At 56.8% G+C, this 64,612-nt stretch overlaps 1 protein-coding gene and 1 long non-coding RNA gene across 3 annotated transcripts; one reads left to right on the top strand and one right to left on the bottom strand.

Moving 5' to 3' along the window:
• Positions 1 to 36,748: 36,748 nt before the first annotated feature.
• On the bottom strand, positions 36,749 to 55,664 carry ASB1 (ankyrin repeat and SOCS box containing 1). Of its 2 annotated transcripts, none has more exons than XM_066279027.1 (5): positions 55,324 to 55,662; positions 53,128 to 53,269; positions 49,104 to 49,406; positions 41,229 to 41,614; positions 36,749 to 40,109 (listed from the first exon to the last, which is right to left on the bottom strand). In XM_066279027.1, the coding sequence occupies exons 1-5, from the start codon at positions 55,370 to 55,372 to the stop codon at positions 39,982 to 39,984; spliced, it is 1,008 nt and encodes a 335-aa protein (XP_066135124.1). In that variant the 5' UTR covers positions 55,373 to 55,662; the 3' UTR covers positions 36,749 to 39,981. The 2 variants fall into 2 exon arrangements, 1 of the variants encoding a protein (XP_066135124.1); XR_010731858.1 differs by having other exon boundaries at positions 39,971 to 40,109; positions 41,229 to 41,679; positions 55,324 to 55,664.
• A 32-nt stretch (positions 55,665 to 55,696) lies between these two features.
• Positions 55,697 to 57,277, top strand: LOC136337598 (uncharacterized). Its single transcript, XR_010731859.1, has 2 exons — positions 55,697 to 56,663; positions 57,051 to 57,277. It is a non-coding gene; the product is annotated as an uncharacterized lncRNA (long non-coding RNA).
• The last annotated feature ends 7,335 nt before the right edge of the window (positions 57,278 to 64,612 follow it).

The raw sequence follows: 64,612 nt of genomic DNA on the forward strand, positions 1-64,612 counted from the left end.
GAAGAGACGGGATCTTGGACGAGACGGAACCTGGGAAGAGACGGGACCTGGGACGAGACGGGACCTGGGACCTGGGACGAGACGGGATCTGGGACGAGACAGGACCTGGGACCTGGGACGAGACGGGACCTGGGACGAGACGGGATCTGGGACGAGACGGGACCTGGGATGAGACGGGATCTGGGACGAGACGGGATCTGGGAAGAGACGGGATCTGGGAAGAGACGTGATCTGGGAAGAGACGGGACCTGGGAAGAGATGGGACCTGGGACAAGACGGGACCTGGGACCTGGGACGAGACGGGATCTGGGACGAGACGGGACCTGGGACCTGGGACGAGACGGGATCTGGGAAGAGACGGGATCTGGGACGAGACGGGATCTGGGACGAGACGGGATCTGGGACGAGACGGGACCTGGGACGAGACGGGACCTGGGACCTGGGACGAGACGGGACCTGGGACGAGACGGGACCTGGGACGAGACGGGATCTGGGACGAGACGGGATCTGGGACGAGACGGGATCTGGGACGAGACGGGATCTGGGACGAGACGGGATCTGGGACGAGACGGGATCTGGGACGAGACGGGACCTGGGACGAGACGGGACCTGGGACCTGGTGGGACCCGGGAAGAGATGGGACCTGGGAGGAGACGAAACTGGGGACGAGATGGGACCCGGGAAGAGACGGGATCAGGGACAAGACGGGACCTGGGACCTGGGTCGAGACGGAACCGGGAACGAGACGGGACCTGGGACGAGATGGGACTTGTGACAAGACGGGACCTGGGAAGAGACGGGACCTGGGATGAGACGGGACCTGGGATGAGAAGGGATCTGGGATGAGACGGGATCTGGGACCTGGGACGAGGCGGGACCTGGGACGAGACGGGACCTGGGATGAGACGGGACCTGGGACGAGACGGGACCTGGGACGAGACAGGATCTGGGAAGAGACGGGACCTGGGACGAGACGGGACCTGGGATGAGACGGGACCTGGGATGAGACGGGATCTGGGAAGAGACGGGATCTGGGATGAGACGGGATCTGGGACGAGACGGGATCTGGGAAGAGACGGGATCTGGGACGAGACGTGATCTGGGACGAGACTGGACCTGGGACGAGACGGGATCTGGGACGAGACGTGATCTGGGACGAGACTGGACCTGGGACGAGACGGGATCTGGGACGAGACGGGACCTGGGACGAGACGGGATCTGGGAAGAGAAGGGATCTGGGAAGAGACGGGATCTGGGACGAGACGGGATCTGGGACGAGACGGGACCTGGGACCTGGGACGAGACGGGACCTGGGACGAGACGGGACCTGGGACGAGACGGGATCTGGGAAGAGACGGGATCTGGGACGAGACGGGATCTGGGAAGAGACGGGATCTGGGATGAGACGGGATCTGGGAAGAGACGGGACCTGGGACGAGACGGGACCTGGGAAGAGACGGGACCTGGGATGAGAAGGGACCTGGGATGAGACGGGATCTGGGAAGAGACGGGATCTGGGACGCGACGGGATCTGGGACGCGACGGGACCTGGGACGAGACGGGACCTGGGACGAGACGGGACCTGGGACGAGACGGGATCTGGGACGAGACGGGATCTGGGACGATACAGGACCTGGGACCTGGGACGAGACGGGACCTGGGATGAGACGGGATCTGGGAAGAGACGGGATCTGGGACGAGACGGGACCTGGGACGAGACGGGACCTGGGACCTGGGACCTGGGACCTGGTGGGACCCGGGAAGAGATGGGACCTGGGAGGAGACGAAACTGGGGACGAGATGGGACCCGGGAAGAGACGGGATCAGGGACAAGACGGGACCTGGGACCTGGGTCGAGACGGAACCGGGAACGAGTCGGGACCTGGGACGAGACGGGACCTGGGAAGAGACGGGATCTGGGATGAGACGGGATCTGGGAAGAGACGGGATCTGGGAAGAGACGGGATCTGGGAAGAGACGGGATCTTGGACGAGACGGAACCTGGGAAGAGACGGGACCTGGGACGAGACGGGACCTGGGACCTGGGACGAGACGGGATCTGGGACAAGACAGGACCTGGGACCTGGGACGAGACAGGACCTGGGACGAGACGGGATCTGGGACGAGACGGGACCTGGGATGAGACGGGATCTGGGAAGAGACGGGATCTGGGACGAGACGGGATCTGGGACGAGACGGGATCTGGGAGAGACGGGATCTGGGACGAGACGGGATCTGGGACGCGACGGGATCTGGGACGCGACGGGACCTGTGACGAGACGGGACCTGGGACGAGACGGGACCTGGGACCTGGGACCTGGGACCTGGTGGGACCCGGGAAGAGATGGGACCTGGGAGGAGACGAAACTGGGGACGAGATGGGACCCGGGAAGAGACGGGATCAGGGACAAGACGGGACCTGGGACCTGGGTCGAGACGGAACCGGGAACGAGTCGGGACCTGGGACGAGACGGGACCTGGGAAGAGACGGGATCTGGGACGAGACGGGATCTGGGAAGAGACGGGACCTGGGAAGAGATGGGACCTGGGACAAGACGGGACCTGGGACCTGGGACGAGACGGGATCTGGGAAGAGACGGGATCTGGGACGAGACGGGATCTGGGACGAGACGGGATCTGGGACGAGACGGGACCTGGGACGAGACGGGACCTGGGACCTGGGATGAGACGGGACCTGGGACGAGACGGGACCTGGGATGAGACGGGATCTGGGACGAGACGGGATCTGGGAAGAGACGGGATCTGGGATGAGACGGGATCTGGGACGAGACGGGATCTGGGAAGAGACGGGATCTGGGACGAGACGGGATCTGGGACGAGACGGGACCTGGGACGAGACGGGACCTGGGACCTGGTGGGACCCGGGAAGAGATGGGACCTGGGAGGAGACGAAACTGGGGACGAGATGGGACCCGGGAAGAGACGGGATCAGGGACAAGACGGGACCTGGGACCTGGGTCGAGACGGAACCGGGAACGAGACGGGACCTGGGACGAGATGGGACTTGTGACAAGACGGGACCTGGGAAGAGACGGGACCTGGGATGAGACGGGACCTGGGATGAGAAGGGATCTGGGATGAGACGGGATCTGGGACCTGGGACGAGACGGGACCTGGGACGAGACGGGACCTGGGATGAGACGGGACCTGGGACGAGACGGGACCTGGGACAAGACAGGATCTGGGAAGAGACGGGACCTGGGACAAGACAGGATCTGGGAAGAGACGGGACCTGGGACGAGACGGGACCTGGGATGAGACGGGACCTGGGATGAGACGGGATCTGGGAAGAGACGGGATCTGGGATGAGACGGGATCTGGGACGAGACGGGATCTGGGAAGAGACGGGATCTGGGACGAGACGTGATCTGGGACGAGACTGGACCTGGGACGAGACGGGATCTGGGACGAGACGGGATCTGGGACGAGACGGGACCTGGGACGAGATGAGACCGGCTCCCCTCAGAACAGGGCACAGAGCCGGGTGGGAGTGGCGGGGGAGAGAGGCTCTGGTTCGGGCTCTCCCAGGTGAAGTGATGAACAGGTGGCAGGGTGGCAGACAGAGCGGGCGGTGTCTGATCAGGAGGGTGGGTGGGCGGAGGCTGGGAGGAGCAAGCCTGCAGCCAGGTGAATGTGGGGAGGCAGAGGCTGGGACCATGGAGATCTGGGGTGCGCCCACCTCTGAGAACCACACTATGAAATGGGACGGGAGGTAGAATTCCCAGGAGGTTCCAGGGGGGCTCTGCCCACTAGGGAAGCACGGTCAGCCGTCCAGACCCCTGCTGATCGGGGAGTAAAAGGTCTCAAGATACATGGGTAGGCCCTCATCATTCACTGGCCCCCCCAAGCCTGCAAGCCTGCTCCTCATCCCACGTCCTGGTCCTGGGGACTCAGGCTGTGGCCGCATTTTCCTGAGCCTGTGGAAATGTGGCCATGTGCAGTGGAGTCCACAGAACCTTCTCTTCCAGGAGCCTTTAGTTTGCACAAGATTCCACCACTGTTGGATCAAAGGGAGACAGAGCACAGGGCTGAGAGTGAGAGATCTGGGTCAAATTTCAGCTCAGACTCATTCACTCTGCTGGGTGGGTGATTGACATGCCGTAACACCTGAGCGCCTCTCCACAGGATCAGGCGATTATCAGCCAGGTGTGAAAAAGATGTTTTATGCATTGTCAGCATAATGGAAACATAAAAGATTATATCATAAACATCACCATAACCATAGCCATCATCATCACCGTCACCATCATCGTCACCATCATTGTCATTGTCATCACCATCGTCATCACCATCATCATCATCACCATCATCATCACCATCACCATCATCACCACATCATTATCACCAACATCACCATCATCGTCACCATCATCGCCCACCATCGTCATTGTCATCACCATCGTCATCACTACCATCATCATCATCATCACCATCACCATCGCCATCACCATCATCACCATCACCATCGTCGTCATCACCATCACCATCACCATCATCATCATCATCGTCGTCATCACCATCATAATCATCACCTGGGTGGGCCCTCAGAGAGCAGATGCAACTCCAGAGCCAGAGGGGATTACTGCAGGATGGTGAGACCCCCCCCCCCCCCGATTTTCCCTTTGCTCCCTCTTCATAAGAAACACTGTAAAAGTCTTGTCAAAACACTGGTGATTAAAGAGTCGCTAATGGCTCGGGGTCGAGACTGAGAAAATGAGTTGGGTAGACAGAGTAGCTCCCAACCTGCCAGATCTCAAAGTTGGACATTTAAGTGATGCGGCCCTCCATGTAAAATAATCAGAGAGACGACCAGCTCGGCTGCGTGCCACAGAGAGGAAAGAGGGAGTGAAATCCGCCCTGGACATGGCCGGGCAGGCCTGTGTGGGGGTGTGCATGTGCATGTCTGTGTGAGTGTGAATAAACGCATGGACGTACGTGTGAGAGGTGCTTTAACGACAGCGTTCGGATCCTCATTGGCCTTGGAGGTGGAGGTGCTCAGAGTGGCAATCAGAGTCGGCCATGGTTCTGGCACAAAGTCCAATCTAATTACAGCCCCTTCCTGCCACCCCTCCCCCGGGACCAGGGGACCCCAGTGGATCTGCAGCAGTCTTAGAGGGAGCTAACCATTTTCCTGTCAAGTACAGATGATGAACATGGCACATCTCCATGTAAGCCTCCCGAGTCTAGGAGGGTATTCAATGCCATGGAAACCATTGCAACCCTGCAGGACTCTGAGGAAATGGTCTATTGATTCCTGTCAGTCCTTCCTGAACCTCTGACAAGTTGGGAATTCTTTCCCGATGAGTCTCTGGCTCCAAAGCCGGATGAGTGTTTGGAAGAAGCGAGAGCTTTGATGTGCGCAGGGAGCCGCGCAGAGAGCCAGCAGAGGCTCGGCGGAGTGTGGACCGAGTCGGGCTGTTAATTAGCTTCGACAAACTCCAGGACTGAGGCACTTTCTGCCCCCTACGGAATGGTGAAAGAAAGAAAAATGGCATAATGACACACATTTATAAAAATACCATATGTTCTTATACAAATCATACCCTAAAACAGCCTCTCTCTCATCTACTGCTGCAAAAAGAAGAGACCAAGGACTCCGATGGGTGCTCTATGGGGTGGGACGTGCAGAGATGACCCCCTGGGGCCTCGGAGGGGAGGAGTCTTAGGGCCACGCGCACACCCTCAAAGAAAACAAAGATTTCTGTTCTCGCTGATTTGGGGCAAATGGAAAAAAGCCACAGGAAACTGCTGTCTCTCCAAGATGAGTAAACAGAAGTAATCCAGCATCTAAACCGATGAAAAAATTCAAAATCAAGCCCAAAATATAGCCAGAGAACAGTTGAAGAGAGAACTCTCCAAAACACTCAATGCAGGAAATTACAGTTTGGGGGAAACTGCCTCATAGTCTCAAGGAAATGAAAGGAAATGTGCAAAAATATATAGAGAGATATGCCTCTAGCTACCTTTTTTCAAGCAAGTTTTTTAATAAAAGTGCTTTCTGAAGTCACTGGGCCAAGGAAGCGTCTACGTACAGATTTACTTGGCCCTCGAGTTAAGCGTCATTGCCATTTCACAGAAAACTGAGGCACAAAGAAGCAAATTGGTGATTATGACAACAATGAGTGTAAAAGGAACAGAGTCACTGTTTCAGTTTCTATTTGCTGGGCAACATGTCACTCTGAAAGGTCAAGGTGTAAAGGTCCTTTGGCTGCGCTCCCAACTCTGTGAGTCCGGGGTCAGGGGTCAGGGCAGGCCCGTGAGGAAAGCTAGTCTCAGCTTTGCAACGTCTGCAGCCCTGGTCACCATGGCACAGACAGCAGGAGATGGCAGGGCGGCTAAAACCGGAGCCATGGGTCTGGGTCTCATTCTTCTAATTGTGGCATCTTCCGGGGCTGGAATCACCAAGATGACTTCTCATGCCACTTATCTGATACCTGGGGTGGGAAGTCTGAGACAGCAGGGGGCTTATTATGAATTGAATGTCTGTGTCCCTCCCACCCCCCAGAAACTCACGTGGAAGTCCTCACCCCAGTGTGGCTGTATTAGAAGATGAGGTTTCTAAGGAACTAATTGAGAGAAAATGAGGTCATAACAAGTGGGGCCCTGATCCACAATGATTAGTGTCCTTATAAGAAGAGATACCAGGGGTTTCTCTCTCTGTGTCTCTCTCTTCTCTCTCTCTGTCTCTCTCTCTCTCTCTCTCTCTCTCTCTGTCTCTCTCTCTCTCTCTCTCTCTCTCTCTCTCTCCCTCCCTCCGCAATGTGAGGACACAGCAAGAAGGTGTCCATCTATGAGCCAGGATGAGACCCTCAGCAGAAACCAAGCCATGCTGACACTGGGTCTGGGACTTCCAGTCTCTAGAACTCTAAGAAAATAAATGGCTGTTGTTTAAGCACCCAGGTTGCTATGGCAGCCGGAGCAGATGGACACAGGGCTGGTCAGCACTTCTCTCGCTTCAAATGGACTCTCCACATGGCTAGCCTGGGTTTCACACAGTATGGTGGTCTCAGGGCAGTTGAACTTCTTACAGAGTGGCTATCCAACCTGACCCCCTCCCAAGCAAGCACTCCAGGATACCAAAGCAAAATCTGTCCAGTTTCTTCTGCCCAGCTTTAGGGGCCATGCAGCACCAATTCCCCTGTATTCTGTTAGCCAAAACAGTCACAATAGCCTTTTAAAGGAAAAAGGTCACTCAGATCAGGGAAGGAGTCAACCCCATACGGTATACTCTAAAGAAAACCAGCTCAAGAAAATCAACAACACAATTCTAAATAAGCCATAAGTCAAAGCAGAAATCACAAGGGAAGTCAGAAAATACTTTGAGATGAATAAAAACAAAACATACCAAAACTCATAGGATGCAGCTAAAGCAGTACTCAGAGGGAAATTTATAGCTGTAAATGCCTATATTAAGAAGAAAGAGCCTGACCTGTGGTGGCACAGTGGATAAAGCGTCGACCTGGAATGCTGAGGTTGCCGGTTCAAAACCCTGGGCCTGCCCGGTCAAGGCATATATGGGAGTTAATGCTTCCTGCTCCTTCCCCCTTTCTTTCTCTCTCTCTCTCTTCTCCAAAATGAATAAATAAAAATTTAAAAAAAAAAAAGAAGAAAATCTCTGGTGGTGGCCTGAGGTGGGGTGCAGGGGCGGGTAAAATGAGTAAAGATGGTTAAAAAGTAAAAACTCCCAGTGATAATATAAAGAAGTCCTGTTGATGTAATGTAACAGCATGGTGATTGTAGTTAACAATTCTGTATTGTACATTTGAAAGTTGCTAAGAGAGTAAATCTTAAAAGTTCTAATCACAAGAAAAAAATTATAACCATGTGCTGGTGGATGTGAAATAACTTATTGTGACAATCATTTTTGCAATACATACATATATTGAATCATTATGTTGCACACCTAAAATCAAGACAGTGTTTATGTCAGTTATATCTCAAGTAAAAAAGAAGAAGAAAGATCTCAAGTCCATAACCTCACCTTACACCTTAAGGCACTGGAGGAAGAAGAGCAACCCAAACCTAAAGCAAGCCACCAGGAAGAAAATGCTGAGATTAGAGCAGAAATCAGTGAAATAGAAAATAGAAAAATCAGTAAAACCAAAAGTTGATTCTTTGAAAAGATCAACAAAATTGACAAATCTTTAGTTAGATTAACAAGAGAGAAAAAGAGAGAGAGAGAGTACTGAAATTACTAGAATCGGAAATGAAAAAGGAGACATTACTACCAACTCCGCAGGAATTAAAAGGACTACAAAGGAATTATTATATGCCTTGATCTATGCATTATATAGAATATGTATACTACGAATAATTATATGCCAAAAAATTATGTACCTTAAATGAAACAGACAAATTCCTAAAGAGACACAAACTACAAAAACTGAGTCCAGGCCCGGAGGGCTTCACGAGTGATTCTACCAAACATTTAAGGGAGAATCGGTACCAACAGAATTATACACCGTGACCAAGTGGGATTTGTCCCAGGAATTTAAGGTTGGATCAACATCTGAAAACCAATATAATACATCAGGTCAGCAGAACACAAAGCAATCGTCACATGATCATCTCCATAGATGTGGGGGGGGTGAAGCATGAGAAAATCTAACACCCGTTCATGCTAAAAACGTTCAACAGATGAGAAACAACAGGGAACTCTCTCAACCTGATAAAAATACATTAAAAAAAAAAAACACCCACTGCTGAATTCACACTTGCCGGTAAAAGACTGAATGCCCCCCCCGCCCCCCAATATCAGGAACAAGACCAGGATGTCTGCTCTCACCGCTTCTTTGCAACATTATAGGCACCGTTGTAGCCGGAGCCAGCCGGGCAGATTGAAGGTGGCCACACATTCTTCGACATTCCGTGATCAAGTCACATGTCTGTAAAAATAGTTTTACTTCTTCCTCTATGGTATGGCTGCCTTTCGTCGATTCCCTTCCCGCTGGCTGTCCATGGCGGGGGCTGGGCTTTGCTCCTGAGGCTGCCCGCATTCCTGCTGTCCCTGGGGCCCCTTCCACCGCTTACACATAGGTAGAGTTCTCTGGCCTCTCCGTGGAAGAGCACAGACCCGCCAGGAGAAAGGGACCTCGGTCCTACGCCCACGGGGACACCCACCTGAATGAGCTTAGAGGCCATTCTTCCCAGAGAGCCCAGCCGGCCCACAGCTTAACTTCAGACCTTCCACGACCAGAGAACCCTTGACCAGGGAACCGAGTCAGACGTAGGAACCACAGTCTGTGAGCTCGTAGCCTGTGCTGTCTACGCTGCTGAGGTGGTGGGGATGTGTCACATGCTCCCCCCCAGTGCGGTCGACAGCTCCCTGCAGGACCCTGCCTGTCACAGGGGTGCCGAGAGAGGAAAGGGCCGTGCGGGCCCCACTGGTGCTCCCCGCTCCTTTGGGAGCTCACCTTTCAGGGGGCCTGCTTGGCCTCGGGTCAGAGCGCGGAAGAGAAGGGTAAGGACACAGAAACAAGAAGTTCATCTGTGCGTCAAGCGAGCGACCAGGCTCCTGGGACGGGAGCTGGACAGCGGTCATTCACTTTGAGAGTCTTTCCTCCCCGGGGGTCAGTGCCTGTTACCCTCAAACCCTCTGTGACAGTTTGGGGGCAGGACAGCCCTGTGTCAGATGTGCATTGAGGAGGAAGCGGAGGACGGGACCGGCATCCATTTTTACCCCGACTTTAAAGGCACAGCGTGTAGGACGTAAACCGTGAGAAGAGAGTTCAAGGTCAGGACTTGTAAAGAGGAGTCAGAGCCTCGGGCATTTTATTCGGGTTTTAGAGAGAAAGTGGGACCCCGGAGGCTGGGGGACTCTGGGACATGCAGGAGGCAGCTATTTGGGTGTTTTTTTCTTTTTCCAGCTCATTCTTGCTTTTAAAAATGTTCTTTTTTCAACAACAGCCTATCCCATAGAGGTAATATCTTTCCTTTCTCTCTGAGGATGCTAACAGGATTCTTTTATTCTCATTTCCATTTTTATATTTAATTTAAATTTAATTTAAATTCCGATGATAATTTTGTAATTCTAGCGTGTATTTTCTGTGCTCTCGCGTTATTTTTTTTGTTGTTGGGGTAGAGCGGACATCTAACACCATATTAGTTTCAGGTGCTCGCCATGATGATTCAGTATCTGTGTATATTGTGAAATGATCACCCCCATAAATCTAGCTAACTGCCGCCCCCACACATAGCCCACATTGTGTTTCTCAATTATAATTTAATTTAAACGCTGCGCACGCTCTCTGAGCTGCGTCTACTTCCCAGGGAGCCGACTGTCCCGTTGGGCATCAGCGCACAACCTGGCGCCGTCTCCCTCGGCATCCGGCTGCCCTTGGTCGGCCGAGACGTGTGCCACGGGCAGCGGTAGAGAAAGGCCGAGAGGTTGGGGGGAAGGGGAGGGGAGAACTCCGGCCGCGAGGTTGCGGGGGGGCGCGTGCAGGGCCGGCCACGGGCTCCGTCCAGGGCGTGGGGCAGGCCCGCTGGGCAGCCACCCCCCTTGCCCCTTCCTCGTCCGATGGGCAGCCCCAGCAGCTCAGGCCGAGCTGTTTCCCTGCCGGCTCCACCCACCCCACCCCCCACTCTGGGGCCCCTCCTCCAAGACTGAACATGGGGTCTCCGTGTCAGGCGTTACGCCGAAGAGACGTCTCCTCTCAGATCTACCCACAGCTGGGCCCCGAGTCTCTGACCCCAACATGCACACGCGTCCCACAGGGTGTGACGATCTGTAGCCGCTCCATCCAGCCCCAGAAGGAACAAGGCTGACGGGATCCTCTGGGGCCTTCTCTGGGGTCCCCTGGCCACGCGTCATGGCTCAGGGCCCAAGAGCATCAAGGATGGGGGAGCAGGAAGCCTCCTGGGTGCAAGGCCACGGCTGAGGTCCATCTCCTGCCCCTGGACATCCCAACGGCACAGCTTCTCTCTGAGACTGGCTTGCCCTCGAGGGCACAGGTGCACAGGTCGGGATAGGGGACAATTGTCTCTCACCCCAGGTTGGCCTTCCTGGGAAGTGACCACGACCTCCGATCCTGGTGTCCAGGGCAGTGGTGAGGGAGGCCCCCTGTGGCTGCAGTGACAGGAACAGGAGGCAGGACGCGGGGCGCTACTGGTCTGCAGCCGCGACTTCTGGAAGCCAGACCACTGCAGAGGCTGTGACCTCCCCACCCATCGCCCAGAACCCCCGGGAGGCCCACCCAAGGCCCCCAGCTCTAAACCAGAGCACCTGCCCAGCCCCCAGTCATGTGCACCCCACTTCCTGGGCTCTCACTTCAGACCCAGGAGGCCCCAAATCCAGCTGCACCCCCGGCAGACCAACAGCATCCCCGTGTCCTGCCTCCTGTTCCTGTCACTGCAGCCACACGGGGCCGCACTCACCACTGTCGTGGACACCAGGATCGGAGGTCGTGGTCACTTCCCAGGATGGCCAACCTGGGGTGAGAGACAATTGTCCCCTCTCCCCACCTGTGCCCTCGAGGGGCAAGCCAGGCTCAGAGAGAAGCTGTGCCTTATCGGGGTGGAGCTGACCCCTCAGGCGGTCCCCCTACCTCCAGGCAGGCAGCAGCTGGGTCCCCCTTGGGACACTGGCACTTCTGAATGGAGTGGGTGGACTTCCAGCACTCTAGGACCGGAGCCCACACCCTCGCTGCCGGGAACAATGCTTCCCACAGAGCAAAGGCCAGAAAAGAAACAGCATGGGTCCCCACCTCATTCTTCCCATTGGGACGGGAAACACAGAGGCGGGGTCCGTCTGCAAGGGGGACCGTGGGGCTCGGAGTGAATGCGTGCCCTGGAACCCGGGGTCACGCCGGCTCCCTGCCTCATGTGTCTGGACCTGAATAGCGCCTCCCCCCTACACCGAGGTCCCCGCGCAGCACCCCGCGCCCCCCAGCCCTGGAGAGAATTCCTCTTAATAAACCGTGAGTGTTAATACCCAGAGCAATAAATAAGACGCAGTGGAATTTTACACAAGGGAGAGAAGCAGGCGCTTCAGAGTCATAAAAATGTAGCTTTTCCACAAAACCATCAGCGTGCGGCACAAATAGAGAACAACAGGGCACTCGCTGTCCCTTCTGCTTAGACGGCGTGCACACAACGTGAACGTCACCTACTCAGTCTGACACCAGGCTTCTCCGCCGCGCACAGGCAAGCGATTGTTGGAGAGCTTAGTTGTTGTTGGGTTTTTTTTTCAACTCTACCCATTATGTGGTTGGTATCCAAACAGTGAGAAGGTACAAAGCTTTTAAAGCATTCAGAAACCCCCATCAAAAAAAAATATTAAAACACACGCAGGAAAGGCAGCCAAGCAGGGCAGCTCAGGGACCCTGTGAGCCGACCCCCCGGGAGGGAGCAGCTGGAGGTAAGTGGCAGCGAGCACAGCCCCCCCCCCGTGTCCCAGCCCCCGTGGCTCCAGCACCCCTTTCTGACTGGTGAAGTGGGCGCCACAGTGAGAACCCCTGGGCGGCACTGGGCAGACACACCCAGCTCTGTCGGTGGGAACTGAAGAGGAAAGGGTCCGCTGCTCTGACCACAGGGGGCTAAACAGAGACCCCCTCGCCCCAGAGAGGCACGGGGCAGAGGCCAAGTGCAGGTCCCGCTCAGAGCTGTGGGACCTGGGCCCCCTCCCCGGGTGGCTGCGTGGAGTGAAGTCATCTGGAGGGAGCGCCCAGCGCCCAGGGCAGAGCCCAGCACCCAGGGCAGAGCCCAGCGCCCAGCACCCAGTGCCCAGGGCAGAGCCCAGTGCCCAGGGCAGAGCCCAGCACCCAGGGCAGAGGGCAGAGCCCAGCGCCCAGCACCCAGGGCAGAGCCCAGCGCCCAGCGCCCAGCACCCAGGGCAGAGCCCAGCGCCCAGCACCCAGCACCCAGGGCAGAGCCCAGCGCACAGCACCCAGTGCCCAGGACACAGCCCAGCGCCCAGCACCCAGGGCAGAGCCCAGCGCCCAGCGCCCAAGGCAGAGCCTAGCACCCAGGGCAGAGCCCAGCGCCCAGCGCCCAGGGCAGAGCCCAGCGCCCAGCGCCCAGTGCCCAGGGCAGAGCCCAGCACCCAGCGCCCAGCGCCCAGGGCAGAGCCCAGCGCCCAAGGCAGAGCCCAGCGCCCAGCGCCCAGGGCAGAACCCAGCACCCAGCGCCCAGGGCAGAGCCCGGCCCCAAACAGCAGTTACGTCTGATGAAGAACCATTATGGTACATCCGACCCAGGATGAAAACGGGGCGGGCGAGCACCTGTCAGAGGTGACCTGAGGGACGAAGCACCCGCCCCGCCCCCTGCGGAGCCAGCACAGAAGGGCGGGGCAGCAAGGGGTCAAGTGGCGTCAGTCCACAAAGACAGAGGCAGCCGGGAAAGCGCGGCGGCAGCAGCAATGGTGGGCGGGTGGACAGGAAAGCTGGATCCTCACGGGAGCCGGGGCAGGATGGGCAGGCGCAGTGGCTCCACTGTCCCTGGACATGGGAAGGGGCCACAGATGGGGGAGCGAGAAGCACCGAGCTGTCCCTGTCCCCCTCCTCCAGCCGGGCAGACCAGAAGCTTTCTTCCCTGGAGAAGCTCCTCATTGAGGGGCACAGGGGGGGGGGCACCAGACTGAACCCTGGGGTGAAAAAAACGCAGCCTCCTCCCAGCAGGCCCCCAGGGCTGCAGCCGCACACACCCCCGCAGCCGGAAGCCTAGAGGTCGCAGTCTGAGAGCAGACAATGAAGAAGCCCCCCGCACAAAGCCCAGACCCACCCCTGCCCTGAAACCAGTGAACTGCACCCCGCCAGAGTGGCCCTCGAGAGTGCAGGAAGCCCAGTCAGTGCGGGTTTCAGATAACAAAGTTTAGTATAAGCGTGTAATGTTTGGACATACTTATACTAAAAAGTTATTCATCGCTCGTTTATCTGAAAGCCTCAATGAACTGGAGTCCTGTGCTTTTATGCGTTAAACCTGGCAACTCAGCCCTGGCTGGTTGGTTCCGTGGTAGAACGTTGGCCCAGCATGTGGATGTCCCGGGTTTGATTCCTGGTCAGGGCACACAGGGGAAGCAACCATCTGCTTCTCCACCCCTCCTCCTCTCACTTCTGTCTCTCTCTCTTTCTCTCTCTCTCTCTCTCTCTCTCTCTCTCTCTCTCTCCTCCTCCCCTCCCACAGCCATGGCTCAATTGGAGCAGGTTGGCCCTGGGCACTGAGGATGGCTACATGGCCTCCACCTCAGGCATTAAGAAGAGCTCAGTTGCTGAGCAACGGAGCAATGCCCCAGATGGGCAGAGCGTCGCACCCTAGTGGGCTTGCCAGGCAGATCCTGGTCTGGGTGCATGTGGGAGTCTGTCTCTCTGCCTCCCCGTCTGTCACTGAATTAAAGGGGAAAAAAACCCAGCAACTCTACCCTGTCTCCAACAGACATCCACACCACACACACAGACATCCACACCACACACACACACACACACACACACACGCATGGACACATACCACACAAAGCTGACAGGCGGTATTTCACATCTGCTCTTGAATGTAAGCAGACAGGAGCCCGGAGCTGCAGCCCAGAGGGGGCTGTGAATACCCAGCACTGCGTGAGTGACCCCACGCAGACACCCCGCAGGGGACAATTCAGGGCCCTGGGGACCAAGGGGAGGCCTCGGGCGTCTCCACAGAGACAAGAAGGAGCTGTAGACAAAGGAAGGAAAGTGACAGGCACGGGCCGTCTTGACCACAACCCTGGGAGCCGACAAAAGGGCACAGGGTCATCAAGACTCTGAGGAAACAGCTTCCTACCCAGAATTCCCAGCCCGGACGGCCAGACTGTGTAAAGTGAGCATTTCCGAAACACAGGGTCCTCCCAGTTGACCACATACCCTTTGACTTCTGACCTCCAGGATGGAAGTGAAGGGAAGAGAATAAATCCGTGTTGTTTTAAGCCACGAGGTTTGTGCCCTAACGCCATGGAGAAGTTTCTAATCTTCCCAGTTCCCTGGGAGACGGAGGCGCGGCTGGCTGCGCAGGGCGCACGGCCGTCACACAGGGACACGCAGGAGCAGGCAGATGGAGCAGCGGGGCTGGGCGTCTGCGGCAGTGGTGTCGGGAGAGCCGAGTGGAGACGGCCCCTCCGTCCGGGTCAGTGGTCAGGTAGCAGCAATGGGACTGTTGCGGCCACGAGAGCGAACTGGCAGGGAAGAGAGAAACCGCTCCGGCCGTCTGCTGGCCTGTGACTCAGCTGACGGCCGGAGAGTGAGAAGGACAGTGGGAATGACCAGGAGTGACAGTGACCCGAGCACACTCGCCCTCCACGGCCGAGATGCGGCCTTCCGGCAGCCGATGTGGACATTAAGGAGAGACCTGAGAACCAGGAGGAAACAGACGGAGGAGGTTGGCCGGTGAGAGCTTCTGACTGCTGAGTGCCACACACCGGGAGTCACTCCCATGTGCAAGGCCGACCCTGTGTCCCGGTCCCTGGGTCCACCAGCGGTGTCCCGGTGCCCTGGACATCTGACGTCACCCTTAAGAAGGGTCCTCGGAAGCCAGGGTCCCTCTGCGTGGAAAGGGCACTGCCCAGGACAGCAGCTGTGAGCAGGGCCCTGGCTGGCCTTGGTCAACACACCGGCCTGTTTGCTGGGTGGAAGGGGATCAGTGAGTGGCACCTGAGGTTACCAGAACCACAGAGAGACAAAGCCCCAGACAGAAGTGCTCAAGGTGGTCCCTGTCTGCAGGGAGCGTGGGGGTGGCTGGTCCCAGGACGGTCTTGGCATTTTCACGCTGTCTCCACGAGTTCAGAGCTCGGCCTGTGACCGGCTGCAGCGGAGGAAGAGTTACGACTTGTGAGTCTGGAAAGCGAGAAGCAGCCTGGCTCTCCACCCCCCACCCCCGCCCCCGGGGAGACACTGGGGTGGGAAGTTCAGGATCAATTTCAACTGCAAAGACCAAGGTGATTTAGGAGGTAAAACATTTGCATTTGTGTCAGATTTCCACACCTTCCCCTGCAGCTCCCCGGCCAGGGGCCTCACACATTCGGCATTCGCTCACCCCGCCCCTGACGACAGCAGGGCTCAGAGGCCACGTCTGCAGGTTAGAGCCCCCGCGGGGTTACCCTGGCCTCCGGCCCCCACCAGAGGAGGCCCCCACCAGATCCTTCCTCGGACCTGATGCCCCGGCGAAGCGGGGGCAGGACTCCCCTGCCCGCCCAGAGCGCACACTGCCCCATTGTGCACCAGCGGGAGCTGGCCCCAGGCCAGACCAACCCGGGATTACATGTTTTTTAAATCCCACCATTTATGTATTTGGTTTGGTAGCTTCGGGCTGATGATGTACTTAATTTCACCACCATATTGAGTTTGAATGAACCGACAGGAAAACACAAATATAAAACAATACCTGGCCAGGCTCAAGCCGCGGGAACAGGTGTTTCCTATCTGCACACCCTGCCACCTCCCTCCCGGGGACCTCGCCGTGCCCGGAGGCGACGCTTTCAAACAGCTTTGCTAACGGGGCGGGCAGGTCGGGGCCAGCGGGATGGCCCTTGGGTCCTGTCAGTACAGCAGATGGCAGCCAGGGCTCCCTGGTTCGCAGGGGACTGCGCCCACACCAACACTCCCCGCCAACAGGACGGCACCCCGATGTCCGGAGCGCCTCGGCACTGTGTCCTTCCTCAGCCACTGGGCTGGTCGCTGGGCCTGTGACTAGCAAAGTGCCACAGCACCCCGAGTTCCGGGTGAGGGGCTCGTGTTTGATGGTCGGTGCTCTGTGGGCCCCGTCAGGAGTTTCTCCACTGTCTTCTCTGAAGCTGTGCTTCCTAAATAAAGTCTGCTGGGACAATGGAGCACACTGCCAGGGCCAGGGCGGGGCGGTGCCCAGTCCCCGGGTGGGCCCGGGCTCCTGTGGGGTCTGCCCCTGCGCTGCATTAAATAGCAAAAAAGGAAAACACCGTGACAGGTCAAGAGACCACAGAAAAGCTTTTTTTCCTGCTTTTTGAACAAGGGCTTCTGTGTTTCCACTTAGCACGGAGGCCTGCAAACTACACAGTGCCCGAGTCCACCCTGGATGCGGAGGAAATGGGCCTCTCGGGGAGGGGATGGCGGTGGGGGGACATCAGAGACCAGAGAGGGCCCCCTGCTGCCAGCCAGTGTGTTGAGAAAGGGGGTTGGGGGACAGCCACCAAGGAGTGGGGGCAGCAAGTGTCAGGCCAGGGACAAAGGTCTGAAGTAGCCCCAGGCGTGCACAGGCCGTGCAGAGAGCAGCAGTGCAGCCCTGACCACAGGCCCTTTGAACGTCTTCCTGGGAGAGCACAGGGCACCGGGCACTGCTGGCCCCCGGGAGGTGGGGAAAGGTGCCAGCACCCAGACCACGGTGCGAGGAGGCACACACCACAGAGGGCTGGAGAACACGCCTGAAGGCTCAGTCCCGGTGCTGCTCAGAACGGCAGGAAGTGGGGCTCACGTCTCCTTCTGTATCTTTGCCACGTTTAGCAAGGTTTCTACGGTGACTGGCGTTGCGATTACTATCAGGAGAATGACACGCTGTCTGCACGTGTGTAGGTGCAGACAGATCATGCGCACGCTGTACAGACACACACACACTCAGTGTGAAGGCCCGCGTGTTCCCCCCTCCACACACCCCCCGTCCGTCTACACTGGTGCCTGAGTGTGGATCAGACACCGCATTTTATAGCCCTGCGCACCTGCCACCCGTCCGTCTACACTGGCACCTGAGTGTGGATCAGACACCGCATTTTATAGCCCTGCGCACCTGCTACCCGTCCGTCTACACTGGCGCCTGAGTGTGGATCAGACACCGCATTTTATAGCCCTGCACACCTGCCACCCGTCCGTCTACACTGGCGCCTGAGTGTGGATCAGACACCGCATTTTATAGCCCTGCACACCTGCCACCCCTCGGTCTACACTGGCACCTGAGTGTGGACTCGGACACCGCATTTTATAGCCCTGCACACCTGCCACCCGTCTACACTGGCGCCTGAGTGTGGACTCGGACACCGCATTTTATAGCCCTGCACACCTGCCACCCCTCGGTCTACACTGGCACCTGAGTGTGGACTCGGACACCGCATTTTATAGCCCTGCACACCTGCCACCCCTTGGTCTACACTGGCACCTGAGTGTGGACTCGGACACCGCATTTTATAGCCCCGCGCATCTCTTCAGGCAGCGGGGGATAAACACCCCCAGGGTAAGAAGTGGGGACACCAGTGAGTGTCCACACATTGTTTCTGGTGGCACCCACAGGCTCTGCCCACCTCGGGCAGACGTCATCATCAGTGAGGGCCCCCTGCCCCATCCATAGCACCGAGGTGAGCACGTGGACCACGCACCACCCTCAGGAGTGAGCTCGCTGCTGTGGGAGGGGAGACGGGTCCGCCCTCCTCCCCAGGACCCCGCCCCAGGACCCCGTCCCAGGATTGCAAACAGCCCCCCAGAAACCCAGGCCTCCCTGGCCTCCAGGACATGCTTCCACAAAACCTAAGGTGGGCTCTGCCACCCAAACCCTCCCATCTCCAGAGGCAGGGCTAAGGGCCGCTGGGCAGACCTTCTACAAAGCCCCGCCCCAGGCCACCATGGCCCTCTCTCCTCTGAGACTCACGGGCGCCGTGTCCACCTTTCCGCAGCACTCACTGTGATGAAATGGCCCTCAGTGACGTTATGACTCCTACGTCCTGGCTTTGGAATCAGGGCTGAGTGGGGCTTTATCTGGGCTCTCAGCCACTTGCTGTGTGACCCCAGGGGAATTTATTAACCTCTCTGTGCCTCAGTTGCCTCATCTACATAAAAGGAGCGAGAGACCCCCGACTTTCAAAGAGATAATAACACCCGCATGCCTGACCTGCGGTGACGCAGTGGATAAAGTGTTGACCTGGAAATGCTGAGGTTGCCGGTTCAAAACCCTGGGCTTGTCTGGTCAAGGCACGTATGGGAGTTGATGCTTCCTACTCCTCCTCCTGTTCTCTCTATCTCTTTCCTCTCTCTCTTTTTAAAAAAGAATTAAAAAAAAAGAAAATAATAATAATAATAATAAAATAACACCCGCAAAGCTCCCATGCATCCAAAAGCCCAGACGAGGGTCCTGCCTGAGGTCAGCACTTCTGTGTTGAGTAAGTCAGTGGATCACACTCCTTCTACGTCACTATCTTAATCCTTCTGGAAGTCCCCTGGAAGCTGGACAAGCCCTGTAATGGCTTTACTAACCTGCAAGCTCTTCACTGGTGTTAGTCTGGCTTCTGCTCCCTCCACTGGACGGACAACATGAGGCTAGGAGCCACGCGGGGGACCTGTTATCCCCCACCACCCTGAGCGTGCAGCGAGGAAGTCACAAAAGTGACGGAGTGCAGTGTCACCTGTGCCCTGACAGCCAACAAGGTGCGTCCCCTGACCAGCTCAGTCCTGTACATGGCAACCCTGAGGCCACACGTGCGTCCTGCATGTCACTAGTGGGTGGTGGGTCGCTGGTGTCTGTCCTGGGTGCAGGACGTGGTGCTGGCTGTAGGGGCTTCACACTGACAAGCCTGTATTTCAAAGATAAGGGAGCAGAGCCCTGGCCGGTTGGCTCAGTGGTAGAGCGTTGGCCTGGCGTGCAGGAGTCCCGGGTTCGATTCCCGGCCAGGGCACACAGGAGAGGCGCCCACCTGTTTCTCCACCCCTCCCCCTCTCCTTCCTCTCTGTCTCTTTCTTCCCCTCCCGCAGCCAAGGCTCCATTGGAGCAAAAGATGGCCCGGGCGCTGGGGATGGCTCCTTGGCCTCTGCCCCAGGCGCTAGAGTGGCTCTGGTTGCGACAGAGCGACGCCCCGGATGGGCAGAGCATCGCCCCCTGGTGGGTGTGCCGGGTGGATCCCAGTCGGGTGCATGCGGGAGTCTGTCTGACTGCCTCCCTGTTTCCAGCTTCAGAAAAAAAAAAAAAAGATAAGGGATCAGAGGCCAGAGAGGAGAGGGAGGTCCCCAAGGTGACCCCAGGCTGGCTGGAGTCAGGAAGGAAGGCAAGAGTGTGTGGCCTGACCCTGGACAGTAGAAACTCCTCCAGGCAGGCCTCCCTGCAGCAGAGGGGTGAGGTCACTCCTGCAGCAGAGGGGTAAGGTCAAGCCTCGCTTGGCGGGGGGGGGGGGGGGGGAGCTGCCCAGGAAGACCCCCACCCCCACCCCCACCCAACCTCAGGCTGCTACTGTGGAAAGTACCAAAAAGTTACAAAAATTAATATTGATATTTTGGGAGGAAAAGTCAGGCTTTCTGTCCTGTCCTTTCTCTAGAGAAGGGAGGGAGAAGAATGTAGAAGCTTTCTGGCTTGCAAGGATAACCGGTCTTTTAGTTTTAACTATAGAATAAAGGTTGTCTGAGGAACTTCCTTTCCCTTTCAATAAGAGACAGAATTTACACGCCACCCTACACTGATTTTAGCTCTTCCTCCCTTCCTGGAATCCTGAGAGTAACATACCTCTAGGCAAAGGAGGAGAGATAGACACTAAAAGATTTGTAAATGTCTTTGATTGTATTACCTTGAAAGTTTTAATGTTTTATGAATCCCCTAATCAAAGGTTATAAGCCTGTTAATAATTGTGTCATGATGTCACCCACCCCCCAACCTGTATGTAATCAAGGGTTTATAACCAGCCTCTGAGATGTATTTGGCGCACACGATTTGGGTTTGCTATGCCCTGTGTTAGTCATATGTGGCCGGCATATTAATAAATCTCCTCCTTTTAATAAAACCCCTCAAGGCCCTGGCCGGTTGGCTCAGTGGTAGAGCGTCCGCCTGGCGTGCAGAGGTCCCGGGTTCGATTCCCGGCCAGGGCACACAGGAGAAGCGCCCATCTGCTTCTCCACCCCCCCTCCTTCCTCTCTGTCTCTCTCTTCCCCTCCCGCAGCCAAGGCTCCATTGGAGCAAAGATGGCCCGGGCGCTGGGGATGGCTCCTTGGCCTCTGCCCCAGGCGCTAGAGTGGCTCTGGTCGCGGCAGAGCGATGCCCCGGAGGGGCAGAGCATCGCCCCCTGGTGGGTAGAGCATCTCCCCCTGGTGGGCGTGCCGGGTAGATCCCGGTCGGGCACATGCGGGAGTCTGTCTGACTGTCTCTCCCCGTTTCCAGCTTCAGAGAAATACAAAAAAATAAAACAAAATAAAATAAAATAAAATAAATAAATAAAACCCCTCAAAACTCATCTGGACTTGGTGTCTCTACGTGAACCCGGCGGAAGTGAGGTCCGGTACTTTAAAACACTGCGTGCACCTCGAGTCTGAGCTCGGCATGTGGAAAGAGGGGAACGGACTCGTCAGCCAGGGGCCTTTGCACCAGTCACTAGTGACCACGTGCGTGGAGTGGGGCTAACACGGACAAAATGATCAATGACTCTCAGCAGCCTCAGCTGACGTGGGCCGCCAACATCACATTCTTCAGAGGACTTTTAATTCCTGTTGTGGGTCAGATAAGTTTGCAAATATAATATATATGTTTGCTCGCTTATAGCTTGCATTGGGTGTGGGGGACAGGCAGGGTCCTTATAGCCTAAGGCTTAGTTTTAAAACTAAGCTTTTCCCCACACCCTTGACTACTGCATGATGTAGGTGATACATTCTCATGAGGAATCCCATCATGCCTCAGATCAGTGACTTTGTATCAGAGACTTCCTTGTTTGTACACTGGATTAAAGGTTTTAATTTCTACACTATAAAATGGGGCAGAGGAGCTCATGTAGAGGAGAGCAGAGCAGAGAAAGGCCATGTGAAGGAGAGGAGAAACAGCCAAGATGGCAGAATACTGAAGGAGAAGCCAGTTTGTGCAGAGAGAAGGAGATGGGGAACAGAGGATGTAAAGCCAGTAGCCACGGCCACCATCACAGCCACCTGGCCCATGCAGGTTCACATTTGATTCAGACAGACGGTAATGAAACAATGGAGCCAAGAACTGGTGGGCCATTAGCTTTAATCCTAGCTTGCACCCGGTGGGCAAGTAAAAACACACACTGGGCTCCAAAACCCACTCATTCAGTGCTCACAAAGCTACTGACTTATCCGAGTTTCCTAGAATCAAAGGTTTCTAGCTCACCAGACTTATTCACCTCTGTTCCCCATCTCCTTCTCTCTGCACAAATTCTGCACAAACTGGCTTCTCCTTCAGCACTCCGCCATCTTGACTGCTTCTCCTCTTCTCCATGTGGCCTCTCTCTGCTCTCTCCTCTAATGCTAATCTCAGGAACCGAGAGAGAATAAGCTCCCGGTCTGCCCCACTTTATAGTATAGAAACCAAAACCTTTAATCCAATATACAAATAAGGAAGTCTCTGATACAAAGTCACTTATCTGAGGCATAATTGGATTCCTCATGAGAGTGCACCACCCCACATCATGCAATCAGTCAAGGGTGTGGGGTCAAGCTTAGTCTTAAAACTAAGCCTGAGGGCCCTGGCCAGTTGGCTCAGTGGTAGAGCGTCGGCCCAGCGTGCAGGAGTCCTGGGTTTGATTCCCGGCCAGGGCACACAAGAGATGCACCCATCTGCTTCTGCACCCCTTCCCCTCTCCTTCCTCTCTGTCTCTCCTTTCCGCTCCCGCAGCCAAGGCTCCATTGGAGCAAAGTTGGCCCGGGCGCTGAGGATGGCTCCATGGCCTCTGCCTCAGGCGCTAGAAAGGCTCTGGTTGCAATGGAGCAACACCCTAGATGGGCAGAGCATCACCCCCTGGTGGGCATGCCGGGTGGATCCCGGTAGGGCGCATGTGGGAGTCTGTCTCCCCAAAATAAAAATAAATAAATAAACAAACAAATAAATAAATAAATAAATAAGGCCCTGGCCGGTTGGCTCAGTGGTAGAGCATCGGCCTGGTGTGCAGAAGTCCCGGGTTTGATTCCTGGCCAGGGCACACAGAAGCGCCCATCTGTTTCTCCACCCCTCCCCCTCTCCTTCCTCTCTGTCTCTCTCTTCCCCTCCCGCAGCCGAGGCTCCATTGGAGCAAAGATGGCCTGGGCGCTGGGGATGGCTCCTTGGCCTCTGTCCCAGGCGCTAAAGTGGCTCTGGTCGCTGCAGAGCGACGCCCCGGAGGGGCAGAGCATCGCCCCCTGGTGGGCAGAGCGTCGCCCCCTGGTGGGCGTGCCGGGTGGATCCCGGTCGGGCGCATGCAGGAGTCTGTCTGACTGTCTCTTCCCGTTTCTAGCTTTGGAAAAATACAAAACAAAACAAAAAACAAAAACAAAAAAAAACTAAGCCTCAGCCTATAACGACCTGGCCTGCTTCCAGCCTGTCCCCCACACCCAATGCAAACTATAAGCGAGCAAACATATATATCATATTTATTGAATAAAACTTATTTGACCAACATTCCACCCCTTTTGCTCACTTCACAATCTGAAGCACAGGTATTCCTGCACAAGGAAATTAGGCACATTACACAAATTACAACATGACAAACCATACAATTTCAACAATTACAAGGTACACTTCACCAGTTTCTGAGCACTTTGCCAAAAGCACAAAATGTCCTCGGCCTTCTTTCCAGCCATGGGAAAAGCTTCCCGGGGCAGGGGAGTGCTTCCAGCAAAGCTGCCGCCCCCCCCCCCCGCCCCCATCAGGGTATTTCACATTGTCCAAAATCTGTAAGTCCATCCAACAAAGGAGCCAGTGCCCAATCAGTCATAGTCCAGGAATCAGTCCACGCACATGGGGCCTCAGCCACCCCCCTCATCCCTGCCGTCCTGGCAGGTCTTACACTGTCCCAAGGAGGAGCATGTGGCAATGGCAGTCAGCATTTCCATCTCTGCTCCAGAGAGCATGATGGCATTCACCCCTATGTCCCAAAATCGCAGACCTACCAGGGGTGTCGCAGGTACTCCTTGCTGCTGGGCTCTCACCTTCTGGAGACTGTGGATTGCAACTCCAGACGGATTCTCCTCATCCTCCAAAGAGGAACTGAAAACACCAGCTCCTGCTGCTGGAATCGAGCCCGGGGCTGCCGCCGCCTTCTGCTCTGCAGACCTTGCAGCCCCAGCCTCAACCTCAGCCCCAGCCTCCCGCCGCTGCTGGCTCTCCACAATGTCCAGGGCAATCTGCAGCTCACGAACCTGTGATTCCTTCTCCAGCGTCTGCTCCATTTCCAGGCGAATCTCCCGAACCTGGTCGGCCTCCTCCTCCAGCACTTCCTCCAGCTCCAGGGTCAGCATCTCTTTCTCCTACGTTTGCTCCAGCTCCTTCCACTGCTCGGTTTGCAGGTCCCAGGCAGCCTCTTCCACAGAGCTCTCGGTTTTCTCACACATGGATGTAAAAGTCAGCTAGCCTATGGTCCCCAAAAGGACAGCCATGGGGAACCATAACAACAGCCAGTCCTCTACTCCACCACTCAGAGGTGGTGGTGGCTCCATACTCATCTGTATCAAATCCTGACACAGACTACGCCAAATGTAAAGCCAGTAGCCGCAGCCACCATCGCAGCCGCCTTCACAGCAGCCTGGTCCATGCAGGTTCGCATTGGATTCGGACAGTCGGTAATGAAACAACGGAGCCGAGAACTGGTGGGCCATCACCTTTAATCCTAGCTCACACCCAGGGGGCAAGTAAAAACACACACTGGGCTCCAAAACCCACTCATTCAGTGCTCACAAAGCTACTGACTTATCCGAGTTTCCTAGAATCAAAGGTGTCTACCTCACCAGCCTTATTCACCTCTGTTCCCCATCTCCTTCCTTCTCCCTGCACAAACTCTGTACAAACTGGCTTTTCACTCAACACTCCACCATCTTGGCTGCCTCTCCTCTCCTCCACGTGGCCTTTCTCTGCTCTCCTTTCTCTGCTCTCTCCTCTAATGCTAATCTCAGGAGCCAAGAGAGCGCAAGCTCCCAATCTGCCCCATTTTATAGTGCAGAAATCAGAACCTTTAATCCAATATACAAACAAGGAAGTCTCTGATACAAAGTCACTTATCTGAGGCATAATGGGATTCCTCATGAGAGTGCACCGCCCCACATCATGCAACAGTCAAGGGTGTGGGGAAAATCTTAGTCTTAAAACTAAGCCTTAGGCTATAAGGACTCGGCCTGCCTACAGCCTGTCCCCCACACCCCAATCCAAACTATAAGCGAGAGAACATATAATATTATATATATCATATTTACAAACTTATTTGACCAAGAGGTGAATAAGGCTGATAAGGTAAAATCTTTGATTCTAGGAAACTCGGATAAGTCGGTGGTTTTGGGAGCCCTGAATGGAAAGGGAAGTATTTTCCCACTGTGTATATTTCTTGCCCGCCAGGTGCAAGCTAGGATTAAAGCTAATGGCCCACCAGTTCTTGGCTCCATTGTTTCATTACCGTCTGTCAGAATCAAATGTGAACCTGCATGGGCCAGGTGGCTATGATGGTGGCCGTGGCTACTGACTTTTACACCCATGATCCTCCCCCACCAAAAAAAAAAATCACTTTAATAGGAAACTAAATGAGATCGACATAAATATATTTTAAAAGCTTGTTTTGCTATGGCCCAGACCCCAATAAATACATGTATCTGTTAAATTAATTCAGCTCCAGAATGTTTCATTAAGCATCAGAGCCCTCTAAATTCCTGGTCAGGCCCAGCCCTGTGCAAAGAGCAGGATTTAAGAGCCGAGAGAACGTCCACTTGGCTGGGCCCACCCCGCAGCCTGTCACAGGGCCCTTTGTGGGACTGAATATGTTTTGGCTTGCTGCAGAGAAAATGCATTTGCCAAAAGGGTTATTATTACCTTCGCAGTGACTCGTTTAAGTGGTTTCCCGGGAGAGGTGTTTTATTATGACTTCTCAGCGCTCCACTTGGGCCCTCCGGCTACGCTCATAACACACAAATGGCCCATTCACCGTGCCCCGGGGGCTCTGCAGGATGGCGGCCTCTCCACCTCCCAGCCAAGCCCAGAGCCACAGCCTCTGCCCTGCCCCCACCCCGGGGGAGCTGACCCCCCAGGTCCCAGAGGTGGGCCCACATGGGGAAGAAAAGCCAGGTCACCCATCCCTGGCTCCCAGGACTCACTGAGGCCCCAGGGCCCAGGGTGCAGTTGTGTGGTTGAGTCCCCTCCAGCGTGTCCACCGGTGCTGGCCAGCCCCTGGGGCTGTCAGAGTGCCCCCTTGCTCCAACCCTGATTCTGCCCAAAGAAGACACAGAGATGGAGAAGAGAAACTTTATTTGTAAGGAAGGTATGCAAGGGACCCGGGCTCACGGATAAAAATACAGCAGGTATGTGAAGGAGCAGACTAGGAGGAGAGTAAACTTGGACGACCTCTGCTCTGCTCCACCAAACGCCACAGAGAAAACCGGCCCCACCGTGCCCACGACGGCAAAGGCAGGGAGCCCAGACTTCCTCCTCCCGCCTGCCGGGCAGTCACCACGCACACCCCTCCCCTGCAGGAGCACGCACGGCTTCCACCGGAAATTGCTCATCCTACCAAGAACCCAGGGGACCTCAAACTGAGTGATTAAAGGACAGCGGGTCCCGACAACAGGACGACAGAGAAGTTGGAATCAACCAGCAAAGATGTGAAAGCTGCCAGGATACAGAATGCATCCACAAGCAACTCCAAATTGAATTGAAACGGATTTTTTTTTTTTTTTAATTTTGAGGAGTTTTATTGATTAAGCCGGCAGCATACACGGGGGATTCTTCAGACCCAAATCATGCAGCCGAAACGGATTTTTAAAATGTGAATGTCTCAGCAAAGAAGTAGAAAGTCCCAACTGAGGAAAAAAACTTTTTTTTTTTTTTTTTTTCATTTTTCTGAAGCTGGAAACAGGGAGAGACAGTCAGACAGACTCCCGCATGCGCCCGACCGGGATCCACCCGTCACGCCCACCAGGGGCAACGCTCTGCCCACCAGGGGGCGTTGCTCTGCCCATCCTGGGCGTCGCCATGTTGCGACCAGAGCCACTCTAGCGCCTGGGGCAGAGGCCACAGAGCCATCCCCAGCGCCCGGGCCATCTTTGCTCCAATGGAGCCTTGGCTGCGGGAGGGGAAGAGAGAGACAGAGAGGGAAAGCGCAGCGGAGGGGTGGAGAAGCAAATGGGCGCTTCTCCTGTGTGCCCTGGCCGGGAATTGAACCCGGGTCCTCCGCACGCTAGGCCGACGCTCTACCGCTGAGCCAACCGGCTTTTTTTTTTTTTTTTTTTTTTTCAGAGACAGAGAGTGAGTCAGTGAGAGGAATAGACAGGGACAGACAGACAGGAACAGAGAGAGATGAGAAGCATCAATCATTAGTTTTTCGTTGCGCATTGCAACACCTTAGTTGTTCATTGATTGCCCTCTCACATGTGCCTTGACCGCGGGCCTTCAGCAGACCGAGTAGCCCCTTGCTGGAGCCAGCGACCTTGGGTTCAAGCTGGTGGGATTTTGCTCAAACCAGATGAGCCCGCGTTCAAGCTGGCGACCTCAGGGTCTCGAACCCGGGTCCTCTGCATCCCAGTCCTATGCCCTATCCACTGCGCCACCGCCTGGTCAGACAAAGAACATATTTTTAAATGGAAATTTAAGAACTGAACAGCTCAGCGGCTGAACTGTGAAGCCCGAGCTCAGCATCAGGATGCAGGGAACGGGGGGGAGAGACTCAGCAATCTGGATGTCCACTATCACTTAAAATAAATAAGACTCAGGAGACAGAACCAAAGATCAAACGTTCATGCTGCCGGAGTCCCAGAAGGAGAGGAGAAAGGGAGCGGCTGGAAATACACGAAGATATAACGGCTGCAAACTTCACCAACTTGGCAAAAGGTGTCAGCCTCCCGCTTCCAGAGCTGAGCAAACCCCAAGCGGGACCAATCCAGAGAAATCTGTGCCGAGACCCAGCATAAATGTCTAGACCTCACCCGACAGAGCAAGGATCGTGGCAGGATGCACACTGCCCGTCCCCGGGGGCTGCGTGGCGGCTTGCCCGTGGAGGCCAGCTGCGAGCTGGCAGGAGTCCACAGGGCACCGGGGGCCCTAACGTACGCCCTGGGAGGAGAGGACCTGAACCACCTGGTTTCCTACTGAATCCAGAGTCTGGCACCGTTCCCAGCACCCAGTGTCCAGGTGCTGATGCGTGACGGGAGGGAGGGAGGAGGATGTTCTCAGAAGAAAAACAACAGGGCACACGAGGACACTCCTCCCTAAACTGCACTGACATGGACCTGGGGGTTTTGTTTTGTTCGGGTATGGGGAGGCCAACGGATCAAGAGACTATTGCAGTGGGACATAAAAACGAGACTAAGACATGGACAAGAGTGTGGTAGTTACGGGGGGCGGGGGGGAGGGAAGGAGGGAGAGAAGGAGGGGATGGGGAGGGGGGCACAAAGAAAACTAGATAGAAGGTGACGGAGGACAATCTGACTCTGGGTGACGGGTATGCAACAGAATTGAATGACAGGATAACCTGGACATGTTTTCTTTGAATATATGTATTTCTATGAATATATGACATCCTGATTTATTGATGTCACCTTATTAAAATAAAATTTTATTTATTAAAAAAAAGAGAGACTATTGCATTAAAAAGACAGTTTATTACTCACGGTTCCCAAGAGAAGGGGGATGCACGGGGGGCCACCTGGGGCCACAGGAGAAAACAAGGAGACCACACACAGGCCGAGAGAGGTCAAGGGGAGTTGTGGAAGTGCACTTATTGGGGGCTTTGAGGGATGGAACCGGGCGGGGGGGGGGAGACAGGGCACGAGGGCCGACCGGGTCAGCTGGCTCTGTGGGGGGCTCTGTGGGGGGCTCTGTGGGGGGCTCTGTGGGGGGGGCTCTGTGGGGGGCTCTCCTCGTTGTCTGATGCCTGGCCCGCAGACTAGGGAGGGGACAGTGTCTCACAAGGTAACGCCGGCAGGCTGGGGTAGGGCGGGCCCCAGGTTGACCAGTGTACCTGTCAGAGCCCTGCTGCCCGGCGAGTAGCCAGGCCCTTCTGAGCAGAGATGTCCAGCACCAGCTCCACTCCCTGAGGAAGAGCAGACACCTCTCACAAGAGCCCCGCCTCCGAGGCACCTGGCTGCAGACCAGGCTCTCCGCAGTGACCCCGTTGACGTCTGGGGCCACAGCATCCTGCTGAGGGGCTGTCCGGTACCCTGCAGAGAGCTGAGCAGTGCCCTGGCCCCTACCCCCGGGTGCAACACCCGAGTGTGAGAACCAGAAATGCCCATGATGTCCCCGGGGCAAAGTCACCCCAACTGAGAATGGCTCATAAAGGTCAATGTGGTGCATTCAGCTAATTTCTTTCTTTCTTTCTTTCTTTTCTAAATAAAATTACACTGCCTATTGAGATTGGTCAGAAAACATAAATGAGCCATACTGAGGGCTGAAAGAGCCAATACTTGTCATTATAGACTCGAAAGATATTTAAAAGAATAATAAGAAAATCTGTAGTTAAATTTTATGCCGATCAATTTTACAACTTAGAAGACATAGATTATGTTCTTCTTCTGGAAGAAGTCCCCGTCACATTTGTTGTGACTCTGGTTGGGTGGAGATGAGCTGCTTAAGCTGTTTCTGGTCTGGGATCAGCGACTTTTCTTCAAACCACTTTTTCTTCCTTTATGAAGCAGAGTCACACACAGCCCAGAAGCCACCTTCCAAGAGGCACAAATGAGCAAGCACCGCAGAGTGTGGGACAGGATCGCCAGACAGGTCTGGGCGGGGGCCGGCCCTCAAGGTGACAGTGGCTGGCCAGGCCCTGCAGGTGGGGGGGGGGGGGTGTCTGCAAGGTCAAGGACACCTGAGACCTTCTTCACCCTGCCAGGCTCGCTGCTGGTGCCCAAAGTGCCCCCGAGTTGTGTGCTGGCCCCAGGCCATGGGGCGCTGGGGGTGGGAGCTGCCTCCCTCCCCCGACGGGCACCAGGTAAAGGCTCGTCCGGGCCTAGGTGTCAGCCCAGGACCGGAAGGGCCCTTGCTGCCAAGTGCCAGCCCACAGAAGAACGGCTCCAATCACACAGGCATCAGACACAGGGCACGTTTTCCACCTTTGGGTCCCCACCGCCTGGGGGCTCCCTGAGGCCCCTGCCTAAGCAGGGCTGGGCGTGCACGCCCATGCGTCCAACCACAAATGGTCAGAGAAGTGGCGGCAAGGGAGGAAGGGGCAGAAAGTGCGGGGAAACCCCGAAAGAGAAGACTCAGGGATCCTGAAGGTGAGCTAGGCCGAGGTCAGACACCGGCCCGGGGAACAGGGATGAGGCCACCGTGGAGGAGGAGGCCCGGGCGGGAACACATGTGCGGGTCATGGGGCCAGGGCCTCTGCCTTCCTGGCCTCCAGGTGTGAGGACAGGGCCCGAGAGGGACGCTGGCCTGGCGGGTCTAGCTGGTCACTCCCGCCTAGGGGAGGGTGCAGGGCACCCAGCCAGCCTCTGCCCAGGCAGCACAGCTCCGAGAGCCTGACCACACCCCGTCGCTGCTGTGTGGTCCCATGGGACTGGGGCGGCAGTTGTTTTTAAACCTGAGTGCCGCTCAAGGAGAACAAGATGCTGTCCTCCACTGCAAGAAAAATTTCCTTCCTTTCTTCCTTCCTTCCTCCCTCCTCCCCTCCCTCTCTCCCTTCCTTCCTCCCTCCCTCCCTCTCTCCTTCCCTTCCTCCTTCCTTCCCACCTTCCTTCCTCCCTCCCTTTCTTCCTTTCCTCCTTTCTTCCCACCTCCCTCCCTCCCTCCCTCCCTCCTCCCTCACTCTCTCTCTCCCTCCCATTCCCAGCCCTGCAGGTTCCACAGAGGAGTGGAGGCAGAGAAATCCGAGCACATTCCCAGCCTGTGGCACCTACCTGACTCCAGAAAGGGTCACGCCATTCAGATGGGCGTCCCCCCCCCCCCCCCCCCCCCGTAAGGCCAGTAGCCACAGCCACCTGGCCCATGCAGGTTTGCATTTGATTCGAACAGACGGTAATGAAACAATGGAGCCAAGAACTGGTGGGCCATTACCTTTAATCCTAGCTCTCACCCCGCGGGCAAGAAATACACAGTGGGAAAACACTTCCCTTTCCATTCAGGGCTCTCAAAGCCACTGACTTATCCGAGTTTCCTAGAATCATAGGTTTCTAACCTCACCAGCCTTATTCACCTCTGTTCCCCATCTCCTTCTGTGGGTCAAATAAGTTTGTAAATATGATGTATATGTTTGCTCACTTAGAGTTTGCATTGTGTGTGAGTGACAGGCTGTAAACTGGCAAAGTCATTATAGCCTAAGGCGTAGTTTTAAAACTAAGCTTTTCCCCACACCCTTGACTATTGCATGGTGGGGGGTGGTACACTCTCATGAGGAATCCCATTACGCCTCAGATAAGTGACTTTGTATCAGAGACTTCCTTGTTTATATATTGGATTAAAGGTTTTGATTTCTACGCTATAAAATGGGCCAGAGGAGCCCATGTGGAGGAGAGGAGAAGCAGCCAAGATGGTGGAGTGCTGAAGGAGAAGCCAATTTGTGCAGAGTTTGTGCAGAGAGAAGGAGATGGGGAACAGAGGTGAATAAGGCTAGTGAGCTAGAAACCTTTGATTCTAGGAAACTCGGATAAATCAGTGGCTTTGGGAGCCCTGAATGGAAAGGGAAGTGTTTTCCCACTGTGTATTTCTGTGATGGTGGCTATGGCTACTGGCCATACACCTTCTCTCTACACAAACTGGCTTCTCCTTCAGCACTCCGCCATCTTGGCTGCTTCTCCTCTCCTCCACGTGGCCTTTCTCTGCTCTGCTCCAGCACGGGCGCTTCTGCCCCATTTTATAGAAATCAAAACCTTTAATCCAGTATACAAACAAGGAAGTCTCTGATACAAAGTCACTTATCTGAGGCACAATGGGATTCCTCATGAGAGTGCACCACCCCACATCATGCAATCAGTCAAGGGTGTGAGGAAAGGCTTAGTCTTAAAACTAAGCCTTAGGCTGTAAGAACCCTGCCTGCTTACAGCCTGTCCCCCACACTTAATGCAAACTATAAGCGAGCAAACATACACATCATATTTGCAAATTTATTTGACCAACACCCCCCCCCTCCCCAGGGGCAGCGGGAGCCTCATTTCAAAGTCCTTCTATTAAACGCTGCTGGCAGTCAGTGTGTTTTTCCTTGGAGAGGAACCAGGACTGGTCTAACCCTTCCCCTGGGGGACAGGCCCTGCCAGGGGTCAGTGCTGGCGAAAGTCATATTCTCTTGAAAACATTCAGTAACTGCAGGGTCACCAGGGCCTCTGTGGGGCCCACCGGGAGCCAGGCTGTGACACACGCCACGTGGGCAAGGTCGAGGGGGCCGGGCCACCGGTGGGGTGGGGGAGGGGGGAGGGCGCAGATGGGAAGGAGAAGTTTGTCAAGACTGACAACAGCCAGAACGCAGTCACATGCTCCAACTACGATCCGAGGGCGGCCTCGCCCACTTCTGAATAATCCCGAACGCCTTATGAGAATGGGGACTCCACCTCAGCCTCCGTCCACACAGGCCGAAGGTCAGGCGAATTAGAAGCCACTTCTGAAAAGACGTTCTAATGAGTGATTCAGGAGCAACTCAGGGCCCGGGAGCCCTGGAAAATAAGCAGCCCCCCCCCCACACACACACACCCAGGGCCTGGGAACTGTGGAGCCATCCATACGAGAGCTGACTCAGACCAGGTCCAGGATGCTGTCCTTCAACTTGAACCTTCAGTCGTGGCCTTTCACCCCTTGGACAGGCAGCCCTCTGTCCACCCTCCACCATCCCAGGTCTTCTAGATGGTTCTGGAAAAAAAACCTTCTCCTCCCAGGCCCATAGGCCCCAGGACACAGCACCAAGGAAGCCGTAATCCATGCGGGCCCACGGCCGAGCGCCTCCTGGGGCCCACGTGACAACCTGCGAGGCACTTTGTGAAGCCAGTAGCCACAGCCACCATCACAGCCGCCTGGCCCATGCAGGTTTGCATTTGATTCGGACAGACGGTAAAGAAACAACGGAGCCAAGAACTGGTGGGCCACTAGCTTTAATCCTAGCTTGCACCCAGCGGGCAAGTAAAAACACATACTGGGCTCCACAACCCACTCATTCAATGCTCACAAAGCCACTGACTTATCCGAGTCTAGAATCGAAGGTTTCTAGCTCATCAGCCTCATCCTCCTTTGTTCCCCATCTCCTTCCTTCTCCCTGCACAAACTCTGCACTAACTGGCTTCTCACTCAGCACTCCACCATCCTGGCTGCCTCTCCTGGCCTCCTCCACGTGGCCCTTCTCTGTTCTCCTACAGCATGGGCTCCTCCTAGAAACTAATCCCTCTTCTCCAGAAAAACGTGATCTCTCTTCCTTTTAAAACCTTTTGGTGTGGAAAGCCCTCCTCCAACACACATTAACATAATCACGCCCATCCCAAGCAGGAAGGCAACTAATATCATCACCTGGGCCAGGGGTCCCCAAACTACGGCCCGCGGGCCACATGCGGCCCCCTGAGGCCATTTATCCGGCCCCCGCCGCACTTCTGGAAGGGGCACCTCTTTCATTGGTGGTCAGTGAGAGGAGCATAGTTCCCATTGAAATACTGGTCAGTTTGTTGATTTAAATTTACTTGTTCTTTATTTTAAATATTGTATTTGTTCCCCTTTTGTTTTTTTACTTTAAAATAAGATATGTGCAGTGTGCATAGGGATTTGTTCATAGTTTTTTTTATAGTCTGGCCCTCCAACGGTCTGAGGGACAGTGAACTGGCCCCCTGTGTAAAAAGTTTGGGGACCCCTGACCTGGGCAATGGGCTTCCACGTGGGCAGCACCATCTTTAACAAAGTGAGCATAATATGTTTTATCTGCCCAACACACTTCCACACTCTACACGTCACCTCTCTGCGGGGGGGCCGGGCTGCGAGGCCCAGGAGGACAGGGCCAGGCCTGCCCTGTGCGCCAGGCCCCGAGACCGCTGCTGCCACTGAGTGGGGGCTCGTGAAACGGCCCTGGAATTCTGTTTCCTGGGGCTGCCATCACCAAGCGCCACACACGGGGTGACGACACCAGCAGAAACGTGCTCTCTCTCAGTTCTGGGGGACAGAAACCCCAAGTCCAGGCGTCAGCAGGGCGGTTCCTTCCGGAGGCCCGAGGGTGACCGCACCCCAGGGCTCTCTCCCAGCCCCTGGGGGCTGCTGGCGCCCCGCGCTCCTGGGGGCTGCAACCGGCCACACGCTGGCCCATGTCCTCTGGGTCTCTAGATCCAAGTCCCCCCCCCCTTCCTGTGAAGAACCAGGGTGACCTCATCCTAACTCCCCTCAGCAAAGACCCTCCTCCCCTGAGGCCACACCCACAGGAACGGGGTTAGGACTTCAAGGTCCCTTTGTGGGGACACCATTCAACCACTACAGGAGTGACTGATGGAGGGACAGACGGCCGAGCCTGGGAAGGAGTCTCTCACTCTGTCACCACCCAGCCCCGCACTCGCTAAGGCCCCTGCGCTGTGTGCTTGCGCATCTTGTGTGTGACCCAGGTGGCTGCTGGTGGTGCAGCCTTCCCCGAGCAGAGCCAGGAGCTGCTGGGACGGGGGTTCCTTCCCTCCCACCTCTCTGTCTGTGCCTCGCGGCTGCCTCCCTCCCTCCCTCCCTCCCACGCAGTGGCTGACCTACCTCCCTCCCTTCCTCCTTCCCTCCCTGCACACAGTGGCTGACCTGCCTCCCTCCCTCCCTCCCTCCCTGCACGCAGTGGCTGACCTCCCTCCCTCCCTCCCTCCCTGCATGCAGTGGCTGACCTCCCGCCCTCCCTCCCTCCACACAGTGGCTGACCTCCCTCCCTCGCTCCCTCCCTCCCTGCACGCGGCTGACCTGTCTCCCTCCCTCCCTCCCTCCCTCCCTCCCTGCCTGCAGGCGGTGGCTGACCTCCCTCCCTCCCTCCCTCCCTCCCTGCACGCGGCTGACCTGTCTGTCTCCCTCCCTCCCTCCCTGCCTGCCTGCAGGCGGTGGCTGACCTCCCTCCCTCCCTCCCTCCCTCCCTCCCTGCACGTGGCTGACCTGTCTCCCTCCCTCCCTCCCTCCCTCCCTCCCTGCCTCCCTGCCTCCCTGCACGCGGTGGCTGACCTGCCTCCCTTCCGACACTTTCCAAGGCCCAAGCTTGCACGATCTTTCCCACAGATTTGAAAAGTCCCTGCTATAAAAACGTCAGTGGTGAAGGCAGGCCCCGGTTTCCTCAGCCCTGCCTCCGGCCAGTCTCACATGAAGGACCGGCCTTCAACGCCTAAAACCCAGGACGAGTGCCAGCAGACTCGCGGAAACCTGGGTGAGGTCCGGGTTGAACAGAGTGGGCGGTGGGGCTCAGGGGGTCCGCCCCAGGTTTCGGGGACAAGGGGCACAAACCTGCTCCACCGCTCCCCACCTTCCCCAGCCAGGGCCGGTGACAGCCCCACAGAGGCTCCGGTGGGCTCTGAGGTTGACCACTGAGCCACGTCCCTTCCTGCCCACGGTGGAAGCCTGCCGGGCTCGCTGGGAGCTCCCCCACTGGGGGACAGAGGCCCTGGGGGCCGGTGTCCCGGGGGCCCAGGAAGCTGTCCTTCTCTAGCTCTGTCCCGGGAACAGGGTACCCACCAACCTGAATGCAGGACTGTGATCCCACGCGCCCCAGTCTGCCAGGCCGACCTCGCAGCCACGTGGGAGCCCATGCCGGACACAGGGCCGTCCTCGTCACGGGCTCCGGCCTCAGGGCAGCTGCCACCCAAGCTTCCCACACCTGCCCTGTGCCTTTGACGTGTCCTATTGAGGCAGAAGGACTCAGAGGCCTCTGGGTTTAAACGCCAGCCACCTGTCACTGTGCCGATGGATGAGCAGGACCGTCTCGCCTGGGCTTGCGTGATATTCGAGGGCAGAGTTCCCAGGAGGCCCTGACCCCAGCGCAGGTGGGGGCCTGTGGACGCCCCGGGGCACCACTCCCTCTGGGCCCACGCAGGACAGAGGCAGTGCCAGCCCTCCCCGGATGTTGGGGTCCGTCCCCAAGATGTCCCACAGCAAGTCCTGCAGAGATGACTCAGGGTTTCGGGGCCTTCGGGGCAAAGCGTTCCGTTTCCAGTCAAACCAGACACACGGTGATAACCGTGTGGCGTGCCGACCCCACGCCGTCCTCTTCCCTGACAGGCGGCTTCGCTCCCCCACCCCCGGCTCTGACCCCCAGAGTAAATCCTGTCTCCCCGCTCCTGGGAGCCCTCCCAAAATTGGATTTTGGTCATCAGACACGAGTGGGGAACGTCAGAGATGTGTGGTCATTCACCATCACAGTGATGGCCGCAGCCATCACCAGACAGCGATGGCCGCAGCCGTACCTCACGGCACAGCGGGAAGCGGCAGCCCCCGGGGGCTGTCCCCGTCTGCCGAGACTGGAGGAGAGTCACCGGACAGGTGGGGGGGGGAAGACACGTGAAGCAGCACAGAGTGTGCTGGGGGCCACGGGACAAACAGATGTCTTTATTCAGCTCACTCAGGCCCTGTTCACCCCAAAGCATCATGCCCCCCCCCACTGCGCACACTGTCAGGATGAGTCACGTGCGACAGGCCCGTCTCCACCCCTCCCCACCCCACAGGAGACTGGGGGACAGTCGCCTCACTTGAAGGTGTGGATTTCAAACACTTGTGGGGGCACAGGCTCTTCACCAGAAACCTGCCACGTGGCATGGCTGCCCGGCAGGGGGGAGGGGAGAGTGGGCAGCAGGCTGGTGCCCCCCCCAGGGCACCAGGGTCTCGGTGCAGTGGAGGCGCCCCGTAGAGACAAGGTCTTCTCTCCCAATCATCAGAAACCCTCCGGACAGCCAGAGGCTCCCACCTGAACTGCGGACACATGGATTTGACACGACCAATTCCAGGAGTCGCACCGTCCACGAAAGGAAGGCACACGGAGGCCTGACAGGGGGTGAAAGCATTTATTAAAGTCACGACAGCACAGCGAAGATGCCCGCCGTCCCACGGCACTTCTGAAAGCTCGGAACCGGGCACAGCACAAGCACAGTGGTCACGGTCACGGGCCAGACACACACTCAGCGCAAAGCCTGGGCACGCCGAGCTCTGGGGTGGTCTGTCCTCAGCGTGTGTCCGGCACACGGGCCCCAGGCACCTCCCACGCCCACGCCCACGGCACACGGGAGCGGAGGAGCCATGCACACCGCCGGCAGAGGGCACCGCGGGCCAGTACAGTGGCGCAGGGGCGTTTACACGCGAAGCGCAGGTCCCTAAATACCACGCAGACCCAGTCTATGCGCTTTCATACACGACTTGGTGGGGACCCACAGTCAAAGCAACCGAGAAGGAGAGGACCCCCACGCACTCCAGACGCTGAGCAGCACACTCTGAAGCCACGGCCGACGGCCCTCTACACCCCCCTCCCCCACCCGGTCACCTGCCTGGAGTGCACAGGTCACTGCACTTCAAACCTGCGTGTCCCCCCCCGGGATTCTCCTGGGACACGGTCCCACAAACACCTATGCAATGCGTGTCAGTTATTCCGTGCCACACCACGGCGTCAGGTGAGGGGTGGGGAAGGAAGGGAGGCCTTAGAGACCCAGGGAAAGAGAGTCCGTGCAGCCGAGGAGGCCCCTCCAGGAGGGAGAGCCCAGCAGGCGGGGAAGCCAGGTCACACAGGGCAGGCACTGAATGCCTCACAGGGGCCTGGGAGACTGGGGCAGAAGCCCACAGCCTTAGTGCCGGAAGACCCACCGACCGCCCGAGAGCCGTCTGGGAGCCACAGGCCCCGGGCCCCGAGCTCAGGTCAGCCAGCATTCGACGGCCAGCAGGTGCCATGTCACAGTGGAGACAGTCAGGACCCGCCTGGCACTGCACTGGGGGACATCAGGCCCCTCCCCCTGGGTCCCTGTGCCGCTCACTCTCTGGGGAAGGCCCCGGGCTGGCCAGGTAGCTGGCCCAGCAAGTCCAGCCGCGTCCCCTTGCCAGGTGGGACATGGGTGTCCAGGGCTCAGAAACGTGACTTTACAGGGTGCTCTGAAGGGAAGTTATGTTTCCTATTCTGCATCCTATCCTCATCAACAAAAGGAAAGGGAGCTTTAGCAAAGGGTCGCTCAGAACAAGGGACCGTGAGCAGCTGCCTACCCACTCTGCCTTCAGGTTCACGTTCAGCAGCTCTGACGCTTCCGGCTCGGCTGGACCTCAAAGACGCTGGGACTCGGACACAGAAGCAGTGAACGCTGGCTGACCCGAAGGAGCGGGGAGGCCTCCACAAGGGACAGCGGAGGCCTAGGCCCGCACGTGCGGGTCCCGGGGTGGGCAGCCCTCCCAGGTGTGCCCCAGGGCGGGCTGGGGCGGCTCTGTCCTCAGCAGGCCCGAGTGTGCTCCGCGTCACAGCAGGACAGCAGGGCTCCCCCGGGGGAACCAGAGCCCCACGCACAGGCAGCAGGACAGGGCCAGGAACGGGGAAAGTTCACAAAATGGACGAGCACCCGCTCCTGAAACGCCTCTCCCAGCCCACCAGGAAGGGACGCGCCTCTCCTCGCCCACCTCCAATGGCAGGAAGCCCACCCAGGGTGGCTGTCATCACCAGGCCTCTGCTCTCTCGGAAGACTTTCCTCACCAGCATGACCGGCCCGGGCTCGGAATGCCCCCAGCCAGCCCGGCTCCCGGGCCCTCTGGAGCAGCACACAGGCCGAGCTCAGGCGCCCGCTGGGAACAACGGGAAGCCCGTGCCGACCGCTGTCTGCCTCTGAACCACTGATGGCCCCTCAGACGCCCCGTGCTCACCCAGGGCAGCCCGGCTCTCCGCACACAGCCGTCCGCGACGCGTGAGGCCTTCCCGGTGTGCTAAAACACGAAGCTCATTCACACTTAAATAAACCCACGTCACTGGTTCAATGGTTACAAGTTCTATTTCTCTCAGTCCAGAAAATCGAACACAGGTTGGACATCTGCCCATCTCTAAACACTGTGAAGGTCAAAACTTCCCTGGATCCACATGATGGGCCTGAGGCCTCCAATCAACAGATGTGGTTTCCCTGGAAACAGCAGCACCTGCAGTGGCAGCCACTGGCCACCGCTGTCCAGGGAGCCCCGCCCACAGCCCCAGACATCAGGTGGAACCCGCTGGCCTCTCTCACCTACCACCCCGCCCCCCCGAGCCAGGGGACGACCTGACCGCCCGGTGCTCTACCTGCTCAGGTTCTGGGAGCCACTTCCAGGACCTCGGGTCCAGAAAGGAGCAGAGCAATCAACCAACCACCAGATGTTCTGTCCACTGGGCACTGCGACCAACAGCTGGACGCACCAGAGGACGCGTGGCCCCGCTCTGGCGTGTGCAGGGACCAGACGACACACACACTGAGGGCCCTCCAGGGAGCTGGCAGTGAAGGCTGCAGGGCAGGCCTCAGTCCAGCCAGGCAGCCCCTGCTGGTGAGTTCGGCGTGGGCTTCCTCACGGCACCCAGGGCCTGCAGCTCCCCAGAGCAGACGGCAGAGAACTCGGGGGGCCGTCGGCAGGAGGTCAAGCAGTCAGGTCCCAGAACAGGTCCAGCCAGGGACCTTAGGGCGTTACCTCTCTTGACTGTGAACAGGTGCAGTATGACTGAGATGCCACAGCCCACCCACGTGGCCAGGAAGACAGTGTGACTCCCCCACAGGAGGGAACACGGACTGGCAAGGAAGGGGTGTGAGTGACAACCGGCACACTCAGCCCCGGGAACCAGGGAGACGAGCACATCCATGAGCTGTATTTCTATTCTGCACGTTCTTACCAAAAACTCCCCTTTTCATTTGGTATCAGGAGGGGATCAAACAATTAAATGGAGAAGTAAAGACAATCTGAAGCACAGGTTTAGAAAGTGCTGGGAGCCCGCCCCGGGGGACGCTCGCCGCCCCCAGCTCAGCCGCAGCCCACAGCCCACACTGCAGGCCCACTGCTCACACAGCTGTGAAAACCTCCAACACCCCGAGAAGGACACAGACAGTGTCGCCTGAGCCTCTCGGCGGACAGCGACCAAAGGCTGTCCGAGGCCCAGCGCCTGAGATGGGAGCACCGTCCACGGGGACACGGCTGTCGACGAGACGGTCCCCGGACGTGCGGTTCACGGGGCGAGAAGCAGGTCCGAGTTCACCGCGGATCTCCATCTGCCGCCCGGCCGGCCGCTGCCGCTCCTGACCTCTACTCGTACAGCAGGAAGCTCTTCACGGGGTCTGGCAGCGGCAGCGAGGGAATCAGGTGCAGGCGGTGTTTGCCGAGAGCTCTTCTCACAGCCACACGGCACAGGCTCAGCAACGCCCTGGGGACACCTGGACACACGGGAAGAGGGGCAGAGACAGAGGAGGTGAGATCAGTTCTCTCCCAGCTCTGAGGACCGAAGGCTGGCTGTGATTGACAGGCAGACCGGTACAGCTGCTCGCTAACAACTTCCCAATTTTAGAGCAAGGAGAGCGAGCCTTCCGTCAGCAGAAAGGGTGAGATCCTCGCTGCCCGGGCACCTGCTCACTGTGACAGCACTTCTGTGCCGGGTTTAAGTCCCCAAACACAGACGTGGGGGCTGCCCGCTGGGAGCCCCCACAGGTGGGAACAACTGCCCCCACCCTCTGTCAGCCTCTGCCCTTGGTCAGTCCCAGAAGCCCCACACTGGTCGGGGACAACTGGGCTGAACTGCACGTGAGGACAGCAGGCTGAGAGTTCTGCTCCTGGGCACCAGGCATGGACACAGGCAGTGAAGCCCTCTCAGCACGGCCCCACCTGACCGTGAGCCAAGCCTTCTGGGGGAGCCCCAAAGGCACGTGTCACTGACTGCTCCAGGGACCTCCAACAGCCAAACACACCGAAGCTCTGACAGGGCGAGGGTAGCGGTCAGCTCAGACGCCAAGCTCAGGCAGCGATGGGGCCGGGCATGGGCGGGACACGGGGCAGAGCAGCCTGCACAGGACATTCAAGACCATCCCGAGTCCCCGAGAGCCGCTGACAGGGCCCAGCCTCGGCCACCGCAGGCCCTCAGGCCATCAATACAGGAACTCATCAGCAAAATCTATGCGTAAATCATCCAACTGTGGGCTCACTCTAAAAGAAATCAGATTGAGTACACAACCCTCAACCAGAGAAAGGAAGGTGGGGACCCTAGAACACAGGCATTTAAACCCCGGAGGAGTGAGGGAAGTCTGGGCCGCAGAGCAGAGCAGCAGAGAGAATGTCATGGTAGGAGCTTGGAGAACATGTGCCCTTACAGATCTCCTGCTATCAACGGCTGGTACACAGGAATTTCCAAGAGAAGACCCGTTCGGAAGACCAGTCTGGGAAATTCCTGGCCCTAACTAAGAGTCTGCTCAGATATGTAGTCAGAGGGTGCTTTGTCTTACAACATGATTCATCAAGTGACCCAAACAGCCTGCAAGTCGGGGCTGCACCCGGCCACTTACTTCTGGCCTCTCTGAAGACCTGCAGCGCCTCCGGGTCCACCTTCCTCCTGCCTCTGGTCTCCGGGCCCAAGGACTCCCACTTCACCAGGTTCAGGTTGGCTCCAAAGTCGATGAGCAGGCTCACGAAGGCCGCCTCACAGCCGTGACGCAGGACGGCGTCCATGACACAGCCGGGGGAGCCCCGGCAGAAGCCCTGGGTGTTGACAGGCCCGTTGCAGTTGAAGTCGGGGTTCGCCCCCGCCTGGAGCAGCAGCTTGAAGCACTGGAGGTTGTGGTAGGCGGCACTGATGTACAAGGGGCAGACCACCAGGGACGTGAGGCGGCGTGAGAAGAGGGGCCGGACATCAGGGACCACGTGGTGGCTGATGTCCACGTCAGCCCCGTACCTGCAGGGCGGACACGGGGACAGTCGGGGACCACGTGGTGGCTGATGTCCACGTCAGCCCCGTACCTGCAGGGCGGACACGGGGACAGTCGGGGACCACGTGGTGGTTGATGTCCACGTCAGCCCCGTACCTGCAGGGCGGACACGGGGACAGTCGGGGACCACATGGTGGCTGATGTCCACGTCAGCCCCGTACCTGCAGGGCAGACACGGGGACAGTCGGGGACCAGGTGGCTGATGTCCACGTCAGCCCCGTACCTGCAGGGCAGACACGGGGACAGTCGGGGATCACGTGGTGGCTGATGTCCACGTCAGCCCCGTACCTGCAGGGCAGACACGGGACAGTCAGAGCTCGCAGGAGACCGACACGTCCCCCGGCCCCACCGCACGCCGAGAGATGGCCTGAATCCCGTGACCACAGGGGCCACAGCTGCAAGTCTTACTACTTCCCCCAAGTAAGCAGCAGCTAAGAACCTGTAACCCACTCACAGAGTCCGTAAGGGAGTTCCTTCAAATCTCTAAGATCTGGCAATCCCACAGCTACTTAAACTATTAAAAGAAAGAAAGCTTCAATTTAACTTATGAGATCACCAAAACAATAATTCCAAAACCTGGCAAAGGCCACACCAAAAAGAAAAACTACCGAACAATTTCATTTGTAGGTATTAACTTAGCCTTCAATAAAATGTTAGCAAAGAGAATCCAAAAACATTAAGGAAGCAATCTACTTTCAGCCGGGTGGCTCAGTGGGTTAGAGCGTCATCCTGACACGCCAAGGTTGCAGGTTTGATCCTCGGTCAGGGCACAGACAAGAATCAATCAATGAATGCATAAATAAGCGGAACAACAAATCGATGTTTCTTTCTCTCTACCTCCCCAACCCTGTTCCTCTCTTTTCAAAATCAATCAATAAATTTTAAAAATTTTTTAAAAAGAAAGCAATATACCATGACCTCATGGAAGTTATTTCAAGAATGCAAGGGTAGTTCCAACATTAGAAACTCTATTAACATAATACATCATATTCAAAAAACTAAGGGGAAAATCATGATTATTTCTATAGATGCAGAAAAGGGGCATATGATAAAACTCATCCTTTATGCATGTTTAAAAATACTCAATAAAATAGTAGTGCTACATATTTTCTTCCCACAATAAAAACATTCCCTCAGCCCAGAAGACCGCGTCTTACCTAACGGGAAACACAGGGCCCTCCCGCTAAAGCCAGGAGCAACACGCACCTCCCTTCTGGCCCACTATTTTCAAAGGCATTTTAAATAAAGGTGTTGGTGCAATTAGACAAGACAAAAAGTTAGCCGATTCAGATTGGAAAAGAAGAGGTAGAGGTAAAACTTCCTATTTTCAGAAGACATGACTATGTCTGGAAAGCCCTAATTGATGAATTAAAATACAACAAGCAAGCAAGGAGAGATTTATTCAAGTGGCAAGTTGTAAAACCAACAGCCTTTATACACACAAACAAAAACAAGCTCAAAGATGACATGGGATGGACCCCACTTAGGGTAGCAAAGTAAATTTGAAAGTGAGACGGCCAAGCATAAACCTAACAAATCCCACGAGGGAAGTGTCCAAATTCCACGAGGAAAACTGTGAATACAGCTGACCCTGAAGGTGGGTTTGCACCGCATGGGTTCACCGCATGGGTGGACGGTCTTCCATACACAGCTGGCTCTCTGCAGCCCCGGGGTTCCATCCACAGAGTCAACCAACTGCGGTTTGGAAACCGTGCTTTGATCCGTGGGGGGCACCGTGGTTGAGAGGGCTGCCCACCTGCGCTGTTCTATCCCGTTTTATATAAGGAACTTCAGCATCCGCCAATTCTGGTACCTGTGGGGCCCTGGGACCAACCCTGGGGACACTGAGGGGCGACTCTAATTAAGTTTTGGAGGATTCAAAAGTGACACTCGGATTTCAGACTGCACAGGGGCCTACGCCCCCCTTGGTTCACGACCCCATGCTGTTCAAGGGTCAACTGTACTGTGATGTATAGACTTGACTTTAAACCATGTAAATATACAGGGTGGGCAAAAGTCAGTTTACAGTTACAGTACAAACAAATAATACATCTAATAAATAATACAAGAACAAGCTGTTTCACTCACAACTGAAAACCAACTTTGGCCACAAATGTTGTAAAATACATTAATTAAAGTGCAGTCCCTAAAATTTGAAAGCAGAAACACTTTAACCCAAATGTGCATCCAGTTGGTGCCACCAGATACACTACTGTCCCGAAGAGCCAGGCTGCTCAGACATCAGCTCGCCCTGGCAGGACCTGGGCACACTCCCGAGGTCCCTGAGCACATCCGGTGGCTGTCGGGCGCCCTCCTCCACTCGCCCCCTGCGACAGCGTGGGCAGTGAGGACACAAGCCCCCCACGGGGCAGGGTGGGTGGGTGGGTGTGCGCTCATCTCTGAACACTTATGGTTTTCCGGGCCCCACAGGGGCTGGCCCTTGTCACTGCACTCAGGGACACTTTCTATCAGGCATCTGGACTTTTCCAAAGGAAACAAGCAGCTGCCTGTTAGGGCTACTTTAGTGTCCCACAGCGGGAGGGGACCGCTCGGCACGTCAGTGGCAGAGGGAAGGGGTGCCCACTAAGGAGGCGCTGGCCCGGGGTGGGAAGAGGCGTGTGTGGGAGTGGCTGGTGGCAACAGGAGGCCGGCTATGTACGGAGGATTGCAAAATAAGTCAACATGGTGAGGACAGAGAAACCAGACGTGTCCCTGCTGGAGAAGAACAAGTCTGGAAGAGGAAGGAGGGCCGGGGAAGCTGCCCGGCCTGGAGGCAGCAGGGCACTCGTGACTGTGGAGACATGAACTCGGGAGTGGGGGAGAAGCGGGCTCCGTCCCGGGGGCAGGGCTGACGCCGAAATGCCCACAGCAAGAGCGCGCCTGCCTCCTGTCTGTCTCGGTGTCTAACACGCTCTCCACTGCAGAACACCGGCTCTCCCCGGAGCAGCGGCCGGCTCCAGGGCCAGGCGGAAAGTGCAAGCTGAGCCCGGAACACCTTGTCACGCGGGGTGCGGCCCCGGTCCAAGAACACGGGGGTGCGTCAGAAGACATGGGCGCCGCTTGATGGGCTCCCAGGAGCCAGGCCTGAGACAATTTGAGCATCAAAAAAAATTAAGAATATAATTAAATAACTCAGGGGAATGCAGGAAACCAGGAGCCTAACATAGATAAGTGAGTACATTAGAGACCCGACGAGGAGCAGGAGATGTGCAGAGTTGCCAAGGCCCCGTCCACAGAAGTCAGTGATCACAGAACCGGAGGGCACTGGCAGATGCCACACGAACCCCTGAGGGCCGCGCACTTCAGCGTGAACAGGGACGGAGTGCCGTGGGAGGTGCCCGCAGCCCCGACTCCAATCCAGGAGAGCAGAGGGCCAGGCCTGTGAGGCCTCCCAGGCACTGTCATCCAGGTCCCATCTGCAGCAGGAAATGGGTCTGCAGGCGGACGGGCCACGGGGCGGAGGGCACAGCACCGTTCTCCAGGCCTTCCCAGAAACGGCTGGCCCGCAGCCGGCCGGCACCCGCGATTTGTCCAGCGTCCCCGCGGAACCCTCACTGCCCTGCCCATCTCGGGCAGCTCAGGCCTGCAGGGACCTTGCTCAGGACCATCAGCCTCCCCGCTGACGCCACCGTGTGGCCCCGTCAGGCACTACAAGTGCAACACCGCCACCCTCCAAGACATCCCAGGTGGGACGAGGGAATCGGTACTTCATGTCACACGTTCAACCGCTGAAGAAAGGAGAACTAGACGCCAAGCGCTGACCTTTTCCCCTCACACTCAGGGGTTTGTCTTCAAATATGCCTATAATTTGGGGCAATATGACAGCGTGGTATTGGCCGAGCTGTGGGAAACAGCCCCACATCCACTCATAAAAATACGCTGGATGAGATCCAGTTCATTTTAATCCTGAGTATTTTCCAAAACTCCCTGGCTGCTTTTAATATCACTGGCAAGGAACCCGGGACAACTCAGTAAATCAATATAACTCCTGCACAGAGAGGAATACCTCTCCTTACCATTGTATAAAACACACCAGCAACAGGATCACGGGAATACGTATGTAACAAAGCGGGGGTTTGTGTGCAGAGGGCGAGCCAGCGCCACGCGGCGGGGGCAGCCCAGCCTGTGAGGGGCAGGGCGGCCGCGTGTGCTCGGGCGTGTTCTCCGTCCCAGAACTGACCACGTCACTCACTCCCCGGTCCAGGTCCAGGTCGGTCACCTGACCGTCTAGCACAGCGGTAGCCAACCCGGTCCCTACCGCCCACTAGGGGGCATTCCAGCTTTCATGGTGGGCGGTAGCAGAGCAACCCAAGTATAAATAAAAGGGTAGATTTAACTACAGTAAGTTGTTTTATAAAGATTTATTCTGCCAAACTTAGCGAAAATCCGACATAAAGTACTTGGTAAGTAATTATTATTATATGCTTTACCTTGCTGTAACTCTGCTTTATAAATTTTATAAAGTAAAGTTACTTCCCTACTTTATAAATCACCATGACTGTGGAACCAGTGGGCAGTTAGAAAATGTTACAACTAACAGAGATACAGAAGTGGGCGGTAGGTATAAAAAGGTTGGCTACCCCTGGTCTAGCATATACAGAACTTGTCAACAGGGATCCGTGTTCTCGGGCCTCCGTGTAAAGGTGTCCCATGCTCCCGGGGGGTGAGGGGGACATGGTGTCTTCACAACCTTCCTCCAGGAGAGCCCAGCGTGTGCACCTCGCCAAGTCAGGCCACACTCAATGCAAAGCAGTTGTGCATCACGATCTGTCTGCAACGCCCAGAGGGGTTTCTGGGGCCCAGACGAAGTCTCATCAGTTGATCCTACTCTAAAGCATTTCCAAGTGAACGACTCACACTCTCCAAGATGTCAGACTGCGGGGCTCAGATTATCGGGCCAGAAATCCCTGAAGGGAGAACGGGTCCCACAGCTCCGTGGCCTCCGCTGTGGCAGCCCCATCACCGTCTACCTTTCCAAAGCCAGGTCCACAGCCAGTTCGTGCATCAAACTTCTTGACGGAACAAATGCATTCTCAGTACCTAATTCCCAAACTGTGTTCTGTGCTGAGCAAGGGGAAGGCCAGGTCCCTGCTCCTCCACCCGCCGGCTACCACCTGTGACAGCGGAACCCCCGCCGAGCCCCTCCACACGAGAGCCGGCACCCGAGCAGCACTGTCTGTCTGACCAGCAGGCACTGCCCCCCGAGCAGGGCGGGCAGAGGGCATCTCTGGTAAAAAGCTGTCGCTGGAGACATGGGAGATGGAAATGCAATCTAGTTCAAATAAGGGGAAAAGGTTAATCATCAGTACAATCAAAGTAAGACCACAAACCATCCAGAAGACTAGAAAGGGAAAAGAAAGCATCGATGAGGAAACAGAGATATAAAATAAAGGGAGGCCCTAGCTAGCTGGCTCAGTGGTAGAGCATCAGCCTGGTGTGTGGAAGTCCCGGGTTCAATTCCCGGCCAGGGCACACAGGAGAAGCGCCCATCTGCTTCTCCACCCCTCCCCCTCTCCTCTCTCTCTCTCTCTCTCTCTCTCCTCTCCTCCTGCAGCCATGGTTCGTTTAGAGCAAGCTGACAGCAGGCGCTGAGGACAGCTCCATGGCCTCTGCCTCAGGTGCCAGAATGGCTCCAGCCACAACAGAGCAACGCCCCAGATGGGCAGAGCATCGCCCCCTGGTGGACTTGCCAGGTGGATCCCGGTCTGGGCACATGCGGGAGTCTGTCTGACTGCCTCCACCTCCCCTTCTATCACTAAAAAAAATAAAGTAAAATAAAAGGGAGAGTTGAGAACAAAGATAGTAGACACAGACCCAATGGCAGCTACCGCCCTGTTAACTGTACTAAAAACAAAGAATCCAGACAGTCAGATCATAAAGATGAGCACCAAAGAATTACACCCAGGGAGATGAAAGCTGACAGCTAGAGAGCTATCTAAACAAGCCTTCAGTGAAACCAACAGATTTTTCATTTAAAAAAACACAAAAAACCTTTTGTTTTGATACTGAGCATAATCAATAAGCAAGAACTTTCATGAGCTCAATTAGCATCAAAACACAGGAAGCAAAAAGTGCTAGAAGCACAAGTCACCAGAGACCACAGACCAGCAGATCCAATGGCTAAAAATGCAAAAATAAGAGAAAGGAACTCCGAGTAACAGAACTACGGCCACAAGCACCGCGCAGACGGACTCCTGCGGTCACAGACTTTATTACAAGCACCCACAACAATGCAGTTTGACATTAACAAAAAAAGTTTTTAACTCAAAGAATCCCTAAAATAGCAATTAGATGGATGACCTGCGGTGGCGAAGTGGGTAAAAGCATCGACCTGGAACACTGAGGTCGCCAGTTCGAAACCCTGGGCTTGCCTGGTCAAGGCACATATGGGAGTTGATGCTTCCTGCTCCTCCCTCCCTTCTCTCTCTGTCTCTTCTCTCTCTAAAAAAATAAATAAATAAAATCTAAAAGTAAATAAATAAAAAATAATAGCCTGACCAGGCGGTGGCGCAGTGGATAGAGCGTCAGACTGGGATGCACAGGACCCAGGTTCGAGACCCCGAGGTCGCCAGCTTGAGAGTGGACTCATCTGGTTTGAGCAAAAGCTCACCACCTTGAGCCCAAGGTCACTGGCTCGAGCAAGGGGTTACTCGGTCTGCTGAAGGCCCGCGGTCAAGGCACATGTGAGAAAGCAATCAGTGAACAACTAAGGTGTTGCAGCGCGCAATGAAAAACTAATGATTGATGCTTCTCATCTCTCTCTATCCCTGTCTATCCCTCTCTCTGACTCACTCTCTGTCTCTGTAAAAAATAAATTAAAAAAAGAAATTAGATGGTCCATACAATGTGAGCAGAACACAGCAAAGTGAGATAAAACTTTCTCCTCCCCAACTGTAAGAGCAGGAAGCAATCAACTTCAGCTCTGCCTGCCGCATCTTCCACCACTGTAAGAGCAAGGAAGCAATCAACTTCAGCTCTGCCTGCCGCATCTTCCACAACTGAAAGAGCAAGGAAGCAATCCACTTCAGCTCTACCTGCCGCATCTAAAGATGAGGGAAAAGCTTAGTGGGGATAGCCAAAGCTACAGGCAAAGGTAAATTAATAACCTTGAATATTTCTATTATCAGTTAGGAAAAACTGAGTGATCATTCAACTTAAAAGGTATGGAAAAAATAAAAAAACAGAAAATAGATAAAATAGCAATCAGTCAAAAAACAAGGAACTTATGAAGCTAAGAAATAGCTCTTCAAAAAGATGAACAAAACAGACAAATCCTCTAACAAGTTGAATGAGAGAGAGAGAGAGAGAGAGAGACAGAGAGAAGAAAAAGAGGCCAATGCAGAAAACAGGGAATGCGGCGGTGGCCGCAGGAACCGGCGGACGTGCACGAGCCCCGTGGCAGCACTGCCCCGCCTTGGCCCCCCGAGGCCACGGGGGCCGCCGGGCACTGCCTACCTGATGAGGGCCTTCAGGATGTCGGCCCTGCCCACGCGAGAGGCGTGGTAGACGGGCGTGCTGCGATGGTGCCGGCTTCCGTTGGGGTCAGCGCCGGCTTCGAGGAGGATCTGGGCGCTTTCGAGGTGCCCGTTGACCACGGCCACGTACAGGGCCGTCTGTCCCTTCACATCCACCAGGTCCACCTCGGCCCCCTTCCGGATGAGGAAGTCCACGCAGTTCCCGTGGCCTGCGGTGGCCGCGATGCGCAGCGGCGTGCAGGGGAGCCAGCCGCAGCACCAGACCGACTTCTCGTTGATGCGGCTGAGAGAGAGAGAACACAGCGGGAGCCGGGGGTGAGGGCGGCACGGGGACCCCAAGCGGCCGCTCTGTCCCCCTCGTGGGGCCGTGACACCGAGTGGAGGCAAGGGCCTCAAACGGCCACCCCTGGCTTCGGCCATACTTGCCCGTGTTCACAGCTGGGCCCGAGCCCGGGGCAGGACCGCAGTCAGAGCCCCGTGCCCGGCACCGGGACGAAGCCCTCTGCGGCTCCCCCGAGGGGAGGGCTGCCCAGGGAGGCCGGGCGCCAGGGAGGGCCGCCCCTCGCTGGGACCCTGGGTCAGGACCGCAGCCCCTCGTCACCACCTCCGGCCTGGGGAGTCCTGCAGCTGGACCACGCTCGGGGCCTCGGTATCTCCCCGGGGACGAGGTGACCACTGTGGTCCTTCTCAGCTGACACAGCACAAGTAACGGCCGCAGGAGCCACCAAGGCCATCCCGGCCCTACACTCCTGGCCAGCAGAGGGACACTGTCCAGACCAGGCCAGGCTCTCACTGAAGTGACACTCAGGCCAGGACTCCCTGTCGAGGAAGGCCATGGCCATACAGCCTGCTGGCCCACCAAGTCAGCAGCTAAGGCACAGGGCACGACAGGTGCCCACAGCAGCTCTGAGCCAAGCAGGGAATCCAGACCACGGAAGCAATGACCCAGAAACATGCAGTGGGCCGAGGGTTCCTCCACCAGCTGGGAACTAGCTTCCACTGGCCAAGGAGGCCCAGGACGGACACTCCAAGGACTCCTTATCGAAGAAATACACAGCAACAAAGTGATACCGTCAGAAACAGAAGCGGCACTGCACCCGAGTGTGAAGAGAGAAAGTGCTTGGAAAAGCACTATGAACATCCTTGGTTTAAGACCTAGCTGAACTCTATTTCGTTCTGCTGCTTTTATTCTGTTACAAAGGTAAGGTTTTCTTTGGGCTTGAGTCATTCACATTAAATACCCGTGTGTAACCCATCTGATGTCTTTGTGTGACAATCCTCTGTGGACACCTAGAGCTTTCTGTAAACACTGGCATCTGTTCTAACGGAATGAGGCGAGACCTCACAGGGAAGAGCGGGCAGGACCCCTGGTCCTGGGAACCGCCCACACAGGTGGCTCTGGGCGGAATGAGGCGAGACCTCACAGGGAAGAGCGGGCAGGACCCCTGGTCCTGGGAACCGCCCACACAGGTGGCTCTGGGCGGAATGAGGCGAGACCTCACAGGGAAGAGCGGGCAGGACCCCTGGTCCTGGGAACCGCCCACACAGGTGGCTCTGGGCGGAATGAGGCGAGACCTCACAGGGAAGAGCGGGCAGGACCCCTGGTCCTGGGAACTGCCCACACAGGTGGCTCTGGGTTCGAATCCACACGCAGGCACCACTCTCACTCCCCGCCACCCCGGCCCTGAAGGGGAAACAGAGGCACGGAACAAGCACGGAGGACTTCTGGCTGCGGAGTCTCAAATCTAGTCAGGACTCCAGTCTTGGGCACACAGCCATCAGAGAGCAACCCAGAGAGGGGTCTCAGCCCCCCTGGGTGTCCCGAGGGGGGAGAAGGGGCAGCAGGACTCCGCCGCTGGAAGGCAGGCCCTGAGCCACGCTGGACAGACTGGCTTGAGCCGCACTGGAGAGACTGGGACGAGCTGTGCTGGACAAACTGGCAGGATGGGCAGGGCACCATCAACAAAGCGGGCCAGAAACCAAGCACCCAACATATGCCGGGTGATGAGACAGCTATCCCCAGGCCCAGGAGGCAGAGGACTGAGGACCCGAGAAGCCAGAGAGGAGGACACCAGGACCAATGTCATATATGGTGCCCCAGGGGGTCTGGGCCCCCAGGGGACACCCAGGAGAAAACAACACAGAAGGAGGATTTGCATACACAGCTTCAGAGAAAGAGCCAGGAGAGATTTTCAAAGGGGTGGCCACCACCACTGAGGTGGGGAGGGTTTTTCTGTGTCCTCTAAAACTGGCAAGCAGCAGGCTCTGCCCCTGACCCGCAGGGGCCCGAGCACGGGGCAGCCTGGGCAGCGATGCCCACCTGCAGTAGCTCTGCTCCTGACCCACAGGGGCCCGAGCACGGGGCAGCCAGGCAGCGATGCCCACCTGCGGTAGCTCTGCCCCTGACCCGCAGGGGCCCGAGCACAGGGCAGCGATGCCCACCTGCAGTAGCTCTGCCCCTGACCCGCAGGGGCCCGAGCACGGGGCAGCCGGGCAGCGATGCCCACCTGCGGTAGCTCTGCCCCTGACCCGCAGGGGCCCGAGCACGGGGCAGCCGGGCAGCGATGCCCATCTGCGGTAGCTCTACCCCTGACCCGCAGGAGCCCGAGGCAGCACAGGGCAGCGATGCCCACCTGCGGTAGCTCTCCTCCTGACCCGCAGGGGCCCGAGCAGAGGGCAGCACAGGGCAGCGATGCCCACCTGCGGTAGCTCTGCCCCTGACCTGCAGGGGCCCGAGCACGGGGCAGCCGGGCAGCGATGCCCACCTGCGGTAGCTCTCCTCCTGACCTGCAGGGGCCCGAGCACGGGGCAGCCGGGCAGCGATGCCCACCTGCGGTAGCTCTACCCCTGACCTGCAGGGGCCCGAGCACGGGGCAGCCGGGCAGCGATGCCCACCTGCGGTAGCTCTCCTCCTGACCCGCAGGGGCCCGAGTAGGGGGCAGCCGGGCAGCGATGCCCACCTGCGGTAGCTCTCCTCCTGACCCGCAGGGGCCCGAGCACGGGGCAGCCGGGCAGCGATGCCCACCTGCGGTAGCTCTCCTCCTGACCCGCAGGGGCCCGAGCACGGGGCAGCCGGGCAGCGATGCCCACCTGCGGTAGCTCTACCCCTGACCTGCAGGGGCCCGAGCACGGGGCAGCCGGGCAGCGATGCCCACCTGCGGTAGCTCTCCTCCTGACCTGCAGGGGCCCGAGCACGGGGCAGCCGGGCAGCGATGCCCACCTGCGGTAGCTCTACCCCTGACCCGCAGGAGCCCGAGCACGGGGCAGCCGGGCAGCGATGCCCACCTGCGGTAGCTCTACCCCTGACCCGCAGGAGCCCGAGGCAGCACAGGGCAGCGATGCCCACCTGCGGTAGCTCTGCCCCTGACCCGTAGGGGCCCAAGCACAGGGCAGCACAGGGCAGCGATGCCCACCTGCGGTAGCTCTGCCCCTGACCCGCAGGGGCCCGAGCACAGGGCAGCACAGGGCAGCGATGCCCACCTGCGGTAGCTCTCCTCCTGACCCGCAGGGGCCCGAGCAGAGGGCAGCACAGGGCAGCGATGCCCACCTGCGGTAGCTCTGCCCCTGACCTGCAGGGGCCCGAGCACAGGGCAGCCGGGCAGCGATGCCCACCTGCGGTAGCTCTCCTCCTGACCTGCAGGGGCCCGAGCACGGGGCAGCCGGGCAGCGATGCCCACCTGCGGTAGCTCTACCCCTGACCTGCAGGGGCCCGAGCACGGGGCAGCCGGGCAGCGATGCCCACCTGCGGTAGCTCTCCTCCTGACCCGCAGGGGCCCGAGCACGGGGCAGCCGGGCAGCGATGCCCACCTGCGGTAGCTCTACCCCTGACCTGCAGGGGCCCGAGCACGGGGCAGCCGGGCAGCGATGCCCACCTGCGGTAGCTCTACCCCTGACCCGCAGGGGCCCGAGCACGGGGCAGCCGGGCAGCGATGCCCACCTGCGGTAGCTCTCCTCCTGACCCGCAGGGGCCCGAGCACAGGGCAGCACAGGGCAGCGATGCCCACCTGCGGTAGCTCTCCTCCTGCAGCAGGCTCCTCAGGGTCTGCAGGTCGCCCACGTAGGCGGCGTCGTGGAGCCTCGTGTCCTCGCAGTGCTCCAGCGGATGGTCACAGAACTGCTCCCTCAGCCACTCCTTCAGATTAGGACCTGCACTGAAGAGAGGGGCTCCTGTCAGCTCCGGAAATCTCGCCCACACCAACCATAAGGGGCACCGTCCACAGTGACCCCTTCCTCTCAAGAACAAATCCCTCCCACGCTTCAGAAACACAGAACACCGAAAAATACAGACTTTCCCTTAATAAAAGTGGCACATTCCTGATACCCAACCTGACAAGAATAATGTTGGGATGGGAGAGGGTGAGCCAGAACTACTTAACAGAGAAGGTCCCAAATAAAACAAGACTTTTGTAAACAATTACACAGACGGGCAGAAGAGGACGACTCTGCCTGCCTGCATTCTCATGCCCGCCGTGCCAGCGCGTGACCACGCACAGTGGTAAAGCGCACCCTCCACAGTCTGACCCTTTCCAGTGACGTTGCTTTTTATATTCAAGTCAAATCTCCTTTGAGTACCTTCTGTATACAAGCCTCGATCTTAGCACCGTGGGGGTAACGAGCTTCCCTGCCTGCCCTCCAGGATCGATGGGCCACTGGCAGAGGTAAGACACAAGGCCACAGGATGCTGGGTGGGCACCAAGAGGTCACAAACACATGGGCCACTCAGACCTGGAGATCAACAGGCAGGCACCAGGGACCCTGCTGGGGCTGCCACTCAGTCCCCCTTTCGTTGTTCTCTACTCTGGTCACCCCGTGGTTTCACCCCATAAAGTAGGAGTGGGTAAGACTCAGAACACGCAGGGTGAAAACTAACAGGTGAGTGGGAGCCATGAACGCCTGCCAAGTTCTCTTCCAGGCCTCTCTTTGCTGGCCTCATTTCAACCGGCCACCTGGCCCAGCTCAAGGCAGCCTCGGGATGGCTTCAAGTTTACGTTTCTCTGATCAGCTTCTCCGGTGACAACACAATCACCCCACACAGCACTTAAGTGTTACCTAGAAATCTCGGTGGCCCCTCCACTGCCAGGCCTGCCATTCACTACCTAACAAAACGCTACTGCACGGAGAGACACCCTGTATGTAGGGCAGTGCCAGCCTTTCCTCCACAAGACCCCTCTCTGGACTGGGAAGCAGCTGTCAGTACTCTATTTTCAATGAACAGCTCCCATTCCATCCCTCACTCTCACAGGAGATGACACCCCAGACGCCAAGGTTCCGGCTGTGTCTGGGGTCGAAGTCAAGACCAACCAAAGCCCAGGACGGAATGGGCTCTGTCTGACATGTCCTTGTTCACTGAGATGTCCCAGCTCCAGCAAGGTCCAGCTAATACTGGGTCCCCCATGAACGTTTGCTGGGTGGATGGATGGATGGATGGATGGAGACAGGGAGGGAGGCAGGCAGAGAGAGATGAATGGTTGCCAAGTGCTACTGGCACCAGTCTCCAAGTCAACATTAGACCTTACATTATGGCACATGTGAGAGTAGGAGTAATGAGCTTCTAGTTTATTACTCAGGACTGACGAATAAGCTCCTTGGAAGGGGGGGGGGGGGTGTCTCTCCAAAGACACACATGAGCAGGTCAAGTCAGAGCACAGAGCAGCAGTCGGTACACAGGGCAAGATTAGACAACAGGCAGGCAGGGGATCCCGCCACAGGTAACTGGGAACCTGTCCTCAACACCCGCAAACGACCCAGTCCCTGCAAATGCACACTTGCGTCGTAGGACTATTTCAAGGGGGGGAGACCCTAACTCCGATGGCTATTTGGGGCGGTGGGCGTGAGCCTTTTCCTCTGCCTAAACCAAAGTGTGCCGGCGCTGCCTCCTCCGCTGGTGGGGCTAGGGCCCCGGGCACGCTGTGTCACCGACAGCTCGCCGCTGTCGCGGTCCGTGGGTGGCACGGTGGAGACTAGGCTCCGCCCGCCCGAGGGGCTGGCTCTGGGGGCTTTCCTGACCTCAGGCCCATGTCCTACGTTTATGTTTGGGGTCCCCACGGGTTGGCAGTTAAAAAGGCAAGGTCCCCAGGAAAGGCAGCCCGGCGCGAGGGCAGCGGCACCGCGAGGCCGGGCAGCGGGGACGGCGGTGGCCCGGCGCCCCGCACGGCCCCGGACGGAGACGCGAGCCCTGGCCCCGCCGCCACGCACGTTACCTGCGGGCCCCGGGCCGACCCGCCCGTTGGGGCCGCCGCCCTCCGCCATGGGCGCTCCGACCTCCGGCCGGTGCGCGGCCCCGACCCGCCGACCCGACCCGAGCGGGCCGGGCCGACCGGAACCAGCGCGCCCGCGACCACTTCCGGCCCCGCGGGCAGGTGGATCGCGTCGGAGTAGCGACTTCCGGCGAGCACGCCCCTCCCGCACGGACTTCCGGAGCCCCGCGCGGGTCCCGCGTCGCTCCCCGACCGGAGGGCGAGCGAGCACCGACGCCGGCCGCGCCGGCCGCCCCGCAAAACTGGGCCTTCGCGGCCGGAGACACGGAGGACTCTGGGAAAAACACGCTCCCTGGGGGCGGAGCCTAAGGGGCAAGCTCTGGGAACTTCGATTGGTCGGGCCTGTCCCCGCCCCCAGAGAGGGGCGTGGCCCGGCCTGGAGGGTGTGGGCGGGGCCGCGGGAGGGTCGGGAGGCCGGGCTGGAGACGGACATCCAAGCTGGTCCCCCCGGGATTACTGGTGGGAGGAGGCCTGCACCCGGCGGCCCCGCGCTCAGCCGTGGGCTCGTGGGTGCAAAGGCGCAGGACTCCCAGCTCTGCCCCGCAGCAGCCTTTACCGGAGGGTCACCGCAGCGCTGGGTATTCACGTGGTATTCGATGAAGGCGGCCCCAGATTCCTTCCACGAGCTGCTGTCAAACCGTGTGTCCGAGTTGGTGTCTAAGCACGGGTTCCCTGGGCTCCCTCCCTGATCACCACCCGGTCAGAGAGAAGACTTGGTGCAAGAGGGCCTCAGCGAGTGACCAGGGAGGACGCGCGGGGATAGGTGAAGAGGGTTCTGGGTTTGAGAGCTGAGGTGCGAGAGACAGTGGGGGGACCGATGAGGGCGAGGCCGGAGCCCCCCAACAACTGTGCGTGTGACCCGCTGACCCTGTTGGAGCAGGCTGGAGTAAGGGAAGCCGCAAAGACAGGAACTGGTGGTGTCCCCCGTGCTGGCACTGGCCCAGACGCCCTGGGTGGCACCACCTGCGCTGCAGACCTGCAGGGTGTTTGTAGGGGGAAGGTGGGTTCACGCAGCGCTGTGAGGGCTTGATAACAGCAGAGAACACCCTTGGCACTAGGGCTGGGGTGACGCCTATGGAGCTGCCCTGCAGGGAACCAGGGAAGCTCAGCCCACGGGCCCCCACCAGATCCGCAGAAACAAACAACGGGATCCGCTTTAAAAACAGGAGCCTGGAAACAACCCAAGCGTCCATCCGAGGATGACTGGACAAAGTGTGGTCTGCCGGTAGTATGGAACGGTGTTCAGCCTTGGAAAGGAAGGACATTCTGACACAGGCTACAACGTGGGTGAACCTTAAGGACATTATGCTGAGTGAAATAAGCCAGTCACAAAAAAAGGACAAATACTACATGATTCCACTCATGTGAGGTCCTGCCGTGATCGAATTCATAGAGACAAGAAGTAGGGGAGTGGGGGGCCAGGATGGGACAGGGTGCAGGGGGTGGGGGAGAGTGAGGAGTTGTTTAGCAGAGTTTCAGGGCAGGAAGATGATCACGTTCTGGAACTATACACTTTAAAAAGGTTAAGAAGGGGCCCTGGCCGGTTGGCTCAGTGGTAGAGCATCGGCCTGGAGTGCAGGAGTCCCAGGTTCGATTCCCGGCCAGGGCACACAGGAGAAGTGCCCATCTGCTTCTCCACCCCTCCCTCTCTGTCTCTTCCCCTCCCACAGCCGAGACTCCATTGGAGCAAAAAGATGGCCCGAGTGCTGGGGATGGCTCCATGGCCTCTGCCCCAGGCGCTAGACTGGCTCTGGTTGCAACAGAGCATCGCCCCGGATGGGCAGAGCATCGCCGGTGGATCCCGGTCAGGCGTATGCGAGAGTCTGTCTGACTGCCTCCCTGTTTCCAGCTTCAGAAAAATACAAAATAAATAAATAAATAAATAAAAATAAATAAAAAGGTTAAGAAGGTCGAGTTTATTATGTGTATGTTACCACAATACAAAAAAGGCAGCCTGGTCCCACCCCACCCCCTACCTCAGAGGTCCTGAGGCACTTGGTCTAGTGGCACCAGGTTGAGAGCCCCACCCTCACCGGCTTCAGCTGCACTGCCCTGTGTGTATTAATAGTTGGCACCTTTGCTTTGAGGGGTTAAGTGGCCTGAGCAGAGGTCACCGTGCCTGCGTCTGCTTCTGATATTGCCACAGGACCCTGTCTCTTGGAAAAGGAACTGAAACTCCAGTGGGTATATGACATCCCCACTCCTCCTTCTATGTGCCTGCTGAGCTCAGGGCAGTGCTCTCAACACTAGCAGGTGCTGGAAGTGGCATTACTCTCACCGCTTTGTGCAGGACCCTGGAGTCAAGAGGCTGACATGGAACTCAAACCCTGGATGGTCCAGCCCTGCAGCCCCTCTCCTCAAACCTCACCTTCTATCCAGGGTCCCACTTCTGGGCCCTTTAAGCTCAAAACACCCACCAGCAAAGGATGGCCCAGTGAATGCTACAGAGGGAATGTGTTCTGATCACATGACCTACAGCCAACCTGTGTCAGCCCATTGCCTGACCTGTGGTGGCGCAGTGGATAAAGCGTTAACCTGGAAACGCTGAGGTTGCTGGTTCAAACCCTGGGCTTGCCTGGTCAAGGCACATATATGGGAGTTGATGCTTCCTGCTCCTCCCCTCTTCTCTCTCTCTCTCTCCCCTCTCTATAATGAATAAATAAAATCTTAAAAAAACACACACACAATAAAACTGTTATTAAAAAAAAAAAAAGAATGTGCCCAGGCTGCCACGGCACCGGCCCTGGACAGATGCAGGTGGAATGCCACCTCAGGCAAAGTGGGGGCTGTCTCTGCCCCCCTCCAACTCCCAGCAGCAGCCTCACATTTGCCCATAACCCCCCATCCCTTCCACAAACACACCCCTCAAATCCTGTTGCCATCTGACAGTTCAGGTCTCTCATCTGTGTCCCCAAAATAAAACTCCCAGCGTCCCCTGATGACACCCGTCCTGGGAGTCTAACTAGCCCAGTCTTTCTGGAGCATCGCTTGGCATAAAATGTTCATAATTAGAAGTTCCTCTCCTAAGCATTTATTTTTAAGGAGAGCATCAGATGTGTGAGAGATTTAACTACAGTGATAATGATTAAACATATTTTATTTTTTAGTGTACAACTATCGTTTCCTGGCTCAGGAGGTCTGGGGAGGGTCCAGGACCCCCCATGTTAGCCAGTCACTAGTCCCACCTGGTTTGCTCCCCGATGCAGGGAGCTAGGGGCTCTTCTGCAAGCACCACAGGTGTGCAGGGCGGCTGAAAGCCTGAGACTCGCTGCTGCTGCTGGTGGGGACGCTGGCCCCGGAGTGTGGGGTGCCAGTGCTGCCGGCAGCTGGACCCCGGTGCCCACTCTAGGAAGAGGGCACCAGATGGCCACCCTGCAGGGCGGGAAACAGCTATCGTGGTCCACGGCCCCAGTGGGCCGGCATTTGGGGCAGCTCCTCCCAGGAGACCTAGTGCCTCCCTCCTCTTTTGGGGATGTCTTTTGCCGGCCCCCAATCCTGCTCCTCTTCTGCCCTTGGCCCCCAAGGAGGGAGCACGGGCATTCTTCAGGTTTACGCAGGGGAGGCCACGAATCAAGGTCAGCCCGCCCTCTGGGCTTTGCCCCGGAAACACTCTGACCAGCCCTGCCCTGCCGACCAGCCTCCCTCAGACCCTCCGGCAGGAAGCTGGTGTCAGGGAGGTGACTGCCCTAGAGAGAAGCAGTCAGGACCCCAGAGCCACGTCCTCCCAGCCTAGGGACCTGGTAAGGAGCAACTCCTCCAGGCCTCAGTCTCCCTTCTGCAAAACAGAACTAACGCCACCTGCCTTACAGGGCGATTGAGAAGATGCAAAATCCCATAGGAGATGCCACCCACTTTCCGGTGGGAGAGAGCCTCAGAACAAAATGAGCATCAGTACCATGGCTGCTAATGCCCAGAACAGCAAGAAACTAGACAGGGACCAGCCCCACCTCCTCCCACACCCGTCTCTGGGAGGGAAACCGCCTCCCTTCGCTGCCCCCACAGGGAGGGAGGCAGGAACCAAGACCGGAGCAGTGAGCAGTCCGTGTGGCCCAAGAAGCCTCCCACGCACTGCACAGCAGGCCAGAGCCCACTGAGGGCGTTGTGGACCCCTGAGCCTGCTGACCTGCTGGGCTGCCGAGGACAGCCTGGCATGCGGGTGCCCTCTGCGTACCTACTGTGTGCAGTGACTGTGGGTGGGGTGGGTATTCGGAAGCAGAAGGGGGCGGTGCCTGACCCGGCGTCCACAGGAGCCCCGCCTCACGGCAGACCCGGCAGAGTCTCTCGGAGAACGACTCCCCACCCAGGGAGTTCTAGAACGCAGGAATCCCAATTTTAAAACCTGAGTGAGGCCCTGGCTCCGTGGCTCAGTGGATAAAGCCTCGTAGCGGCACACAGAGGTCATGGGTTCGAACCCCGGTTAGGGCACGTAGGAGAAACGAGTTCACAACTAAATGACACTAAGCGAGTTGATACTTCTCTCTGTGTCTCTGTCTCTCTCTCTGTCTCCGTCTCGCTCGCTCTCTCAAATCAATGGAAACAGTAAAAATAAAGAACGGAGTGGGTGTGGACCCTGCCCCACCACTCGGGATAGGTCCCACCGCCCTGTCTCCCTCGTCGCCAGGTGACATTTCCCTGCCAGTTGACCCAGTCTCCGTCACTTGGGCTGACCACTCCCAAACGACCCTGAACTCCCGTGTCCCTTAGCTCCGCTTGGGTCCTGTACAAAGACACGCAGGCTCCAGCCTCCCCCACCCCTGCAGCTCCCCAAACCCCCGTCTAGAGCCCAGCGCCTGCACACGCCAGGCCCCTTGACTGCAGCACCCCGGCCCCCAGATGGCAGCTTGGCAGATCCTCCCCCAGCCCCTCCCCGCCAGCCCCCACCTCGGCCCGCCCCGCCCCGCCCCTCCCCGCCAGCCCCACCCACCGGGTCTCTAGCCTGACTGCCTGGGGCTGTCCTATCTACCCTGACAGATGAGTCTGTTCCTGGAGAGCTACCTCTGGTCACACAGATATTTTGATTCTCGTGCCAAAGTAGCCAGGGCTTATCGTTGAACCAATGGATCGAGTCACTCAGCGCTCTCTTGTCCAGACACTGTGCCTGGTCCAGGGCCCGGGGGGGGGGGGGGAGGCTATGGTCCCCAAACAGATAGGTCTGCTTCCTAACCGCTGGAACCTCATGTGGGAGAGGGGCTTTCGCTGATGTGAGTGAGGGTCTCAGTCATCCTCTCCCTTCTTCCCTGCTGATCTCTCCTTGCCTCTGTCTTTGTCTCTCGCCGTTTCCCCGAACTCGGCTCTTTCTCTATGTCTCGTCATCAGCACGCCGTCTTTCTGTCTGTCACGGTTCACCAGTGTCTCCTCTGCCTGTCCCTGGGCGTCACCCGCCCCTCTGCAGATGGACCTCCTTGGCCCTGCCTGTGACAGGCCATCAGTCCCACTGAGTCGGAGACCGCAGCCTGACCCGCCGTGACCATCAGCTCAGACACCCACCCGCCTCCACCACGAGTCTCTCTGTTCATGTTCTGGGGACAGAGCCCCAGCCAGGTGGTTGGCTGAGGTCAGGCTCCTCTGGCCCAGGAGCCCCGGGGTTAAGTCTGGACTCCAAGGCTGTACAGCAGACCTCAGTGTCTTGTGTTTCTCCAATCGATGGAAAAATTTTAAAAGGGAAATTAATTTTGGGGGGGTGTAAAGACAAGATGAATTTACTGTATTCTCAAAGGTCATAATCCAGAAAACACCCGCCATTCAACCACGCACTGAAGTTGAGACAGTCACCTTTATCCAGGGGACAGAGTGCCACAGAAGCGGTCACACGCGGGTCAGGCCCCTACGCCCCAGGAACGGCTGCTCTGAATCTGTGAGGTAACGGGGTGCCCGGGGTTACGGATCATAAACATCATTGTTACTAGACACGAACAAAGCCAGCTTTCATTTCTTTATTTGGTGGCTCATTTGCGGAGGAACTTAGAAGGCACCCAGGCCAACATACACAGAGAGTGGCTTTAATTACATCCTGTGAATTGATTTTTCCGGAGAGAAATATTTCTTGGGGGAAGTGTCCATAAAAGCAGCGTGAGCGGTGGTCTGATTGTGTGTGTTTCCTAGAGGAAGTTCTGTTTCGTTTGAGTCCCGGCTTGAGGCACACCTTTTACAGAACAGCGGTCCCCACAGGCTGCCAGCAGCTCCGGGGATGGCGGAGGTGGAGCTGTGGTGGCCCAGGGGCCAGGCCAGCGGGGCGGGCAGCCCTTCCCACCGACAGACAGCAGCCTGGGGGAGAGCAGGCCGCCCCCTCCGACCCCCCGGCAAGCCCCTCTGGTGAGAGTGCAGGTGGTTGCACACCTGCTGCATCATGGGTGGCTGGAAGCAAATTCTACAGAGTCCGTTTCAGAAAGAAAAACTCCCGTGTAGGGACCAGAAGGATTCAGTGGACATGACTAAGCCCGTGACTAAATGTGGACAAAGCGTGGCTGCCTGCACAACAATGAAAGCTTTAATCCGCGAGCCAACACGGGATAAAACTAAAGCACCAGATAATAAAGCAGGTAAGTGGGGGTTGTCCTCGTATTACTGAAAGAAAGCCAAAGATTTGGATAAATCTTAGGCTTTGTAAATTATCAGTAGTAAAGTTGCATCAAAATAACTACCACATACTGCATAATTTCCAAACGGGACAGATCTAAAAAAAAAAAAAAATTGAATAAGAAAAATAGGATACGGCCCTTTCTAGTGGCCTAGTGCAGGGGTCCCCAAACTATGGCCCGTGGGCCGCATGCAGCCCCTGAGGCCATTTATGCAGCCCCTGCTGCACTTCTGGAAGGGGCAACTCTTTCATTGGTGGTCAGTGAGAGGAGCACTGTATGTGGCAGCGCTGCAAAGCGCCCATTGCTCACGTACAGTACTACTTCCGGTGACGCAGGACGCATGCGCCAAGGCTCAGGAAGCGCGTCAATATCACTTGTTACGGCTAGCAGTGACAAATATGGAACCGGATATTGACCATCTCGTTAGCCAAAAGCAGGCCCATAGTTCCCATTGAAATACTGGTCAGTTTGTTGATTTAAATTTACTTGTTCTTTATTTTAAATATTGTATTTGTTCCCAATTTTGTTTTTTTACTTTAAAATATGTGCAGTGTGCATAGGGATAGTTTTTTTATAGTCTGGCCCTCCAATGGTCTGAAGGACAGTGAACTGGCCCCCTGTGTAAAAAGTTTGGGGACCTCTGGCCTAGTGGATAGAGCGTCGGCCCAGCGTATGTACATCATGAGTTCGATTCCAGGTCAGGGCACACAGGAGAAGCGACTATCTGCTCCCCCCTCTCCGTTCTCTCCCTCTCTCCTCCCACAGCCAGTGGCTTGATTGGTTTGAGTGTGGCTCTGGAACCAAAGGTAGCTCAGGTGCTAAAAATAGCGCAGTACTACAACCTCAGCCCCAAATGGAGTTGTCAAGTGGACCGAGGTCTGGGCAGGTGCATGCAAGAGTCTTCCCTCCCTCACCTAAAAAAAAGGGGGGGGAGGGGATAAAATTTCTTTTCCCAAAACAAAGCCAAAATAATGTCTGAGAAAAAAACATACAGTGGGGAAAATATAGATCATTGAGAAAGATAGTATAATAAATCCAAAGGAAACAAACTCTCCAAGGGAAAACAAAAATTGGATGTTTACAAGACACAAATATATAAGAATTCAGACAGATTCAAAGGCAAAGAATGAAAAAAATATATATCAAGGAAAAACCAATTCATCTTCATAGTGGATGGGAGACTTTCAAACACTCCTCTCAGAGATGAATCTTGGAATATAGAAAAAAACATCTGTATTAGGACATGGATTTAGACAAGACAGTCCACAAGGCTTCCTGCATGAGAGCAAACATGGATGTCACGTTGTCCCAATAATTTGAATGAATGGATTTTCTTTTTAAATTATATAGAGGCCCTGGCTGGTTGGCTCAGCGGTAGAGCGTCAGCCCAGTGTGTGGAAGTCCTGGGTTCATTTCCTGGTCAGGGCACACAGAAGCAGCTATCAACTGCTTCTCCACCCCTTCTCTCCCTCTCTCTCTCTCTCTCTCTCTCTCTCTCTCTCTTTTTCTCTCTCTCCCCCTCCTGCAGCCATGGCATGAATGGTTCAAACAAGTTGGCCCCCAGCACTGAGGATGGCTCCATGGCCTCACCTCAGGCACTAAAATAGCTCAGTTGCTGAGCAATGGAGCAGCAGCCCCAGATGGGCAGAGCATCGCCCCTTGGTGGGCTTGCCCGGTGGATTCTGGTCAGGATGCATGAAGGAGTCCATCTCTCTGCCTCCCTGCCTCTCACTTAATAAAAAAAAAATTGTAATGATATAATACATATTTTGAAAAATTAGTGATGTAAAGCTGTGTAGCTCATGGTTTCCAAACAATAAACTATGAAGTGTCTCCCTTTTGCAAATCGCGTGCAGACGACGGATTCTGGTGGGCTGTGGCTGGTTGCTGCTGCCCTCCTGCAGCCACAGCGAAATGGCGGTTGCCACGGAGAACCAAGCGTGGTGCTGACCTCAACGTCGGCTCATCTTCTCATTGACTTGGACAAGTAAGTGAACGGCAGGCGAGAGCTACAGACAGCCTCTCTCGCTTGGCAAGGACACCAGTGACTTCTCCGCTGCAGGGAGTGACAGCTTTGGAATCGTGGGAGGAGTCCCCTCCACCCTTTGCGCTGCGCACAGGGGAACGGCCGCAGACAGACCGTCCGCTCGGGTGGCTGGTATTGCTGTCCCTTTCACTCCAAGGCGTCTGCCAGTGTCCACGGTGTGACTGACCCACTGTACTCCCACCTCGGCCGGAAGGAACTGACCCGAACACAAGTCAGGAAAAGCTGGGATATTGTACAAAGTGGCTCCGCCCTACAGGCACAAGAGGCAGGTGACCTCAGAGGAGTAGAGAGCAATAAAATGTAATTTAAAAAAGAAATAAGTGATGCGGTTTCCATTTTTTGTTTTAAACATAAAGGCTTGAAAAATTCCTGCAAGTTTAAATGTCCTCGTCTGCGCAGCTGCAGCTCACCCTGGGGGCTGGAGACCCCCAGGGCTCAGGCATGGTCTGGGCACTGGCATGGGGGGCCACGCGCGGGCTTGGGGTGCCTCACAGGCTGGGCTCTGCGAGCCTCCTTCCGGTGGAGGGGACCCCTTCACACAGTCCAACTCGCCAGGGAAAGTTGTGACCTTGTTAATTGGTAAGGGGTCCAAGAATCCCCTTTTAAT

This window comes from Saccopteryx bilineata, chromosome 5, assembly GCF_036850765.1.
Source record: "Saccopteryx bilineata isolate mSacBil1 chromosome 5, mSacBil1_pri_phased_curated, whole genome shotgun sequence".
In the NCBI taxonomy this organism is placed as follows: domain Eukaryota; kingdom Metazoa; phylum Chordata; class Mammalia; order Chiroptera; family Emballonuridae; genus Saccopteryx; species Saccopteryx bilineata.

Coding starts and splice junctions, on each gene's coding strand:
- ASB1 (XM_066279027.1), bottom strand. CDS start 55,372: ATGGCGGAGGGCGGCGGCCCCAACGGGCGGGTCGGCCCGGGGCCCGCA. Junction 53,270..55,323: donor GGTCGGCCCGGGGCCCGCAG/GTAACGTGCGTG, acceptor TCTTCAGTGCAG/GTCCTAATCTGAAGGAGTGG. Junction 40,110..41,228: donor GGTCTTCAGAGAGGCCAGAA/GTAAGTGGCCGG, acceptor CCGTGTGTCCAG/GTGTCCCCAGGGCGTTGCTG.